A 60,948-nucleotide genomic window follows, 5' to 3' on the forward strand; every position below is an offset into this window, starting at 1 on the left:
TGTTACACAAATTAAAAGAAAACTCATATTTAACACAAAAGATAAATAAATCATATGAACTATAATAAACGTGAACATGCAATATAATTATTACAAAAATGTAATATACTAAAACTTCTTAATTATTTGTACTACACACTAGCATAGGTACTTTATACATTATTACAATAGATTCTCTACTTTTACTTTCCACAAACATCACTTAATACACCAACTTACACAATTCTTTTTAAATTGTATTATTATTTACATTTAACAGTTACATGATTAAAATAAAATACATTAAATATTTATTGATTTATAAAATTTATAATTTAAAAATGTATACTTTTGTAGACTGTAATCTTGTACTCAAAAGTTTATTTGATTTTTCATATAAACAACTATAAATTATCAAGTTATCAATATTTGTAAATTGTAGGTGATGAATACAATGATATATTGCAAAGAAGTACTTTTGGTGACAAAATTATAAATGATTTTTCACCACAAAAACTGAAATTATTAATTCCTATTAAAACATATTGAAAATCCATATATACATAAAATTTTTATAAAAAACGTATTGATGATGAATCAGAAAATGGTCAAGCATTTAATTTAGAAACTGTTTCACCAAATAAAAAAAAAAAAAAAATATGTCAGAACTGACAAAATTTCTTAGTCCAACTTGGTCAAAGTGAAGAACAAATTTGAAAAACTTCTAAAAGCAGTTTCCAAACAAAAAAAAATATTAGCTCAAAAAAGATTTAAAATATCACGTTTGAAAAAACAAGTAGAAAACTAGATCCTAGTACTTTTGTAATAACTCTGTGTTTTATTCAAAAAATTCCAAAGCGCTTGTAACTATGCAACTTTAGTATAAAAAAAGAAACCGTGGTCGCAAGCCGAGAAACAAGTTGCTACATTTAAATATTTTATAATTTTTAAGTTACCAATTACTTATGATTTATAAGTTTATGAGAAGAAATAAAATGGTTCTGCCAGGTGTTACTTCAAAACAACGATGGCTCAAATCCTTAATATATTTACCAGGATTTGTACCAGAATATATTTTGAAATTGACATTGATGTCAAAAGTAATGACAGAACAAGAAAAAAATGTGTTGTCTTAATAGATGAAATGTCAATAAAAATATATACTCAATGGTAAAAATTGGTAATATTCACAGATATAATATACATATATATATATATCTGTGGTAATACTAGACACTTGTTATTATTTACCGTCTAATAATTTTAATTTCATAGGATAAATAATACGATAGCGGTAAAGTTTGATAACGGAAAAATTGAGCCGTCTACTAATTGCTAAACTCCGAAGCAAGTGTTTACATGTATTTCAATACGATGAACGACTATATGATACGTTTGGTTTGTTTGATTCCAATGACTAAAACCGTGGTTGAATTTGTTTATACTTTCGCCGCAGTAAGAATCAGTGTTTTACTATCATTTTTCTTCAGTCATCACCCATCACAGTTCACAGGGCACAGAGGACTAACAGTGTAACTCTTTGTCTTATACCAGATACCTAGGTTAACCATTATACCATTATTACCTAATTAATCATTATACCGTATTTATCAGTCATCAGTCATCACTATATACGAGTTTAAACCGTTCAAACTTTGGCGTTTGTAATTTGTACTCGTATTCAGTATTCTAAAAACGGTTACCGCTACCAAATTTCTTTATAAGTACAAACACTTGAATCGCATAAAAAATTATTGAAGATCAAAAAAATATTTTTTTCTTGATAACACGTCTATGTTATTGTCGTGTAGTATGAATTATGAAATCACTATAAATAATATGCATTTCTTATATCTGACTCGAGTTAATTTGTCTTTGTGTTATAATTTATTACTAGAGACGTTGGTTTCATACTTCCAAAGTTCCTCGATATTGTATACTGTGATATTCACTTCAACTATAGCAGCGTTAGAGTAGTGAGTATAATTGTTTATACTTGATAGGCTTAAGAATAATTAAGTCTGTTTTACTAGTATGCAAAACGCAAATCGATAAAGTGTGATATAAAAGATTGTAAATTTGTTATACTGCCAAAGCGATAAAATTCGATCATAGCCTTATAGACCATAGAGTATATAGGTAATATCAAATATATTGTAATAAATGTAATATTCAATAAAAAAACTATGCTTTTATGAGGTTTGTAATGATGAATTACTGTTAATTATAACGATATTATCAATGATTTTATAATTTATAAATATGTATAAACCAGAAGTCAGAACTATAAAATATAATTGTTACATGAAATAAGTTAAAAAAATTCAATTAATATTAAATTATAAATTTTACTTAATATATTCGTATTTTAATACTTATCTTATTGGGCGTACTAAAATAATTTTTTTTTTAATTTTACAACAAATATTAATTATTAATTGGTTTATTTATTTTATTTTGACGTTCAATTGTTCTCATAGTCCAAACGATTACGTTTATTAGTCAGTCACTATCCGCTATCTTAGACGTGTATATTTATTCTACCAATAAACTATATTATTATTTATTAATTTTATTGTTGTTTAATATAGTATAATAATGTATAGTTACTATGTATTAAATATTAAATACTAATGATATTGGTATACTAGTATAGTAAAACTACTTACAAGTTACAAACATGCTTTACGTCATGATTTTTTAAAATATAAAAGAATAATCATTAAAACTTAAAATATAAAATTGCGACGTTTAAAAAAAAAAATTGAAGTGAAATAACTAACTGCCTTATTTTAAGACGTAGTTGTAGCGCTCGAATAATCGTTTCACATCGTATTGTTTTTGAGAGCGTTATATTATACAGAAATATGGTAATATTTAATTTAATATTATAATTGCAAATTACAATATCTACAAATTATGAAATATATATCGTCATAATTCTAAATATTGTAATGTTGTTGTATTGCATATTTGCATTTAACATAAAAATTAGTTTTTATTAAATGTACGAATTCCACAAATAGAAATATAGCTGTCTTGTTTTTTTACTTAAAGTTAAATAATTAGTTTAATAAATTTAAAATGTTACATCATTATAAAGTAAATATAACTTTTGCTTTGAAAATTAGTTAAAAATTAAAACATTTGATGCAGAGTACAGACGCCAGACACATTCTTATTATAGTGGTATTTTATATAGTGTTACGGCATTGAGTGATAAATAATAACCGATAGATAAAAAACTACAGTGAAAAGTAAATATATATATATAAAATATTTATTTGTATAATTAAATAATAAAATAATATCATTATTATATATTTGTATATTTTGTATACAAAAATATTACGTTCTGGCAATCTCGCGATTCATTAAAGATTTTGTTCCCGATCGATTTAATATCGTTACCCTGCAAACAATATTGCCAACGCAAGTAATGCGATCAATATATCGACAAAATTTAACCCCTTCCGGCCGACCGCACATCGGCACCATCTGTTTATTAATGTTGAGCGTGTGCCTAAATTATTTAAATACGCCAAGCATCGTAATATGCATGAATGCGAGTTAGTGTGTAACATACATTGCCTACATTGCGCCTGTTTGAAGTTAGAATTTTCACTCTGTTTCAGTTTATAATATTGGTCGTAGGAAAGTTTAGGTAGCTTAGCATTTTGTTATAAATATAATAAACTAATATTGTTTATTTAATAATTTTATTTTATATTATTATATGCTTGATATTAATGTAAACCATTTACAACACAAGTATTCTTTAGCCACCTGTTAATTGTATTTACAGTAAAATCTGACGATGGATGAATAGCTGACTAAAAATAATTAAAATATTGGTAACGTCGAAAACAGACGTAGTCAGTTATATTACATATTTAGTGGTACCTATATGCTTATTAGTAAAACTAATACACATAACTATTTATTCCAGTACAATGTAAATGTTTTCCGACAAAACAAATCTTTTAGTATAACTTGAAAAAACATAGAAATTAATTATAAATAATGTAGAATGTAAATTACATAATACATTTGGTCAATATATTATTAATATTGAATAAGTGAGTATAATAATATTTATGATATACTATTTATTTATAAGTACATATATTAAAATAATTAATCATACAATGTAAGTGCTTAATACCGCAGTACCTGTTTCGATGACCGACTGAAAATCTGTAACACGTGCGCTAGTGAGCAACAACAGAATGATTCATATATTTTTATTTTTTATTAATTATTACATAATAACTACAGAATTAGAAAAAAAATTAAATTAACATCTTTAGCGATTATCATTCAATAATTAAATTATTTATTATTAGTATTAGCAAATATTGGTGGAAAAATATAGATTTGACCCGACTGTTATTTGAATTTTTCAAAATCAAACCACCTGTGTGATGAACAGTAAAAAATAAAAATATAAAATAAGTTAATATTGTGCAAAATTGTTCAATTATAAAATATGTAAAATATTTAATTAATAAAAATTGTAATTCCTAATCATCAATAATATTAAAAAATACAATACATTTATGATATACATAAAGTCATAAACTATACATTGTTGTCCGTTATCTATAATCGACCAAAAATGGAAAAAATAAAATATTAATCGGTGATATTATAATAATTGAATATTATCACGTGTGCATATTAACACACATGTTTTTTTTATCTACATTTGGCCAAAAAATGAAAAAATAGATAATGATTAATGAATGTGTGTTCTGATGAAATATTAAAATTTTTTATTTAGCCTTTAGTGTTTGAGGTTATCAGAGAGGAACCTATGTAATGTTTATGTATCGTATTACATTTTCACATAAATTGTATGCAGTTGGTTCAACTATATAATGTTACTATAGTCACTAACCAATACAACAAAATGTTTAACAATTTTACGACTCTGTTGTCCGCGTGCGTGCATAAATAGTAATATTCTTGTCTTGATCACTAGAAATAGAGGTGTAGTTTGTACCAGATAACGTAGTTCCACTAGTACGGTCAAGTCACGCTTACACTACAAGCGTACCGATATATTTATTATTTATTTATATAGTAGGTACGTCATAAATATCATATTATTACTTTTTCGAATTGTTTGTATGCAACAAAAAATTATAGTTTATAAAAAAAAAAATAAGGCGTCTATAACCGGACTGTATATATACACTTTCTCGTTGACTTCGCAGGTAAACGAAGAATAATTTACAAAAACACGCGTATAAAACATATTAAAAAGAAAACCGTTTATTTCTTCATATAAGTTACTAACAAACTACAAAGTAATAATATTGTGGAATATATTATATTTATATGAATAAAATAAAGATAAACGTCAGCGAGTTCAATTACGTCAGTTCTAAATGATAGATAATGTACGAATAATGCGGATTAGTCGTTGGCCATGTGCTCATATTATATGGTATACTAATGTCTACTAGTTTTGTTTTTGATTTAATCAAAAACATTTCGTCGGTACCATTAATACCTAACGATATTTTTTTTTATGAATACCTAATCTACTTAGTCTTTACCTATTAAATTTAAAGCGTACTGGAAATCTATCTGATTCACGGGATATCTAAAAATTATAAATTCTATAACATAATCCAAATTTCTGAACAATTCAAAATAGTTTAATATAAACACTTATAAAGTTATATCTAAGAGATTTTATTTAATTTGATTATAGTTTATAAATTATGTAGGTATATATTATACATTGATTTTTCATATTATTATGATTACGTAGAACTGTATATAAATAATATTATTGTAAATACATATTAATTATTATTATCTCTTGGAAAAATTAGCAATTTATTATAATTTTAATTTATATTTTATTATTTTTAATGTTATTGTTAATTAATACCATAGATTGTAATAAATATTGTTTCTTTTAAATTTTTATTCTTGATGTTTTAAAGATTTCTTAAAAACATCTTGAACACAAATGCATTTTGTTGTAAAAATTAAAAAATTATATTTTAATAATAATTATAGGTAATGTTGGTAATGACATTAAATAGGTACTTACTCGTTCCAAGTAAACTCTATATAGTAGTAGTTCATCATCCTAATTCTGTAATGATTTTGTGATAGGGGGGTGTGATCTTGCAGGAATAAAATTAATTATTTTTAATACTTATGAAAATATTAAAGTTTACCGACAGTCTTCAGTAAGATGTAGGAAATATTTTTTTTTTTGTGTCAAGGTACTAATAGTAGGTACTAAATTTGCCCTCTCCCTATTGAAATTTTTTCAAAACTACTACTATCCTAATCGATGGATTATCTTTGCATTTTTCGTATATCTAATATCTATACTATATTATTAAGTCAGATTTCATGATCATGAATAATTATAAATTAAAGATGACCAAATATTTAATAATTGATTTTAAATTTGCAACGGAGTAGGTATAAATAGGGACCACTGTATCAGTTAAGTTCACCAGAACATCAAGTTATCCGACAAATCGACGAGTGAAACTTAGTAAAATGTAATTATGTCGATCGTTGATAATTTCAAAACACGTCATTCGTGAGGGACTTTGGAGGGGTCGGTCACAGGTATTATAAAGTACACAGTCTTAAAAGTGATTAAATACACAACTGCACGTATTCCCAAACCGCTTGTAAAATTTGAAGCCAGAGTCCTAGAAACATTGATGTAATATGTATATATACACACGCCTTGGTTAGGTCCATAGTAGGTGGCAGGTAGCTAATAATTTAACGCGTGTGATATACGGGCAGTATAGAAATTCAAAGGTGGTACGATAAAAAGAAACCATCTACGATATTGTCCAAAAGAAGGATGCAAGGTTTATGTAAATTATGACATATAATTTCTCTCCGATGTAGCGCTTACGAGATTACGGGCAGAGTCCTGGGTAATATATAAATTATTTAAGTCTATGAGTATAACTACAAAGCGTATTAATTTTCCGGAAAATAGTGGTAGTATACACTTAGACTTTAGAGGGATGTTTCGAAAGATGGCCTGATATAGAAAATACCGTAATAAAATATTATATAGCACACATAGGTATAAAGACGGTTTAATTAACAAGTATACCTAATTAAAAGTGTATTTTTTAGTTTTACTATTCTGAGAGTCTGCACTTATCTTTCCAAATACAGGTACTTTTTTTTGAGCGGGGTCTTGGGCCTTAGCCTCTGCTATTGTCCCCCCGTTTTGGATAAGTAATCTACGTTAGTACCTATATGGCTATATTCAGTGTTCAGTGTATCTATCTAAAACTCATTTCCTACGGAACGCTTTATATATAGGTATATATATATAAGCATAAACTCCCGCACGCACTTTGTGTTAATACGCACAACAAGCGTCTTGCGGCCGAACGAACACACACACACCACACTAACGTATTGATTTTTGTCTTTTTTTTTTTCGTAGTCCCAAAAATCGTCCGAGACCAACCGGACACGCGTCACATTATTTTGGTTAATATTTCTAGTTTCGGCTCAAACGCATGTTTTATTGTAGATCATTGATACAATAAACTGCAATATTATAATAAATAGCACGACGAGTAACGCATGAGTATAATGAGACACACACACACACATACACGTGTGAGAGATGATACCTCGCGGGTGTGTTGGTGGACGGTGTGACCCATTGAACGTACCACCCCCCATCACCGCAACGTATTGGCTACCACTACAATATTATTATGCTATAATATTATGGGTACATGTGCGTATTACATATAACAACAACACTACCGTCCCCTCATCAATGGTCGTCCCCGTGAGGTGGCGGCCGTACGAATTTCGTGTTTACACTCATCGCTGCGCGCCAAAATCGGCAACGCAGCCGGTTGCCGCGTTGCCGCTCTTGTCGCGGCGGCGGACGACACAAAAACGTTTTTATCACAATAATAATAATATGCTATACGTATATATAAATCCGGTGCGCGCGTGCGGGTGCGCGTGAGTGTTATACTCCTGTGCGCGCGCGCGCCCTACGACTAGTTGGCGTACGTGCCAGGTGTGTGTGTGTGTGTGTGTGTGTGTGTGTGCGCGCTGGAGTCGTGTTTTTGTTGCGGAGTCGTGGTCGTCGCGGAGGATCAGCAGCGTTGTCGTCGTCACTCGTCTGCAGTCGCCGTGTGGTGTGTGGCTGAACGTGATTATTGGGGAAAAAAAAAATTAACATACACACGCGCGTCACTCGCACTAGTCTGTAATTCTCGCCGCGCAATACGAAAACCCACTGTTTTAGTAAATATTAAATAATTTTTTTTAATTCGTACGACACTCGCATACATATACACACATCGTTTCAGACGAGCAAACAAATCGTTAAACGTCTTTTCCAAAAATACGTTCGTGGTATAAACTGTATAGATCTTTGTACCAGGTTGTACGATTTTAAATGTAATGTTTATGTGATAATATTATAGTATTTCGATTACATCGGACTCGAACCGCGGCGGTTAGGATAAGGAGAAGAAGAAGAAGAAGAAGAATAACCGAAAGTAAATAAACACGATACACTCGTGTACGGGGGACACGAAACACGATGCGCGTTTACCACTACCATATCAATTGTAATAGCGGTACCAGCACGTCTAGCAGCAGCATAAGCAGCACGGCGGTGGTCGAATCGGTCGTCTCCCGGACCGTCGTTGTCGCTGCTGCCGCCGACGACGTCGCCGCTGCCTCACGTTCGTCCGAATCGCACTAACCCTAGAGGTATAAATATAAGTTATTTTGTAATTCTAATACGTCTACGTATACGATATATTCAATTATCACGCTATAATGTATAATATACCGTGTGCGCGACGTTCGGTTGTCTCTCGTGTTGTGTGTGTACGTCGACGTGTGGTTGAGTGCTCTCTGCGCAGGGCTCGAGATCTTAGCGCACCGCACGTGGATGGAACAATGTTTTGTTTGGTTCTTCGAAGTCTTGACGACAACAAACCAAAAAATGAACCACACGTATAACGTATACTTATCTGCTCGATTAATAGAACTCAGAACTTGTATTCTAGTAGCAGTTCTTTAGTCCTTTAGATATTTCAAGTGATTTTTCATTAGACATTTTTTTTTTTATTTGGCTACCATTCTTTTTAATTAAGATCTTTCTATTTTTTTTTTTTTTTTAGTAATTTGTAGTTTTAGTACTGTCTACAGTCTACTGACTGTAGTAGTAGATAGGTTCATTGTCACGTCTCGTTGAGTTAAAAAAAATATACATATTATACATGTGTAAAACTATTATTTATTTGCTAATCTAACGTCTCGTCCCTATTGCTTGTTTAGTCAATTGACCATGCTGGACGACTAGGTATTAATCTCACCACAGTACCATGTCTTCGAATGGGTTGGATGTAAAGAAACGCAAACTGCTGAACAATGAAGAAGCTATTCTTGAGTCGAGCACTAAAAAGTATGTACCTTATTGTATTAATTGTTTTATGTAGTTTCTGAAATTATATATTTTACCTGTTATGTATGTTTGATTCAATTTGTTTTATAATTCAATGTTATTTATTGTTTTATCGTTATCACAAACAATTTTATTACTTATTAAAATTCTGTGTTTATATGATACCTTTTATAATACTATATCAAATAAATTTGTTTTTGAATAGGTCATTAAAAGTTATTTGTAACGTAAAACTATCGCTATCATTAATCAAATATTTTATTATTTATTTTTAATACCATCAAAAATTATGTTTTTACAAGATCATGTCTCTTTTAGAAAATACTAGAGGCTCAGACAAACAGAACGCGATCTTAAATTGATTTTATTTATATTAAAAACGTTTATAATTTTCTTTGATACAATAGTTATGATTTTTTAAAAAGCACTAGTACAGGCCACTTTTGTGTTCACTTTTACTTATGACGATTAAATATTTTGATTGTTATTAAATATTTAATAGTTAATCTAAACCTTGTAACAAGGCCATGTATGAATTATTGTAGAATCAAGGTACAAGCGCAGCGTAAATTTGCCCAAAATGCTGTGATACCCACCAGCACTGCACAAAAACCTATTCAGACTCCAGTGGTGTCTAATAATGTGACAAAACCACCAATTAAGCGGCCAAATACTGAAGACTTTCTTACCTTCCTTTGTTTTAGAGGTAATTTAATTGTATTTAAAATTTTAATTTTAATAACTTATTATTGATTATTTTGACTAGGTACAAGTTTATTACCTCCACGACTAGATTTCTTCAATAAACCCCAACGCTCTCTATCGGCACAAGAGATTGCTGCTGGAAAAGTATTTAAATTATAAATTATGATTTTTCATAGTATGATACTAACTTTAATTTTGTTTTGTATTTATAGAAAAGAAGAAAAAGCACTCCTATACTGCCAGTAACTAATGCGAATAATCCTTATAATGTAAATAGTGTAAATAATGAATCAGTTGAACGGAAAAATATTAATCAGTTATCACAAACCAAGTTTCCATTATCTAAACTAGGACAAAAAGGTAAAATTAATATAATTTTTATATCCTTAAACATTTATATATATCTAATTTTGTTATTTAGTCATGGGTCGAAAGTTGGTAAGATCCAGTTCAAGGTATACTGTTAGACAAGAAGCTCTCACATTACGTCAATTAGCCCTTCGTCATGTTCCAAAAATAAAAAAATCCACCTCAAAAGTTATTAAGTAAGAAAATTTTACTATTTGTAGATTATTTAATATGTATTAAACTGATTGTTTTGTTATAATTGTATTTTAGACCTTTAGTTAAAGAAAATATTAAAAAAAAAACTGAGAAAAATGGAAAACAAGTATCATTAGATGGTAAGCAAATACAGAAGTTGAAGGGCCGTATAACTCGATCAAATTCTTTACCAAGTATATTTTGTCCTGCGGTAAATCAACTTCGAGGTAAAAAATTTGAGTAATGCACTGTTGTTCATGTGACTTAGTTCAACAAATATTTAAATATTTTAGATGATAAAGGGAAATGGTGTAAAGGGAGTTGTAGTAAACCTTCTTCAAAAGCATCTGATGATTCTAAAGATGTTGAAGAAGAAAGACCTTCGAGAAAAAAGACTGCATCAAAAAATTTAGATCATAGAAGTAATAGTCTAGGTAACATGAAACGAAAGACTAGTATTGTTAAATGTAAAGTGGCAAATAAAAATAACAGAAAAACTAGAAGTTTAGCGAGTAAATCTAAGAGCAGCGACCAAGATAATTATGTTGTTCCTGATAAGAAGGGTGATAAGAATTTGAAGACTGTATCTAAGAGTAATAAAGCAAACAGTTTAATTGAAACAAAACCAACAGTAGACGTGAAAAGAAAGACATCTTCTGTGGATAATATGAAAATAACTCGTGAGAGTAAAGATATAATTAGGTATGTTTGATGTATTGTAGTTCGTAAGAAATTTCAAAAAAAAAGTTTCTTATTCACATTTAATAAAAAAAAAAAAATTGTATATATTTTATATTAAATTATTTTTGCTGTAGTTCAACTCGTTTAAGGCCTCCTAGAAGAACTAAAGAAGCTGCTACTTTATTTATGGAAATGTTACGAAAAGATATGCGGTGCCCAGATGAGCAAGAAGAAGATGATACATCATCTGTTGAGAGTTTTCCTGAGCTTCCCAATACACGAATAAATGGTAATTTGTTTTATTTACTCTATTTCCAAATAAGTTTAATTTTATGCATACTTTTATCATGTTTAACTTTCTTTAAAGTGGTCACTTTTTAACTTGTAAATTTTCAAGATTATGTATGTATGACTGTCAAACATAAGTGATGCATTTTTAATTTATTATTAATTTAACCGTGAGAATATATTGACTATGATTTTAAACTAAAGAAGCTGATATGACATCCTCGGGTGAATTGCTAATTATATTTTTATTAATTCCTCTGTATGTACAACTTATGTATTTATAGAAATAAGTTTACATCAATATGTTGTTATAAACTTATAACTATAATATTTATTCTATTATATAATTTAAATATATTATTCTTACTAAAAATATTATCTAATTAAGAATTATGAGATATTAATAAAGTTCCTTTATCATTAATTAGGTTCATTTGCATATTGAGTTATAAATAATAAGTTTGTTAGTTTTTTGATAGTTGATATGTAAGTATGGATTTTGAAAATTTACTTCTATCAATAGAAACATAACGTTTATGTTTCATGTCTATCTGTATGCAAAAATTTTATTTAATAGTCAATTATACATTACTTGAATAATATATAGTTAATTATTTAGGTTTTTTCTTGTATTCATATTTATTGCGGTAATGTTATAAACCATAATTCTTATAAATATTAATACAATATAATCAAAAAAATACATTTTTCAGAACAACGTGAACGTGAGTTGAAAGTGTTTTCCAAGCAAAACAAAATGGAAAAACATCAAGAAGAACAAAAGTTATCTGAAAAAAAGGATGATAAATCATTGTCTGATAGTAAAAAGACAAAATTAGTTAATAAAAAGAAGGCAGAAAAGTTGAAAAAAAAAATTGAGGTGAATAATACTCTGGAAAAGAAAAAGATAAAAGAAGTTATAGAGTCAATTGACTTTACTGAAAATAGTGGAATAGCGTCATTTAAAAGAAATCTGAGGCCCCGACGCTCTTCTACCATGTTAGATGATTATATCATGACTGATTCAGATGAGGACGACATGAAATGTAAACCTATTATAGAGGTGACAAAATGTGAAGCTCCTAAACTGTCGAACAAAATGACAATTGTGGCAGGGAACTCAAAATCTCAAAAGTGTAAGTTAAGTACTGACGAATCTGTTAAAAAAAATCTTAAAATTAATAAGACTGACTTAAAACCGAAAAAAGATTTGAATAAAGATTCCGAAGTTAAAAAAAGTCTTTCTGAAACTAAGTCAAAAAGTAATTTATTAAAACGTGACAAAGAGCTAGAAATCAAGATTAATAAAAATGCTGCTGTCGATAAACAAAATGAAAAATTGTCAAAAAATAAGACTGAAACTGTAGAAATTACAAAAGAACCAAAAACTATCGGCAGTGGTTCAAAAAGTGCTGGAAAAAAAGTGTTACTTCCTAAGCAGCAGTCGACAAAAAACAATAACACTTTAAACAAGAAAAAATCTAATTTAGATTTGTATAATAATAATAACAATAAAAAAAAACGATCAACATCATCATCGTCTGTGACGTCTTCATCGTCTTCCATGTTTAGCATTATTACTAGTCAAACAAAAGAAGAGCTTTTGGAACGTATGGCTGAAAATTTTGATGTCACACCTACTGCTTGTGAAAGTACTGATAAAACAACACTTACAACCATAGCAGAAAGCATCAACAGCACAACTATGAAAAAAAATACTCCAAGCAACGCAAAGGAAAAATGTGTGGAAAACAGTGTGGTAGAAAAAAATGTGCCGAGTAGCAGTATTGTGGTGGAAAGAAAAACATCTAACGAAGTGAATTCAGTGAAGAACAAACAAGAGTTAGAAAACGTTTCAAAAGCAGAAAACTTAGTTGCAGTGCCAAAAGAAGAAAATGTTATTGTGACCTCTGAAAAAGTAGAAAACGTGGTTATGGTTGTCAACAAGGTAGAGAAAACAGAGTCGACGGTAGTGTCATTAAACAAAGCAGAAAAAGTAGAAAACATGGTATTTCAGACCATAGCTAAAGACTTATTCTTGGGACAGCAAAAAGAGATCAAGATAACTATACCTGAATATTTCTCCGGTAAAAACTTCCAGTTGGACAACAGGTTTAAACAAGACGATGGGCTTTCTGTGTTATCCGAAATTTGTAGCGCCCTGCCCAGATTTAATGAACCTTTCGAGTCTAGTGGACAGTTGTTGAACAAAATGCCGGCACCCGGGGAGAGCAGTTTTGTGAAGTATGTCCCACCAACAACCAGCGAAGATGAAAAACCTTCGGTGCCGATATCAACGCCGCCTCCTTCGTTTGAAAGCCGTACTGTCAAAATCGTAAATTTGGCGCGTGGCAACAGCTCGTCCGGAACAAACGACAAAAATGATTTGACTGCATCTTGGAAACGGGCATTCAAAAACGTCAAATTGCCGAAAAATGGAATTGCCTCAGCCGCCGTTTCGGTCGGAAGCAACTTGATTGCTTGGACGAAAAAGAAACAAAACGATAATCAAACACCACCTTTAAAGGTATACCCTGATATAGATAGTGGCACAAAAGAAATAATTTCCAATAGTAATTCGATGAAAAACACTCTCCAGTCATCATTGGTAAATGATACCACGGAAAATAAATCTGAACCTTTAACCAAATACCAAAAGACTTGTTGCGGTGAGACAAAAACCATGGAAATGGAAGGCAAGAAGACGGTATCTACAACGGCCACCAACAATGCATCCTATCTAGCCAAGACGACCATATTAAACAGTACTAAGTACGATTTGAAATTTGAAAAACGTTCCTCGTCAGCTACAACAGCGACCACTGCAGCGCCCATCAGCGTAGAAAAACAAGTCCGCAAAGACGTCGTGGGTGACGTGTCGTCTTCGGACGACCAGAGTCCGGAGAAGAAAATATTCCATCAGCGGCGACTGTCTACTACCCAGTCGTGTAGCGGAAATAGTTCCGACGCCTTTTCGCCTGATAACGAGACGAGTGTTTACGCTTTCCAGCCTGATTTACCGGTAGCCAGCACTCCTTTTCGTCGGAATAAACCACAGTCGCCTGCCAAGTCCAGGACGGTTTCGCCCAACACATCAATCGCTGTAAGTAAACGATATTTGTGAAAATAAAACCAGTAAAAGCTTTTTTGTATAGGAGATGTTAAATATACCTCACCATTGACTAGTTATGTAATGTATGTATTACATTTTAATTTAATGATAAATCATTGTGTACAATTAAAAACTATTCTGAGCGGAGATAGATAGTGGTTGGGCTATATTTCATAGAATTTTTTGCCATTAGAATAATATTGTAGGTTTAAATATTTTATGCCAAAAATAAATTTCTTATAATATGATTTAATTTAATAATATTAGATCTTATTAACTTATAAGTCAATATTTATGTACCATTGTAGAATGATGTGATCAATAGTTTTATGGTACACACGAATGGTTTAAAACAAATCTAAATATTTTGAACATTTAATTGCATTCAAAAAGTATTAATTTATGTAGAAATGAACTTTTTTTTAACCTTCATAAAATTATTTTTTTAACTTACAAGTTATAACCAAATAAATAAAATTTTTATTTTGTATATTATTCTTACATTTATTTAATTTCATCAAAATTTAAACATGAAATGTCTTAAAAAAATATAGTCATTTATTATTTCTTGAAAGAACAACTTATGAAGAACCATATATTAAATTTTCAATGTTTATTACTCACAATAATGTTACTATACATACATCGAAGAAAGTTGAGAATTTCTAGTTTTTATATATATTTCACAAAAAACCTTTTTTTAAATTATTTGAACTGGGAAGTAAATACTAGTATGAATGTTTAATGAAAATTTCTCAATTTTTTTCTTTTGTTTATCCCGAGTATTTAAAAAAATCTTCATTATCGACCTTCCCAAAACACCATATGGATTCCATTTAATATTAGTAGGGTTAGGATGTTTATGACTTCCATATTTTATCTTTTAGTCGTGCACATTACAGACCCAGTAATAAATTTGTTTTGTATAACATAGAAGATAAATAAGCTAATACATTTAAATTTAACTTGCATATTTTGGGATTTTTATGAATAAATGCATATTTTATCAAAAAATAACTTTAATATAAACCTCGATATATCGTAATCGTAAACTCATATCAATCTATTATAAATAATTATCAGTATATTATCGCAAACGTATTTATAGTAAGTTCATTGTACTTGTGATATTTATAATACTTTTAATATTTTCATATTGTTAGATTATATACGAAAAATTAAAGTAGGTATCGTAGTAATGTATAAAACGTGTATACATGTATATTAATCTTGGTTTATATTATTAGCTTATCTTTATTACTTAATACTTACTTATCTTTACTATATAGTCCAGCGATTCTTAATCTTTTGTAGATTATAGACCCTCTTACCAATATTTTTTTCGAATACCTTTCTTTTACAATTGGTCACGTATTGACGTATGTCCTATGTTATGTGTTTGGCGTGCCTCAGACCTCTGATATGTGTATCGCGGATCCCCAGAAGGCCGCGGACCACAGGTTAAAAACCACTGCTATAGTCTATAACAGGCATGTCAAACTATTGAGTTTGATGATTGAGAATGTATGAAGTGGGTCAAATATATTGAATAGTATAGTTTACTATGTGGACCGCACATAAAAATTTAACAAAAAAATTAAATATTTATACAAATTTTTCAATTTTTTTCTTTACGTTTACGAACACAGCAGATAATAACTAAATTAAAAAAGTTAGCTTATCAGAAAATAAGACAGTATAATAAATAATAATTATGTATATCAAATAAACTATTCTCTAAGATTTCAAGATAGTTGTGACACAGCAATAATATTTTATTATTATTATTTTTTTTTTTTTTTGTCATTAATATTGGTAGCCGCGGGCCATAAAAAAATGAGTTGAGAGCCGCATGTGGCTCACCGGCCTCGTGTTTGACATGCCTGGTCTATAACTTAACGTTTTATTAATCATGTTTATGGCCCATAATCGCGATAGAGTGATGATGTCGATAAAATACAATAACTTACATTATAAAATTTTTTAGTTTAGTATATTGTGCGCCACGAGTACTGTGTAGTGTAGTGCAGTGTTTTCGAATTATTTTGGTATACCTACGCGTTTTATTCTCACTAAAAATGCCAAAAGTTCAATGTACTGTTCGATTACGAAAATTTGTTTTAATATTTCATTAAAATTTTAAAATCTCATATATTTGTAAATTTGTATTTAAGTTTAAAGTTATAAAAATAGTTATATATTAATTTAGAATACATTTCTGTCGAGTCATAAAATTTAAAAATGACATTTTTAATTTTTTTAATGGCATATTTTAGTTATTTTAAGGTCATTAAAATTCTATCCCTAGCTATCAGAAACCATTCTTGAAATTGAAGGTTAAACAATTTATATTATATAAAACGTGTATACTGTACACAGACACTAAAATTATTAAAAACATTGTAAAATCAATACATTCATTTTCCCCTCACTCAGAATCTAAAATAAGATTAGTAAAAAGAAAGTGAAAATTTAAATTATTTACCTATTTTATTCGTTTGGTATAGGTGAGCATTGAAAATGATTCTATGGAAGAAAAATCTCACCAGTCCACCGTATCATCAACGACAACAGACGTTGATAGTGAAGAAGGACGGCTTTTTTACATTCCGTTACCAGCTGGAGTTCGGGCACAGCCGATGATCCAAGGCGTCACGGTCAAGTTAGGCACAGAAGGACCACAGAAAAAATTAGTGATGAGTGCTAAGCTGGTAACCAAACCCCCTGCGTCTACAATACCAGTCAGGTGTGTACAGGGCTATGCAGAAGTCCATAAAAAATATATTTTAATTACTTATGATGTTTAATTATTGTGTTTGATTTTACTCCAAGTTTTATTATTATTTTTTGTTAATCATAATTTTTAACTTATCTATACACAGTTCCATATCGCCAAAACCTGAGAGGAAAATCAAACCACTGTGTACAAACAAAATTACCAACAGCACCACCCCCGTCGGCACTGTACAACCAACTACCAGAACTGTTCAGCCCCCAAAATGTACCCCTTCAACTTCCAAACAAGTGTTACCATTACCAACACAGCCGCAAATCCCAGAAACGAAAGACGACAAAAAACGTTTACAACAAATCACTACAACTACTAATTCTACTACTACTGCCATTACTTCTGCTAAGGAATCAAAAAAATCGTCCTCCGTATCCGCCACTGACAACAAGAAACAAAAAAAGTAGGTCATATTACAGGGACACATAGTTTTAATTTTATGTATAAATATATTAGTGTGCTAATCTGTTTTGAATTTCAAGGACTGAAAAACAAGTTAACAATAAGAGGAAGTCTAGCGAAAAAGTAGCTTCAAAAAAGAAATCAGCAAAAGAATATTCCGATATGTTGGATGCGCCAACGTTTTATCCGTCTGAAGAAGACTTTAAGGATCCTTTAGAATATTTTGAAATCATCAAACCTGTTGCTCAAAAATATGGTATATGCAGAGTCGTACCGCCACCTAGTTTTAAGGTCAGTATATTATATATTTATTATTTAATTTTATTAACTAAGTAACTAAGACACATATAAACATCGTATAATCATTATATCCATCGCTCCTCAATCTTAAACAAATAATTATATTTTGAATTTAAGTAACTAAACATAAAGTAATTATAAATTTTAATTATACAAATATTTTATTGCTATAATAATTACATAAAACCAATAAAAAAAATGTTCAAACACAGCCGGAATGCAAAGTCAGTGACGACATGCGTTTCACAGCATACAATCAGTATGTGCACAAGATGATGAACCGTTGGGGTCCAAACGTTCGTGAAATGATAGCCATTAAAAAGTATCTGGAAACACAGTCTATAGTCTTGTCCAACCCACCGCTCATTGGTGGCATGGAACTGGATTTACCCAAGCTGTACCACACGGTACAGGAGCTCGGCGGTCTCAAAGAAGTAATTGAGTTGGACAAGTGGTGTCGTGTTGCTGACTTGATGAAGATCCCGAAGAGTGCTCAAGATCGCGTTACTAAACTCGACGACATTTACTGCAAATATCTATTGCCGTACGACACACTCTCGCATGGTAAATCCATAATTAAGATATACTCAAAATGACTAGTTAAGTATATTCTTTGAAACAATTGTTGTTTTTTTTAATTTTTTAGACGAGCGGCAAAAATTAATCACAGAGGTGGATAAAGAGTGGAAACAGATTTGCAAAAAGGGTGATACTGATGATGAGCTGTATGAAGACGTTAATGATTGTATAGCAAAGGTATGATAACATTTAAATATTACTTAGAAAATCACAGGGCTGTGCATCTCTTCCCTCCACCTCTCCTAAACTCATACTAGCGTTTTTTGTCTCATTTTCTATTATATTTATCAGTGTCTTCTTCATTTTCCTCTCTCTAATTTTCTTTTTACATTTTAGTTTCCATAACTGCTTGCAGTATCTCCAAATCACCCTCTTCATAATCAATACCCTTAATAAGTAATAGACAATAATTTGACAAACAATATCAAATATTAAATAATATTTATGTTTAATATTTAAAATATGTTTGAATTATGTCCATAATGTTCATCATTTGTATATAAAGGGTCGAAGTATCGCATTGAGTGCATATTATCGGGTGGCACGTAATACTATCGCCATGTGGTTCAAGGAACAGCAACAACAACAACCGTCAGGCGGTCATTCGTCGTCTACGTCAGCTGCTGCAGCGGGGATAGTTCGGGCTGAAGATGTTGAGTCGCTTTACTGGAAAAATGTCCAGGAAAGGAAAAATCACATTTGCGTGCTGTCCGGGTCAATTGACTCAGGCGCAGAGGGCTATGGATTCCCGACAACTAAGACAGCCACTTTCACCAAACATCCATGGAATCTCAAGGTTCTCACCAACAACCCGGTGTCTGTCCTCAAGTCTCTAGGCCCAGTGATGGGCATGACTGTACCTACCATACACATGGGCATGGTATTCTCGGCATGTTGTTGGTACAAGGATCCGCACGGACTGCCATGGATAGAGTACTTGCATACCGGTGCTGATAAGGTGTGGTATGGCGTGCCATCTGACCAAAGTGACCGTTTTCGGGCAGCTATGAAGCGCCTACTGCCACGGGCTGTAGCTGAAGGTCAGAACCATCACTCATGGTTGGCTGCAGACAGTGGCATGGTGCCACCTAGCTGTTTGCTTGAGCATGGGGTCACGCTTACTCGAACTGTGCAGAACCCGGGCCAATTCCTCATTGTCATGCCTCGTGCTTACACATGCAATGTGTCCACTGGTTATGTTATATCCGAGAGCGTATACTTCACACAGCCTGGTTGGCTTGATGGTGCTGAAAAGATTTTCCAGGTATTTTTTTAGTTAGTTTTGTTTATTTTGCCACCAACATGATTTTCAATAAAATTATAAAGAAATAATCGTACCAAATTAATTTGATCACTGATATTAATAATAATATTTGCTCCTATTACTGAACCCAAACTTAACTGATTAATATTTTATGGTTTTAGGACTTGCAGAAAAACTGTGAACCGGCTGCCTTTTCATTCGAAAAGCTATTGATAAACATGTCCACAGATTCACGTACACCTCAAAACATACTAAAACAAGTAAGTCAACTCTTGTTTAGGATAATAATAAATTATTAATTGTTTCATGTTGTGATCTAGTGTTTTAAATTAGTTTTTGTTTTCAACTATTTGTTTTTATGTCTTCTTAATAGCTGCTAAACATGTTGAGCAACATGAGAGACTGTGAAGTGGCACTTCGAAGTCAGCTGGTTGAAGATTTAGGCCTAAAAGCTTCTGAACGCATTCGGCCCTCATCAACCAAATCAAATGAGCATGACGATGATTATGAGTGTGACGTGTGTCATTCAATTCTTTACATATCAATGGTAACATAAACTATTTAATTAAGTATTATTATATTTTGTAAAACTAATTATATATTTTTGGTAATTATAAATGTTAATATTGTTAATAGTAAACAATTTAAATCTTTGTAATAATTTTAATTCAATAGTGCCTCTAATTATTTTTAGAAATATTTTTAGTGTTTAGTTATACTGAAAACAGAAATTTTATAAATTTAAAATTTAATATTTAATGTTGTAAAAATACTTACACTCTGTTTATAATCTTTCAAAATTATTCTTAAAAAGCCTCATCTAACCATCTGTTTTAACTAATAGATTGAACAATAATAGTGGTTCTTAAATTACAGTCCACAACCACTAGGGGTCTGAGACATGAGTGTTTGGGATTTGCAAGAAATTTATCCATGGTTCTGGTTTGGACATATAACATAAGATACTTTGTAAAAAAAAAAGTTAGAAGAGGAGAAAGAATTTGATTTCTGAAAATTTTTCATTGGGGACTGATGTTCTACCAAAAAATCCTGAGTTATAACAAAAATATTAGAAATTGTAGTTTGATAAACTTATTATTAGTATTGTATAATTTGATTTTAAAAATGCTTATTTTTTTGTTTATTTGTGCAGGTGAACAATTCGCATGAAGACTGTGACTATTGTTTGAGACATGGCATTGAAATTTTATCGAAAAAACACAACCAACTTAAGTATTGCAAATTTTTATACACTTTTGACGAGGTGAGGAATAATATGGGAAACCTTTCTTTTTATAAATAGTGATGATTTCACAAAACCTTAAAACACACTTTAAAATAAGCACCTTTTTATATTACTTAGCTAGAATTTTTAAGATAAGTTATTTTAATTGTTTTTGTATTATTGTTTTTTTTGTGTGTTATTTGTGAATTAATCAATTTAAAATATTTTAAAATATATGTATAAATCTTATTGTATCACACAAAAAAACTATAGCCAATGTAATCAATACGATCAAAAACAAAATATTTGATGAAGTAGAAACGTTATTAATCATATCCTGTTAAGTATTAAATTTGTTTTTATTAACAAAATTAACCTACTCAAATTGTTTTAAAAATATATTATTTTAATACAATATAATTAAATAACAATTAAACTAATATAACAAAATTATTTATCTTTGACAACATAGCATATAAGTAACGTAATTTAACAGTGACACCAATCCTTGTGTCTGTGGCTTGATGTGGCGTTTTGGCTCCTGCCAGTTGCGGAATGTGACTGGGAGTAAGTAATGCCCACAGCTACTAGTTCTCGGATGGGTGACCTCCGGGCTCGTAGTGGTTAAAAATCTTGCTACTTATACACGTGTTTGCTATCAACCATAACAACCATAGCTCTCGTAAAAATAATCTACTTGTACCAACCTCACCACTTCTACCCACAGTTCATAACCCATACAACAGCTAATCACCTGGCTTAAGTTCAATAAAAAAAAATCTTTGTGTCTGCCTATTAAGCTATTCAATAGGGTGTTTAAACTGTGTAGGTAAGCAGGATCTTAATAAAAAAATATATTGTATAGTCTTATTATTTATAGTATTATCTATGCACTATTAAAAAATGAGTTTATTAGCATATGGTCCATTTTGATGGGTATAATATTATAGATGGGGCTTAGTTAACAGTATAATTTTTTTGTAACTCTGCCACTGTAACATTATAAACATTAATATTAGTATATATATAAAAAAAATACATTGTACTACTTCATAATTAATATGATTTATTTTTAATTTTTTTTTTTTATATTTCAGACTGATTTGGATATGATATTAGTAAAACTTCGTGAAAGGATTGATTCAAAAAAAAAGAAGACATCTGCCAAAAGTTGATGATGATTTCTAATTAGTTACAAACAATATACTTCTGTATATTTTGAATAACAAGCAAATTGAAAAAAAAATTAATTACTAACATTAATTGAATAAAACCAAAATTTCTTATAGTTCTTTTTCTAATGACATTATATCAAATTATGTCGCCGTTGAGTGTGTTCGATCATATTATTATTATACTCTTCCTAGAGAGTAAATTTTAAGACTTGATTTTTATTTTTTTATTTTCTCATATGTTCCAAAACATTTTGTGATTTAATTTTTTTTTTTTTTTTTTATCATTATTATTTATTATTACAATATTATTTTAATTTTTTACATTTGTACAAAAATTGTGTTCATGTGGTCTCAGAAATTTGTTAATTATCCGTTTAGCAAATTTTTGTACTTAATAGATTTAATAATAGTATTTTATCAAACTTATGTGTTGTGTTCTCGAATAGTTTTATTTGTGTACAATTAATTGTGTTGCAAAAGAAATGTTGACTGGTTACTCTTAAAATTCAATTATGTCTCAAGAGTCTAGTAAAAACAAAAACAAAATAATAATAAATGCAATTAGTTTTATTGAAAATTAAACTGTTTGCGTCTTGTCATCCTTTGTTAAACTTAAATTTTCCTTCATTCAGTTACATATGTTTCCTGCTGAATACAACAGTTCTTACTATTTTACGCATAATATAAATAAAATTCCTTTTCAAAAGAATATACTTAATTATCACTTTTGTTTTTTAAGTGATCAGTTGGTTCAGTAATTGTTAGTGAAGCATTAAATTACTATTAAATTATCTAAAGGAGAATAATATTTCCTTTTGGTCTATATCTGTAATAACATTTAATATTGTTCTAGATTTCTTATTCAAGTTAGGATCATTGGTAGTTGGAATTAAACAACGTTGTTGTATCCAGTGAATCGTATCCTCAGTAGTCAGTATACTTAATTCCATAATTCAGACTGGTCCGAGTTAAATCTCGTTTTATTATTATCTAAGATGCTTTCATTTTTTATGGTTTTTGTGGTATTACAATTGAATAACGTTATGCAGAAAGCAACCATCCCACAATCTAATGAAAAACGAGGTTTTAGTAGAACCAGATAGAGAATTTCAATTTACGTATTCTGCAAAATACAACCAAACCAACATTGAAGTGTAACGCTATCTATCAATGTTTCAAAAACTAACTGAATGATTATATCGATAAAAATTAATGCATAATACATCCATGACGCGTGGTTTTGTAATGGAGGTATGACTGATAATAATACTAATATAATATCAATCCAAGTGGCTTGGTCGTTTTCTGTAAAAACTGATAATCATTATTTTATTATCAATGGATTGTTTTAAATATTAAAATTTTAATATTTTATTCTTTGTTATGACGATTTTATTCGTTATTTGTTATTCTAATAATTTATAAGTAAGATTTCAAGTGTATTATTATATCTTGTTACTCACATACCATGGAAGTAAACAGAACTAAAAGGGCCAGTCGAATGGTAAAGTTAGTTCAAAATATAGCAACAACAGATATTGAAACAAATAACTCAAAGACTGAGATAAACGTTACTATTTAAGTTTAAGAAATCGATTGCATCAATAGAACCAACTCCTCCACATCCATCATTATCTCAAGGCCCGATCAAATGGGACGAATTTTCCGAAATTATGCAAAACACAACCTACCTTAATATATCCCTTAAAAATAAGGATGATATAGAAAGCGCTGCTCAAAATCTTGTAACGTCAATTCAATCTGCTATATTTAAATCCTCACACCCAAAAACACCATTTACTCTAAAAAGAACAGAACCCCCACCTGTTCACTTTCAAGGTACTCAAATACCATCATCTTCAAATGTCAAATATCTTGGAATTATCATTGATAAAAGATTAACCTGGGGCCCACACCTTAAACAAAAAAGAAAAACACTCAACAGCCGCCTTCACCTACTTCGTCCGATCTTAAAGTCAAAACTACCAGTGCACACCAAACTTATAATGTACAAATCTCTCTTGCGTCCAATATGGGCATATGCAATCCAAATTTGGGGCTGTGCTAAGCCGTCCCAAATTCGCACAATACAAGCATTCCAGTCCATTACCCTCCGTATAATAACGTCTGCTCCTTGGTTTGTTTCCAACTCTTCTCTACACTCTGACCTAAAAATTGAGTCAGTTGACCAACTAGCCACCAAATACTACAGATCCTTCTACTTCAAACTACCTTCCTATACTAACCCATTAATATCGCAAATCTCATCTACCCAACCCATAAACCCCACCCACAGACTCAAAAGAAAATATTGCAGAGATTTGTTAATCTAAAATAAACGCACGTTGGGTTCCAGCACTGGTTGGCCTCCCTCTTCAAATTATTCAAGTTAAATATTGTACATAAATTATCCAATTTACTTATTGTGATGTAAACACAGATTATAAATATCTTTTTCTAAATAAAAAAAAAAAAAAAAAAGTTTAAGAAATTATGTTTGACGAATAAAATTGTTAACTACCAAAGTGAGTCACATAAGTGTATTTTATTAAAGATTAAAAAATATGTTATAGCATGCATTGAAAACAACCAACCATACCACATTTTTACATTAATCATAAAACAACCAACCGACATAAAGCAACCATACCACATTTTTACATTTATCATAAGACAACCAACCACAAATATTAAAATAATAGTGAGTATTGATTGTATTAGGAATATATTAGTAAGTCATTAAAATAATAAATACATTCAATTAATAAGATATTTTGGTTTTAAATCATATGAACTGTAAACAAATTTAAAAAAGATGTTATTCTAAAACATCAATTATATCCATATAGAACATTAGTGGGATGGTTGCTTTCTGTATAACGCTATTCAATTAAAGATTTACTATAAATTTATGATTTAGTTTCTAGTAATAGAGAATTGAAATAAAATATTTGGAGTAATTATTAGTCCAAATGTGTTCCTCCACTATTAATATCGCTAATATGATGTTTATAAATCAAATGACAATAAAATGTAATATGCGATTCATTTATGTAATTATTGTTTTCAATTGCAGTTTTTTAAATTAAACTTGACTGTCTAAATTCACCTTGATTTAAATCATGTATTCATCTATATCCGTGTAAAAATAAAATTTATGACTAAATCCTTCCAGTACAGTCAAGATTTTTCTAAGGACTTTTCCTTATTGTGATTTTTTTATAAAACTATCTGAGCTCTCCTAGTTTCTTTTATACATGACATATTCCACACTAGCAGTTTAGCATTTTTTTTAGTCTTATTTACTGTAATTTTTTCTATTATTAAGGTTTTTTAGTTCAATGTTGTATTTATTTCACTATTACCTCATTTGTGGATCAGGATTATAATCCACAAATCCTGGATATTTTCTTTTCAAAAACTCTATTATTGATCTTTTTATCAATATGATGTGTAGTTGGACTTAAATATTTATATATAGCCTCTACTTAAATAACTTGTTCTATTTAGTTTTCTTTTAGTATCTCAATTTCTATATTGTTGAAATGAGTAATCATTGCTCCTAGATATCTGAATTGTGCGACTTTAAATTATAGAATTTCAGTTTCAAAGTCTTCAGTTTGACTTCCTCTCAGTTATTGCCTTCAATGTAATTTTTTTTTTTTCAATACAAAGGCCTCATTTCTAGATTTTTGTTTATAAAAATTATGCATGAGCCAAAAGATTTATTGACATTTTGTTCAATTTTACGTCTGTGTTTGGTAATTTATCCATGGTTCTGGCTACTTTATCTAAAATGAGATTGAACATTATTCGAGAGAGGTGATTTCAGATAGACTGAAATAAGAAAAAAAAGTTTGTATTTAATAACATAATATATTGAGAACACAATCAATTCAATTTAAAAAATAATAGAAGAGTAAAAATATGCACTGAAAATTTCAGAAGTCTTAAGTTCTTAGACAAATACCAAAATTACAAAACTAAAATCGTAAATAATAACTAATTTATGATGGTGTCATACTTAAAAAACCAAGTCAAACATTGTTATAATACGAGTTTAAGTGGTAAACTAGTAATTACTTATGATTAAGGTTAGATTATATTAAATCATATAATATAATTTATAATAAAATAAAGAGAATAGGAATATAAAAATGATATTTATATTCATTTTGAACCTAAATCTCATTAAAAATAATAAAATACAAACAGTGAAAACAATCAGAACATTAATGTGTTATAAAAGCATTAACAAATATATAAACAATAAATTATCAATCCTAATGTTTTAATTCGGTGAATTACTAATGGTACGCTCAGGTCTGATGTGAACATGATAACAACTGGATATGTACAAACATACTCTCTAGTGTTATTTGCCATTAATAAATCTAAAAACAAAATATTAATTTATTTAAACGTCGTCTTCTCATCTAAAGCATCTTTGTTAAGATTCTAGCTGGAAATACTGACTTGTGGTAAGAAAAATCATCCAGTGAATGAATTTTGCGCACATGTTTGGTCAAGTTGCTCTGGCTGTTTGATGAATGGTTGCAGAATGGACAACAATAAGGTTTAAAACGTGAGTGTATGACTGTATGTCTCCTAAGCAGTGTTAGTGTTTTAAATGATTTATCACAAATTTGACACGAGTGAACAGGTTCATTGTGTACAGTGTTCTGATGCGTTATCAACCGACTCTTAATAGCAAACATTGAACCGCATTCTTCACACCTTTAATAAAAAAAATAAATAAATAAAACTCATCCTTTCATAAGAAAAACAATTCAATCATTAAGTAGATTAATAATTAAATAATATTTAATGTGTTTTAAAATCTTGGTTGAAACTTGTTTGATTAGACAAGTGTAGAATTAAATTTATGAATTATTGATTATGCATAGTAGTATTTTATAAAACAACATAAGATGATACTATGATTGTATGGATTTTCTCCATCTTAATAAATACACAACATAACAAAGTTGTGTTCATAGATAAGTTGGTCATTGAAATACGTACATATAAGATTTAACTTTATTGTGAGTGTATGAGTGCACATTCAAATCATGTTTTGAAGCACTCACATGGTAACAAATGGAGCAGACATACTTTGTTCCTAAGTGATCACTATGTTTCAATTTTTTATGACGTTTCAATGAATCATACAAGAATGTTGTATAGTTACACTATATTGCAAATAAATATATTAGTAATTAGTAATAAATTAAATATTTTAATTGATAGGTTTATTTTCAATATATAAAATAAATGTATGAAATGAATAATTTATACATTACCAATGTACATGAATATTGTTGTTTTTTAGTATGACTGGCATTTATATGTCTTTCTAAATTGTATTTATCAAAAAATTTTCGCTCACAATAACTACAGAAATAGTCACAAACACCCATGTGACGTTTTAGATGTTTTTTCAAATCAGATTTTCTAGGCGTTTGATACTTGCAGTCTGCACATTTGTAGACATTTTGTTCTTTTACAGCTATATAAAATTAACATAACATAAAAATATCATTATATGAAACAAGTTAAAATTAACTATAGTAAAACTTGATGTAAATTGTCTTACAAGGTGATTTATTTTCACTGCACAAAGCTTTAAAATTATCAAACGCCTTACAATTTGAATTTCTTTTAGTAAATTCTACTTCTTTGCACATTCTAAAAAAATAAATAGTTAATTATAAGAAAAAACAAAATACATCATAGATCATAAATAACTTGCATACGTTTGATTGAAATTGTTTTCAGACTGTATCACATCTTGTATGATGGATTCGCTATCATTGATTTTACACATAAATTCCTGCAATACTACAAAAATTTTTTCGAGTGTTGATTTTTTCAATAATGCTGTAGTTTGAACACATAAGATATTTTCAAAGGTCTGTTTACACTAAAATTTAAAAAATAAATTAAATTATTATATAAAGTATACAAGTTTCAAGTGTTCAATTTTATGTGTTTGCAAATTATGGAGAAAATAATATTATTGACAACATCAAATAGGTTGACTATAATTGAAGCGATTATTTCAGAAACCCGTTAAACGCCAAGATTATGAAAAACGTATTAGGTTCAGATTATTGTTTTATGAAATAAAACACTTCGTTTAGTGTAAAAACCCGTCAAGTGTCGAAACTCTATGGCAGTTTAATTTTTGGTCAAATAATGTTTATACTTCAGAAACCTATTAATAAGTGGCATTTGACGGCTTTCTGCGGCAAACTGGGAATTTTAAAATTTGCACTTAACGGGTTTCTGAAATAATCAATTCAATTAATGTAATTTATTTGCAAAGTAGTAAAATAGTGACAAGTTTGGTTATAATTCAGAGGTATTAAGGTGTTAATTATATGATTGTATTTACATTTTACAGTCAAATTTTTATAATAGGATTCTGTACTAACTACTCTACGCTTTAACTATAGATCAAATAAAAAAATTCTTTTTCATACACAAAAATAGTTTAATATACATTAGTACATTTTTAGATGTAGCTTAAGTTTTTGATAAGAGCATTGCACTAAGGTCTACTTTTAGACTAAAATCTATCTTTGCCACTTATTCCATACTTAAATTTTACAAAGAAAATAGATATTTTTTAAATTAATCGAACAAAATGTTTGTTTTTAAAACTTAACATTTAAGTTAAAAATTGTCTTAGTTAAATATAAAAATATTATTAGTTATACAAAATATAAAATTCACAAAATTTGAAAGATAAGGAAAATAATGATTCATATTTACTTGTAAGACTGAATCTTCTAAAACTTGAGAATCATAACTATCATCATTGTACGTAGCCATTTGGTTAATCGTTAATTTAAATATTCTTTTATTTTCCACACTAGAACTGCTCAATAAAAATGAGATCAAAGAGGCAGTGGTGTAGATATAGTGTCAAATTCTAGTAAAATTAGTCTCCACGAATTTATTACAGCAAAAAAATAGAAAAAATGATGTCCATGCAAAGTTGTACATAAACTGGACATGCTCAAACAAACCAGTTGAACAGTAGGATATAGGTATTATTGGTATTATATTAGCTAGAAAACTGAATGTAAAATAAAAAAAAAAACTTCCATAAAAAAAATAAAGTCATTGTTCGTTTTTTTATTGGGGGGATCATAGAATAGAATAAAGATATGATAATATACATTTATACACATAAGTATTTACGTGCATTTAATGATGCATTTCCAGCACGAGTTCACTGGCTTTTTATCTCATCTATAATAATAGTTATTTGATAACTGCATGTATTATTATCAGTAAACAATATATTATCATTTGTCGTTGATATTGATACAAACCATAGACGGCATAGACCATAAAATCACTATATTTTGTTACTTTACTCTATAGTCTATACTATAAACTTATTAACTTAGGTAACGGTACAAACTTGAAATATATTGTTTGATTCGTCATTTCGACTAATATTCAATACGCCCTTGCCCCTTATTATGAAATTTATTATCTACACATCATAAGTCATAACAGCTACACTCACTTAAGCACTCGGCAGGGCTCATTTTCTATTTAAATTATCGATGGTGTAAAATGCTCAAACCCTAATATTATGTTTATTTAAGATGAATTCCGGTTAAAAAGTCCGATTTAAAACAGGGATATATTTTTTGTACATTTTTCGAATTGATAAAGTCAGAAGATATAAATTATTAAATTCACAAAATTAATTTACCGTTTATATGTGATTAACTATTTTGGTAAGTACCTAATAATCTAATAAATATTAAATTCAATAGCTTAAATACTAAATTGGCTATTTTTTTATTAACCTACTTTGTAGATTTCTATTGTATTTGTATTTTTTATATCTTTTTACATAGAACAATAATATTTACGAATGACACGCATACCTAATATTTATTTGTATGTAGGTATAAGACGTATGAGGTAGAATTATCAATTATATTTTTCTAAAAAATAAAATATGCATTATAATTTTTGAACAATATCTGATTTGAAAATGTGCTCGAATATTTTGCTGACAATAAAATAAAAAATAGCCAGAACTATTTTCAAATCTAATAGCCTTTTCGACTAATTAATGACTGATCACCCATTTTTATTGTCAATATCTATATTAGAATCTGGCTACAAATTGACCATTTTTATAAAATATTGACGGCGTGTAATAGCTGTAGACTGTAGTTTAGAATTTAAACCAGTATTATAATATGATGATATTATGAATAGGATTATTAAACGATAATAAATCAATGCTTAGGTATCCGAAAAATATGTGTAACTACTAACTATAGTCTATAACTTAATAGTTTTGGGTGTTCTAATAGTTGAGACAAATGTAGATTGATACATATTATATGGTTTATTTGGTTTAGACTTTAGATAATATGTATCACGAATTATACTAATCCTGAATCCCCCCATACATAAGTATACAACACAAATCTATATTGTGTAATAAACAAGAACCAAGATAAGTTCATATTTTCATAGAAATAAGCAATAAACAATGAATGAATTGCGTTAATGTTTCATTTTAAAACAATTTAAACTTTCAGAAATGTTTTTTTCATGAAAATAGGAAACTAGACTTGGGTTTAGGCAGTAACATTTTCATTTGGCCCGATTATCCGAGAACGTTTTAAGAAGTTGGGTACTAAAAATAACTAATGAGTGGCAGGTTATTTCCGTAGATAATAATTTTTTATACAAATATAAATAATATTTATTGTATAGTATAATATGGTTATAATATTGTTCTGCTGATTGAAGCTTGGGTCATACCATAAATAAAGATAAATGTGTTCAATTCATAAATCAAATTTAAAAATAATAAATAATATTATTTTTATGGTTTAAAATGTGTTGAGTTGGAGTTCATAAATCTCAACGATAGTCAATAATGTACGTCGCGTCGTGTCCTAAGTTGAGTTCGGACCAACTCACAGGTTCACAGTAGAATTTAGATAATGGTAGTGAAACATCATGATTACAGCGACTAATCAGAATACGATATAAAGGAACACGAAATGACACAATGCCCCTGTGACTCGGCTTTTTACAGTGTTCCTTCAAGATCAAGACTTCGTGTTTTGTAAATTAAATAATAAATGTACGCATAATTTATATGCAAAGGTGCTAGTGCACGAACTGCACGAAACGGTGTAGTCGTGTAGTGACTAATAGTAAAATTTAATGGTAACTACTAAAGTACAAACTAGTGACAGAACAGAAGTAACTACTAACAGTACTAACAGTACTAACTGAATAGTGAATAACTGATAATTCAGTTAAAAATTTAAACAACCACTGTCCACTGGGCAATGAGTAGGGAGTAGCTTGCAGCTGAGTTGCACCACAAAATATTTCGTGGTAGCACGGTTAGAAATATTGTGTCGGTGTAATATTATCTTGAATTGTGTTGTGGAGTAACCGGGTTTATAATATTCTTATCAGTAGGTTTGATTATAGATATAAAATAACCTCAAATAATAATTGTTTACCCAAGACCTCGGTTGTCAATTGTGCATCATTTAATATGGAATAATATGGACCATAGAGATTAGATATTAACAAATGACGGCTGACAATATTTGTAAACATTGTTCGTTTTCGTCGCGTACAACACTTAATACTTATTACTTATTAGTTATTACTTATTAGGCGTTGCCCTATAACGGCTATAACGAGACTGTATAATAATTAATTGCACAACATTTACGAACTATTTCGTATTGTAATTAACAGTACATTACATTCGATTAATCATCATAATTATTGTTGTTACGAGTGAGGTTTTAAGGTTTTGTCGTTCGAACTTCGAATTGTCATTTGTCGGGTGAACCGTACCATTGGAGAACAGTTCGGCGCCAAACCGTTTCGTCTATATTGCGCAGACTGCCTCCGCACCGCACCATAGGAACCAACGGGGCGACTCACCGAAATCAACCTACAACATTTATCGATCACCGGACGTCGCGTTTCTATTTTCACATTTGTGAAGTTCGTTGATAAAAGTGACCATTAAACGCACAATAATATAGGTGTATATTATTATTTTGTTTTTACTTTTTATCAGTCAAACGCCGTTGTTATTATAGTATTATAGTCAGTTTACTCACGGTCTGTGATTAAAGGGAATGCACACGCAATTGAAATTTAAAAACGGATGCTGTGTACTTCACCGACTCAAACATTTGCTTTATATTTTTATCATAAATTATCTGTTATTAACAAAATTGTAGGTGTAAATGGCATCATTTAATCAAAATTCTGATGAAAATAAACAGAATGGCAAGAGGAAATGGAATGAATCTCATTCAGACATTGAAAGAAATTGTAAAGACGATGAAGACGACCATTCAACTACTGGTAAATTAAATATTGTTAAATAACGATTTAGTTGTAAAAAGTTGATAATTTGTTATGAGAGTTTATAATAGATATTTAATCCGTTTTCTTAATTCTTCTAAAAAAAAAATTATTTAAATAGTTCATCAAGAGTAACTATACACAATTGTTTAAGTATTTAATATTTCATAAAAATTAAAACCAATAATACTTTGAATAAAATTAAAAAAAAAATGATCGAACAGCATTTAAGTGAGGATATTTTGAAATTTAAATTGTGAATATGATGTTATATACTTATAATTAAATAAATATGTATGTATATATTTTCTTTCCATAATGGATTTGCATGTGTTATGAATGAATCAATAGGGATTATTCTTATTTTTTATGAAAACTATTTTAAGTTTCTTTTGAATATAGTAGGTATATGTATAAGTTATGATAGGCTTGTAACTTATAAACATGTACATGTACCATTGTTATTTAAATAAAATATATCTATAAAATATAAGTTTATATGGTTACATATATTGTGTTAAATGGATTAAGAAAGATAAAACAATTTTTATTAATTAACTAATATTTGCTATGTATTGGTAAGTAATAATAATTTGTGTATAAATAGAACACAAGTTAATAATGCATGTATTTCTTGTACTTAAAGATATTTAATCACACTTATAATATTGTAGATTTGATATTTTGTTAACTAAATTTCAAATATATTGCTAGTATTACATTGACATACTTAAATTATCTAACAAGAATTTAAAATTAAAAAAGTGTATTGCATTTTATCTCCTTATAATATATATGAAAATTAAAAAAAAAGATACTAGAAAGTAATTTCCTAGTCAAATATTTGAATTCTAAATTAATTCTAAATGGAGCTTACTTTATTCTAAAGTAGGTTAGGCTTAGTTAAAATGTTATTTTTACTGTTTTTTTAACATTTTAATGCATTATTTATTTCTAAACAATTTTTAGATACTATTTATAATTTTACTGATATGGAATGGTGTTTAGTAATTTTTTTCATTAATATTAGGTACTTGTATATCAGCATTTGGTTTTAAATTAAAAATTTTTATATTTTCTTATTGATCATGAAATGTTAAAATAATTATTCATTCTAAATCTGAAATATCTTTTCTGAGTTATCTTAAATAATTGAAACTATGAATTACTAATATATTAAAATGTATAAAAAATGTTAACATTTTATTTCAATTTAATCATGTAATTAATGTTATTTTAATAATTTAAGTAAGGTAGTTTCATGTATATAAGCGTAGTATTTCCGAAGTATCTATATAATTATAATAGTTAAGAATTTTGCTATTTAGCCTATTTTAAATTATATATGATTTTTATTTTATGCTGTCATGACTTATTGTTTGTTTTTAAGAGTTTAACAGACATTTTATTCTTAATTCAAATTGATTGATGGTATGTGGTTGTTTTTATTTATTTATTATTTGATATAGCCTTATAGAAACTTTTTTGTTTTTATGAGTAGAAAATGTTGGAAAAATAGTAATTAGATTCCAATATGATTTTTCATTTTTAATACTATCAAACTTCAAATGTTATAACTTGAAAAATAAGTCCATCAGCTAAAATCTAATTGCACTATTGTTCTCAAAGTCAAATTTTAGATGGGTTTCAACAATTTTTCTGGGAATAAATTTCATTTATACAAAATTTCGTCAATTATTATGTTAACATTTAAATTTTTTTGATATTTTTGTTAATTATTTATATTATTTTAAGATTTAATTAAAGTAATTTTATTTTTATTAAATTTAAATGTTTTTATTTTATTTCATTTTTTATTGATAAATTATATTATTAGAATTATTTGCTTGCATGAAAATTTATAAATATAAAATAAAAAAAGGTAAATATTTTATTTAATCAAAATACAGATGTAAATAAAATATTTTAATTTAGTTTAATTATTTAAAATTAATTAATTCAATATTTTAAAATACATTTTTATTTCAATTATATGTCTTAGTAATCAACAAAAATTCATAAATAATATAAAAAAATGAGTTTTATAAATTCAAATACATTAAATAACAGAGTTTTCGAATAATGGACATATACATTATATGTCGAGGACAAAATTTTAAATTTTATGAAATACTTATAAATTTTGATTTAATTTTGTTCATTTAAATATAAATGAATAAATAAATTCAAATAAACAATTTTAGGTTCTAAGATTTTTATGTCACTATATCTTTTTATTACTATATAATATTTTATTATTTACTTGTGATATATTATGCAATCATAATATTTTCTTTAAATGTTTGCATCTATGAATATGCTTGTTAAACTGTTAAACTAATTGGACAAGAAAAAATTACAAACATTACTATTGCTCTATTATTTTTTCAATTATTTCACTAGTTTATACATTCTTCAGTTTTGTAAAATAAATTGCATACTTACAATAAAGTCGCAAATAATCAGTATTTAGAAACATAGAGATAAACAATTTATTTTTATTTAAATATTTTTGTCTATATTGTATCAAAACTGAGAGTTTATATTCATATTTCTACAATGTGGTTTGAAAAGTGAGTTTTTGATTAAATAATTGTAGCCTATTGGTAGTTAATTTACTAGTTAATATTAAAATACCTAAAAAATATTATTAAATACTTAAAATGTATTTAAAATATAGTTATAATATTTAACTAAAATACGTGTCAATAAAAATTTAAAAAATAAAATAAATAAAATGAAGCCCAGTATTTATATATTAAAAATTAATAAATGCCTAGTCAATAATTTAACTATTGATTATTTTTATATTCCATGTTTAATTAGATTTAAAAATACTGGACAATGATAAAATTAAAGCACAGTATAAAGTTAGGTTAGGTTATTTTAATATATATAATATATATATTTTTTAATCATTTTAATAATAAATAATTTGACTTAGGCATTTTATAAATGTTGGCATTCGTTTGAAATATTACTTTATCATAGGTTATAAAATTTATTATTATTATAGTATGCAGTTTTTACATATTATATGTATAATTTATATGTTACTGTAAATGTCTGAAATTAGTGAAAGTTGACATATTGATTTAACTTGTACTGTTTATCAATATTTACTAGTGAATGTTGACATTTACATAGCAATATTGGTGAATGTTAGTAATGTCAATTTTGTTTTATTAAAATATAATCTTAGGATAGCGGGAAAATTATTTTAATAATATATATTAGTTATTCTACCTATACAATATTATATATTGTACAAATTGATAATTTTGATGAAATATTTTATTTACTAACCTAACAGTCTTTATAATATTATATCTTGTTAAAGACCTTGTTCTGGCTTACTATATTGTCATTTAGAATGTTATTGTCATTCATTACAATTATTCATTGTATACTATTGATTTGCATAATAACTAAATATTTTTTCTGTACACTAGAAATCAGTTTTAAGTATGTGAAGAAAATTCAATATTAATCACTGATGTATTAAGCCACTATTACACATTTAGTAAAATAAAATAAACAAAGTTTAAATTAATGATATATATATATATATAATATTATTTAATAATTACAATTAATTAATTAAATTAAATATGTTGTATTTTATATATTATTTATAGTCTATACTATTTGTATTAATATTAACCGATTACCAAAACTATGTTGTGTATATTAACATTGACAAAAATCATCATGTAAATGTCCACATATTTTAATTATTCAACATTCACCAATTTAGGATGTGTTATTTGACTAATTACAGACATACACTTTAACATATACAATAATACTATGTATAATTTGTTAATTAAGTAATTTATAAAGTTAATATTTTAATCTAAACAATGAGGATTTATTAGGGCCTCATTATGATAGGAAGATGTGGTAATATAGGACCTTGTGGTAATATAGGGAATCCACATTTGTGAAACTAATCAAATTATAGAGACTTGGTGTTTATATATTTCTACGTTTTAATGATACATGGCGCCATGTTATAGAGAAATAACTGATTTGGATCTAAATTTATGATAAATAATTAAAATTATGTTCGTTTTAATTCATTTAAACTCTAGGTATATATATAATTTTAATTTTAAAAATAAGTATATTAAAATAATTGGTTTTACATTTTTATACTATTTTTTTTTAAATTTTACACATACATAAAGTGTTAAAATCTTATTATTATTCAACATTAATTAAATAATTTTCACAGTTAAACTAATTAAAAATGTAAAGCTTTTTATAAGTTTTAATTTTAATTCCATTATTTATTATCACTTAGGCTTAGTAATTATATTTTACTTGGCCATTAACAAAAGTTTTGGTGGTTCCATACAGAGATGGAGCAAGGTTACCAGGAACTCTGCAAAACTCAACCAACCATTCTTGTTGAAGATTTCGAGCCAATGAAGCCACTTGAAGAACAAGAATTAATGGAAGCATCTTTAACTACAGACCGTAAACAAGTTATTGTTGGTATATGTGCCATGAAAAAAAAAAGTTTTTCTAAACCAATGAAAGAAATTCTCAACAGGCTAGCTGAGTTTGAATATTTAAAAATGATAGTTTTTGAAGAAGAATTATTATTAAAACCTATTGAAGAATGGCCCATTTGTGATTGTTTGATATCTTTTCATTCTAAAGGATTTCCTCTTGAAAAAGCTATTAGATATGCTGAGCTTAGGAATCCATTGGTTATTAATCATTTGCCAACTCAGTTTGCTCTCCAAGATAGAAGGCAGGTATATTCAATTTTGGAATCTGAAGGAATTTTAATTCCTAGGTATGCAGTTTTAGATAGAGAGTCTCAGGATCCAAATTTACACGAACTAGTAGAGTCTGAAGACCATGTGGAAATTAATGGAGTTGTATTTAATAAACCATTTGTTGAAAAACCAGTTTCTGCTGAAGATCATAATATTTATATTTATTATCCTACTTCAGCAGGAGGTGGAAGTCAAAGACTTTTTCGTAAAATTGGTAGTCGGAGTAGTGTTTATTCTCCAGAATCTAGAGTTAGGAAAACGGGTTCTTTCATATATGAAGATTTTATGCCAACTGACGGAACTGATGTAAAAGTATATACTGTTGGCCCAGATTATGCTCATGCAGAAGCTCGTAAGTCACCTGCACTCGATGGTAAAGTTGAACGTGATTCTGAAGGTAAGGAGATACGATATCCTATTATCCTCAGTAATTCTGAAAAAATGATTTCTCGTAAAGTGTGTTTAGCATTTAAGCAAACTGTATGTGGTTTTGACCTACTACGAGCAAATGGTAAATCTTTTGTTTGTGATGTGAATGGATTTAGTTTTGTTAAAAATTCAAATAAATACTATGACGATTGTGCCAAAATATTAGGAAACATGATACTTAGAGAATTGGCACCTACGCTTCATATACCTTGGTCAGTTCCTTTTCAATTAGACGATCCTCCAATTGTTCCTACAACTGTTGGGAAAATGATGGAATTACGGTGTGTTGTAGCTGTTATAAGACATGGAGATCGTACTCCTAAACAAAAAATGAAAGTTGAAGTTAGACATTCCAAATTTTTTGATGTGTTTGAAAGATATGGGGGTAAAATGAAAGGAGAAGTTAAGTTAAAACATCCTAAGCAACTTCAAGAAGTTTTAGATATCGCCAGAGCATTATTAGATGAAATTGAGCATCATGAAGCTGATCAAGAGCTTGAAGAAAAAAAAAGAAAACTTGAACAATTAAAAAGTGTCTTAGAAATGTATGGTCATTTTTCAGGAATTAATCGTAAAGTTCAAATGAAATATCAACCTCACGGAAGACCAAGAAAAGAACACAGTGTAAATTTTAAACAAGATCCATCACTTGTTTTAATACTTAAATGGGGAGGTGAATTAACCCCTGCTGGGAGAGTTCAAGCTGAAAAGTTAGGACAAATTTTTAGATGTATGTATCCTGGTGGCCAGGGTCGAAATTCAGATACTCAAGGACTGGGGCTTCTTAGATTACATTCCACGTTTCGCCATGATTTAAAAATTTATGCAAGTGATGAAGGTAGAGTACAAATGACAGCTGCTGCATTTGCAAAAGGATTATTGGCTCTTGAAGGAGAATTAACTCCAATTCTCGTACAAATGGTTAAAAGTGCCAATACTAATGGTTTATTAGATAATGATCGTGATTCCAGTGAACAACAAAATATGACAAAAGAACAATTACACAAATTAATGCAGAATGACCATATATTTACTCCTGAAGATCGAGCAATGATAAATCCATGTAGAGCTATTAGTATAGATGAAGCGTTAGATTATGTGAAAAATCCTGTTCAATGTTGTGAAATAGTACAAGAACTAATACAGAAATTGGTTGCTGTTGTAGAGTCTAAAAAAGATGATCCCAAAAAAGCAGATACTGTATTATACCATGGTGAAACCTGGGAACTTATGGGACAACGATGGTCAAAAATTGAAAAAGATTTTTATACTAAAAATAAAAAATTTGATATATCTAAGATTCCTGATATATATGATTGTATTAAATATGATTTACAGCACAATCAACGAACTTTACAATTTGAAGAAGCCGAAGAATTATATACTTATGCTAAATATTTGGCTGATATAGTTATTCCACAAGAGTACGGGTTAGATGTAGATGAAAAGGTTACTATAAGTCAAGGGATTTGCACACCTTTATTAAGAAAACTTAAATCTGATTTGCAACGAAATGTTGAAGAGCCATGTGAAGAAGCAGATGAAACTGTTAATCGTTTAAATCCTACATATTCTTATGGTGTATTAAGTCCTAGAAGACATGTAAGATCTCGTTTATATTTTACTAGTGAAAGCCATATTCATTCACTTTTATCGATTTTGAGATTTGGTGGCTTATTAGATGTGAATAACGATGAGCAATGGGGCCGAGCTATGGAATATGTTAGTATTGTTTCAGAACTCAATTATATGACACAAATAGTTATTATGTTGTATGAAGATCCCACTAAAGATGTAAAATCCGATGAAAGATTCCATGTAGAACTACATTTCAGTCCTGGTGTTAATTGTTGTGTTAGAAAAAATTTACCGCCAGGTCCTGGTTTTCGACCACAAACAGGTAGTAATTTCAAAACAAAACAGAAAGATTATGAAGAAGACGATTCATTAGATGAAGATGAAGGGCATAGTAGATTTTCTGTGACAGAGCCGCAAATTGAAGAAGATCATAGTCGTTTTTCAATTACTGAAGATGATAAAAAAGAATCATCTGAACCGCCCATATTTTCTGAGGATGATACTTGTGATGGGCCACTGAAGTTCAAATTTTGTCAGCCACAAAATGCCACTGCCAAGAGACATTGTTATTTTTCACATTTATTTTCTGCATCTCCACCAACTAGTAGTTTATTTAGTACTGCTGTAATTAGTGGCTCATCTAGTACTTCAGATTTACATGATTTAATGACTGGTCCTTCTAGCTATGCTGGTTCTATAATTGGTTGTGATGGAGTTCCACCTATAAGACCTTTAGAAACATTACACAACTCATTGTCATTAAATCAAGTTATAACCTTTTTTGATAAGGTCATTAATAATCAAGAGCCAAGTTCACCAGAAATTTGGCCATAATGTGTTGTCAATTTAATTAATTTGATTATTAATGCCAATATTAAATTGTATTATTTAATTGGATTTTAATTGGTCTATTAAATCTATTAATTTATGATATATCTAAATTATTAGAATTTAATATTCTTAATGCTTGAACAAAGTATTAACTAAACTTTATGATAGTATTTATAATTTTTAACAGAATGTTATTTTATCAATTAAGTGTTTGAAAAATGATAGATGTCTTACAATAGGTAATATTATATAATTTATAAATCAATATTTATATAGCTATAATATTATAATAATATACATCAACGGTTCTCAATTTTTTTTTTTATTTAAGCCTTATAAAAGTCTAAAGTAAGTTTTTAATTATTTAAATAATTACCATGAGTAAATTTTATATTCATTTTTTTCATTCAATAGTAATATAATATTATGTATTAGTTTTATCATTAATTGAAGTTAAAAAACATTTTCTTAAGATTCCTAAAAGATAAAAACTTATTTTAATAAGAAGTGTAAAACTGATATATTTTGTTTAAATAATTAAGCAGGTTTGAATTAACCTTAGAAGAAAACCGCATCTTCAATAAAATATGTTTGAGAACCACTGTAGCAAAGAATAGAATATATATTTGTGATTTTGATGTTTACAATTTTAAAGTCTAAGTTAGTATAATGTTAATTAATGTAAGTACCTGAATTTGTGAATATTTTATGTTGTTGAATATTTTTGTGGACCAAAAATACATGTTTAATTTATTTACTAAACTACTACTATTTTTATTGTTTTTGTCTGATTGTTATAAGACTTCATAAATGCTGGTAAAACCCTCCCATCTTAAATCTATACAATACTTTTTAGTAGCAGTTATTATTCAAAAATTATTATATCCCAAAACAAAAAAGTTTTAACTATCAGGCGTATTGATACAGGGGTAAATTGTTTCAAGCTGGCCTTTTCAATTTAGTATTCAGAAATACTAATTCACTATTTATGTATTATACTCTATTTAAATGTTGATAAATTGGTTCTTTATTAATTTCTCCTTAATTTTAAAACAGTTCTAATAAACTATGTTGTCAAGTTGAAATCATGATCATCTTTTTATACATGTTAATCATCTTTAAATTAATGATAATAAAAATTAGATGTATGTATTTACAACTAAAATATAAAATTCCGGCAGTTATATTCGTAGGTCAAATCTATTTTGAAATTAGTATTGTTAAATATTTTTATTAATTCAATACTTAATGCAACAGTAAGGAATTATTTTGAAATGAATAGGGAGATTTTGATAATTGTTCCTGTGGTTAAATTGTTTACACTTATATTGCGTTTGTCGAGAGAATGTGATTGCTTATACATTCATCAACTGGAGCTGAGAAATAGGGATTTGGGTGATTGCACCATAGTATAAGACGTTTTGGTTTGTGCATAATCACGTTTTCTCCGTGAAAAGAGTATATTATATAATTAATAAGTATAATGTATCTTAAAAATAATTAGTATTTTGAAATAACAGAAAAATTAGGCATTATTAATTGTTTAATGATAATTATTTTTAAATTAAGTACATAATTAAAGTTATTGAAAGCTATATTTTTTATTTAAAGAATAAATAAAATTGATAAACAATTATTAATTATAAAATTAATTGGGCTTTTGTTACTATTATGAAATATTATTTCTCGAACAAACATTTTGTGGTTTACAAAAACTCGCAACAAGAGATTAGTGAAAAGGTGGGAAAATTGTTATGTATGGTGATCCCTGAGAATTTGTTTTTTATTTTTATTAAAGCGCAAAAAACGACATTGTAAACATTAAGTAATATTATATTTATTTATATATATATATATATATGTTTATTTTCTACATTTTTCTTTAATCCATAGCCCAGGTGTACGAATACTTGAAAGGAAAAACGTGACGGCGGAATAATCTTCCCTGTCGTCATTAATTTATACATAACTAATTCTGTTTAACATTATTTTTCGGTATTAGACTTAAATTACTTAAACTGTTAATGCACATCAAGGCACGCAATGGTTTAAAATGGTTTATTTTGCGTTTCTATACGACAATTCATTACAACACTGTTACCGGAAACTCAAGTCCGAATTATGATATGTTATTGAATAGTATCGTTAAACCGACTTGCTAATTAATAAAAGTTAATCTCGTCTAATTTTTTGATTAAAATAATACTCCTGTTTTTAGACCGTTTTAATATTTTAGCTAAGAAGTTAATATCCGATTTAAAATACTTAAAAGTCAACAAATATGTTTGTTTAATATATATATATATATTTATCATGTCCAGATTGCTAGTCAGATGATAAATATAATTAATTTTTTTGTATAAATAACGTCATATCTCCTGCCACATGTTTGTGCACTAGGACTAGTCGATAAATGCGTATTATGCATTTAAATATGTATTTATAATAACAAATAGTAAAATAACAAAAAATTAGCTTTGATCATGGTTTTTATTAAATTTTTAGTTTTATATTTAGATCAGCTGTATATTCCAACTTCGCTCAGAAAAAAATGAACATAAAAAATACAGTGGTATCTTGGTTTTAGTGCATCTCATTTCAGGGGCGAATAGGCATCGGCGTACCTATAGCTTTGTAAACTAATTCGATCGAGATGGGCAATCTGCCCGTATTAAATTTTGTGCTTGGTATACTTTTGAATTTGGTTCAAATTAAACTCTCTAAATTTCCCTGATATCTCTAAAAACGATCTCTAAAGCTTTCATTACAAACAAAAGGACGTTGTATTTTGTTGTACATTTGAATAAAAGACAATAAATTAAATATTATTTTAATTTATTAAACAAAATATACCATAGCAACGCATAGTCGGTTAGTATATTCTGTTTTATTTTCATTTTACTTTTTTGATTAATTGCAACCATATACCATCAACAAATTATTCAATTTTTATGAGCAAATACGAAATTTATGTGTAAACTACCCATACTTACTTTTAGGGGTTGAAAGAATAATCTTAAAACACTATCTTAATTTCAAAAATCCAATGATATTACTTGCTGCATATAAATTTGTCAATAAGAGATTAGCCTGTTTAAACAGACGTACATATTCTTTGGTTTTATAATATTAAAAAGTTTTATAGATTGTTTATTTTGTTTGTTTACTAAAATATTTTTCTATCCTATTTACTTTATATGTTCGATGTTTAAAAATTTAAAATCTTGAAAATAGTAAGAAAAAAAAACAACCAAAATTTAAAGTGATCAAATACAGTATATAATTTGTTTACTTTCGCATTAATAATAATATATTTTAGTTGTATTTGGACTTAATCTATATTTTATTAAATTTTTCTTACAATAAATATAATAATTATTACTTAAGTAACCAAAGTTTAACAGTTTATAAAATTCCAATTGCTCGGCTAACAATAAATTACCCAAATTTAAATGCATTTTTAGTTACTATATAATATGTAATAGAGGTATATTACGTGCTAAATTCCTTTTATAACCATTGACTAGTAACTTTATCAAGCCATTGCTTTTACTTACAATATATTTTTATCAGTATAAATACCTAATAAATTATAAAAAATTGTCAATGCATTCCGAATTTTATAAATGTTATACTATTTGTCGTAATATCAAGTGTATAACCATAAGGTTATTTAAAATAATAATGAAGTATAAAATATAATGATTAACAAAAAAAGTGAATAGTTATTAGTTATAATAATTCTTTAAAAATTTATGGTTTTTTTGTAGTTTCGAAGTAACCTTTTATCAGAAACATACATTATGTTTCTTGATGTGATGATTATTTAACGATTTTGTAATAAATTTGTTACTAAATGAGTGAGTATGTTATTTACTCATTTAATCCAAGTTCCGTTTAATCGTATTCAAAACACTATAGGTCCAATTTGTTACGAGAAACCACCCTCAAAATTGAAGAATGTAACATATTTTATATTTTATACTGTTACCGATGCATTCATCGTTTCCCTCGGGATTTAAAATGTAATATTGATGTTAATATCAATTGGTTTGTACTACAAAAACTTAAAATCATATAATATCATAAAAATAATTATCATGTAAATTAAAAAATATAATTTTTATAGGCCACTCTTGTCTAACCACTTCTGCCAGTAGATACGTGATACTTGTAATGAAATATTTACAATAGGTAGACTATAGAGCTGATTGTGATCAACCATACTCAAGTGTGCTCACAAAATCCTTAATAATCCCCATTCACTTCACCTAAGCATCTGCGTATTTTTTCATTCAATAAATCTAAACCACAAATTGAATATCCTTCCAAACACGTTATCGTAATACGTGTGAACATTAATATTTATTTTTAGTGTTCGAGCTAATGTAGATTAGACTCTTAACGGTTGTCATTCAAGCCTTTTACTAAGCATATAAATGTAGAAAAAAAACGTGCAACGTCAATGTAATTTTATGGGGCTCATAGAACATAATAATGTGTATGCACTGTGGCTATTCTGATTTGCCACCGAACACGGACGGAGCACCTATGTCAATCATTTTTAAATCGTTTAGCATTATTGTGTGCATTTAACGACCCGTTTGAGGAAACCCCGGAACGAAATACAATCGCGTCGTTTATTCTGTTGTAGACAAATGGATGAAAAAAGTGCACCGGCTCTGTCCGTACTTGGACACGATCAACCGACAGGTGTTGGACTTTGATTTCGAGAAATTGTGTTCCGTATCGCTATCGCGGATCAACGTCTACGCTTGTCTGGTCTGCGGTAAATATTTTCAAGGTAAAGTATATAATATTGACGTATGATATTATTATTTTCCGTACGAAACGAATAACGTGGCGTACACCAATGCGTGTTCGTATTTTTCGTGGACTCGTTCCAATCGACGACGACAACGATATGCCGCGGTTGTTTATCGTCGTGTCTTGTTTACGTTCGGTTTTCATTGCAGGTCGCGGCACCAACACTCACGCCTACACTCACAGCGTCGCCGAGAGCCACCACGTCTTTTTGAATCTGCAAACCCTGAAGTTCTACTGTCTACCCGACAACTACGAAATAGTCGGTTAGTATAATATTAAAACGTTAGCATTTTTTTTCAGGGTCGGGTTTATGCATTTATATTATATTATTAGAGTTGGAGCCAAGCGAATGTGAGGTCGGCGACTCCGCCTCCGACCGCTGCCGGCCAATTGAAACCCGACATTTTATGTAATGATCGTACTGAGTAGCGAGTGCGCGTGAGTTTCAAATACACATTTAATAAAAATGATTTTTTACTTATTCAATATAAACATAACAGTTTTTTTTTTTTTTTTAATGTGACGAAAAAGTGCCACAAAAACGAGGACAGATTACTATTTGTTTTCATAGATCCCGCCAACAGCTGTTGGCTATCTCGTGTTGGCGGACTCACTAACCGCACACGCGTTTGATCGTTATTAGTTATTACTGTATAATATACCTTCACTGATGAAAATACGTTTGAACATGTATTTTTTGCTGTGTAAAAAAAAGATGTAACAGAAATGTGTCGTATCCACCTAAAATGATGCATTTTTTTTTTTTGTAAGACACTTAAAAATACTTAACACATTAAAATGGAAATCGAATGTTACATTACTTATTCTTATATAGATGTGAAAACGATGGTTGGCGAGTATTACCAGATACGTGTGTCTCCACTCACTTGAAATTTAGAAATAAAATTTACTCTTAAGTTTTTTCGCTGGTTTGCACTTTTTATGCTCCGATTTTTGCTCTATTCCTTTCTGAAATATTCGAATTTGAAAATGATAGACATGAAGCCAGTATTATCTAGGTATTACTTTTTTGACACTCACATTATTTGACCACTTTACTGAGTTCATTTTTGCCAATATGTTAGTTTTTATTATAAAAATTAATTTTATATTACAATATACTTTCAATAGTGTGATATTAATCAATGGTATTTGATATCAATAATTGTAAAAAAAACTTAAAAAATATTTTAAAAGGTTGAATTTGTAAAAATAATCGAAAAATCCTAAACAAAAATATCATTAAAATAATCAGAAATCTTTAAGATATATTTTTACTAATGGTGTTACACTTTAAAACATCTGAAAAAAACATGATACTGTATTAAAATCCCAGTCACAGTTATTAATAATATTATACATTATTAAACCTACCTATTATTATGTATTGTATTATGTATGTTATTGGTGCGACTATGAAGTATTTGTATTTATACTGATTAGAATTCGGATGTTTAAATATTTTTGGTCATTTTATTTACTTAGCCAGCTTAAATTTTTCAAATCTTAAACGTCTCACCGAGTCAATGCGGCATACCTACTGATGTGTCAAAAAATTGTTAATGTGAGAGAACGTTGTTTTACATTGTAAATTGCAGTAGGTGAATGTGACACGACTCTATTAAGAAATTTTCTTAATAAAATACGCCATTGCAGCAGTTATTTTTTTTTACATTAAAATATATAATAATATATAAATTGCATTTATCTTATTGTTCCGATGTATCATAGCTACGAACTTTGTGGCTAAGTGCACGAGTGCAATGTGTATTGAACCAATAATGTTTTTATTTCTAATTTTAATGATATTAGTTTTTTTTTTTAAAGAACTGACGTATTAAAGTTTATTTTTATTTCTAAAATTTACTGATTAAGAGAAAGTTAAAGAATCATACAATTCACATGAAACTGTAACATTATCACGAAAAAAGTATAATGAGAATAATAGTAAAAATTGTATTAATACAAATTGCATAAATCAAAATTTTAACTCGTTCTCAATTTTTAACTTACAAGATAAAAATAATTTTAAAGTTGCATAAAATATTGTATTACTTACAAACTCAAAAAAGAGGTGGGGTATACAATTTAAAATAAATATTGTTTTGCTAAGCATAGTTAGAAATTAAAATGTTTAAAAATAAATAAGTGTAATACGAAGTCTTTTATGTAGTAAAAAAAAATCTAATATATTTATTTAAAGTCATCCGGTCGAAATATTCAGCAGTACCTCAAACCATGATCAGATCACTGCACATATAATAATTATGCAAACCTGTACACTTAGATTCCTCGCTGGATGACATCAAGTACGTGCTGAACCCGACTTTCTCGCCAGAGCACGTCAGTCTGCTGGACACGTGCGACAAACGATCGCGGGCAATTGATGGCACGCTGTACCTACCTGGCATTGTGGGCCTAAACAACATTAAGGCCAATGACTATTGTAACGTCATCTTGCAGGCTTTGTCCAATGTCACCCCGCTCCGTGACTACTTTTTGGATGAGGTAAACTACGCCAAGGTGAAACGACCACCCGGCGACAGTATATTCCTGCTGGTCCAGCGGTTTGGCGAGCTCATGCGAAAGCTATGGAATCCGCGAAACTTCAAGGCTCACGTTTCGCCACATGAAATGTTACAGGCAGTTGTCTTGTGGAGTGGCAAGAAATTTCAGTTCACCGAGCAGGGTAAGTGAAAACCGTAGTTATAAATTTTACTGCATTGCACGGTCATGTTGCTTTACTATTGTAATGTAATCGTTATTATAATTTGTTTTCGCGTACCTTAGACATCAGAGATAGGGGCGGAAAACTCGAAGAGCTTTTGCGGCTTATTGAAATATTTTAAAACAATAGAATTTATTAATTTCCACTGACTGTTTGAATAATTGCGAAGGTTTTAGTTAGCTGATGAATAGAGAATGAGAGTACGTTCTAAGTGAAATTGTTGGTCTTATTTTGAGTTTTTTTCATTTTCTCCGAAAACAATATTTTACTTATAGGTACAACCTATACTCATTCCATTAAAAATATTAATTTGGTTACGCAAGTACAAAAATAAAATACAAGAGAAGCTCTGTCCTTCTGTTTACCTTTCTAATTCGAGCTCTATGGAAGTGAGGTGAGATACAAAATTGTTTTACTGCTTAGTATCTATCTACATAATTATTATTATATGTCTAGTATACGTATAATACGTATACATATATTATATGCTTATATTAGTTTGTGCAGGGCGTTGTCTTTTTCATAACATTAATTCCACAATATTACGGCTTATATTTCATTAAACTTTTTTTTTTGGTTCTATATGAGATCCAGTAACCCCTGGACACATCCTCTCCCTATAAACACGCTATTGATTCTATGTAAATAATATTAAATCGCCGTTACAACCGGGAAAATAGTAATAACGGCAGAAATAGCGTGCTCGCCCTTTAAAAATGGAACATTCACTAATGGAGTGTTTTGTGTGTGTGTGTGCACGTGATAAACGATTAAACTATGTGTTTATAGGCGATCCGATTGACTTTTTGTCGTGGTTTTTGAACTCTTTGCACAGAGCGCTGAATGGGAAGAAGAGCCGCAACTCCAGTATCGTGTACAAGACGTTCATGGGCAGTATGCGCGTGAAGACTCGTAAGATTCCACCCGTGGAATTGGACGAAAAACAAAGGTACAGTCTGCTGTGCACGGATGAATACGCTGAGCATGTGTCTGAATCACCGTTTCTCTATTTGACTTGTGATTTACCACCTCCGCCGTTATTCAAAGACGAAGTCATGGAGAATATCATACCGCAAGTATGTAATAATAATATATGCGACCAAGGGTCGACGACATCGAATTTTGCGCGTGTTGGTTTGTGTATGTGATAACCGTTCGAACTGTGTGGTTATAGGTGAGTTTGTATTCTCTGCTGACCAAGTTCAACAACGAAACGGAAAAAGAATACAAGACTTACAAGGAAAACTTCATGAAACGTTTCGAGATCACTCAGCTCCCGCCGTATCTGATTCTATATATAAAGGTTCGTGCTACTGTATTGTCTGTATGCAATTGTCGTTGGTCGGGCTTGCATCGCAGTTTAATAACCTGTTAGTAATCATCATTTATTTCATACTATGCGTTAATTCGATTATTTTGCTCGCTTGTTTCAGCGGTTTACAAAGAACACATTTTTCGTTGAAAAGAATCCTACTATCGTTAACTTCCCAGTAAAGTGAGTACATAGAAGACATATAGTTTGCGTTAAACCACACATATTTAATACAGTACTAGATAGCCGGATTTGGCTTTTATGTTGAAATTGGTAAAATAACTGAACATTCTAATCATAGTAGTTTGTTACTTTTTAATTCATAATTTGTTTGTTGAAATTTGATAAAATAATAATCAAAATAAATAACTAAAATGGATTTTATAGATTGCTTTTCAGTTTTTACTTTTTATTAACAAATTGGAAGTATGGATATTTTTGATAAAAAAAAGTAAAATCGGTTTCGAGTTGTATTATATATGTGTGTGCAAAACCAAAGTGTGTTTGTATATACTGCATTATTAACTTTAGAGCTAAGAAAGTTGAATAAGTTGCATATTTTATTTTCCTATCATACATTCTAGATTTATAATATACAGATTAGATATTTTTGATAGGTATGATATTTTGGTTAAAACGAAGGAGTGGCCTTAACAGACGGAAGGTCTGGCATTTTGTTTTTTATGTCTTTAAAATGAAGAGATCAGGTTAAACGCCTGTCACGTGTAAGGTTGAGGTATTGAACTTCCGTTGAAAGAGGAATGATGATGTTGATTGATAAAGTGGGAAGTTATGAGGTATAAATAAGAAAATGAAAAAAGAGGACTTGGATTCGTTAATTTTTATTTTCCAGTTGGTAAACCATTGTGAGAGAAGATCCAGGTGAGTTTGTAGTTAGAGAGATTCAATGGTATAATCAGAAAATGCTGATAATGAGACAATATCGTAAGCATATTTTTTGATATGATTATGTAACCTATAACTTTTTAATAGGATGTTAACATTTTTTTTGTTTTAAATTTTAAATAATTTTGTATATTCAATAACTTGTTTTGCTTATTTTAGATTTTTATGTATACATTTTTTCAATATTAACTTCCACAACTACTAAGCTCTAGTGATGGCCGTTGCTAATATTTATAATTTTCCGTTTTAAGGAACGTAGACTTTGGTGACATACTCACACCCGAGGTGAAAGCTGCTCACAAAAATACTTCCTATGACTTGATCGCCAACATCGTTCATGACGGGGAACCAAATAAAGGCACGTATCGCGTGCACGTGCTGAAACAAGGTAATAGCAAGTGGTACGAGATGCAAGATCTGCATGTTAGCGACATACTCCCGCAGATGATCACTCTGACTGAAGCATATATACAGGTAACAATAATAATTAATAATAACAATGACGATAATTAGTAATAGTTATAAGTAACGTTAATGAAAAATTTTATTATCAAAGACTGTTTTTATTACACTTTACCTCTGCGCCAATGCCAACAAAAAAATACCATAAATTACAAGTTTTATAAAAGTTCGATTGTTAATTCGAAAATAATAAAAATAAATTACAATTCAATCAATTAAATAATTTTTCATAAATAGTTATTATTTCAAGATGGTTATTTAGAAATCATAAATTAAAATTATAACTTAAAATTTAAATAGTTTTGTGTACTCAAAACATTTTAAAAATAGAAATCGTTAGTTAAATATTTTGGCGATGTGTAAAATTAACATGTAAATAAAACCGCTATTTAATCTCGGCTCGTCTTACCTACTATATATTGATGAATGATGGGCGTAATTGTATTAAAATATGTCACTGATTAATAACAAAATTCAAAAAATTAATTAATTCAAAAATAGTTAGTGTGATATGGTATTAGAAAAATAATTTCAAATTTTAAAATAACTTTCAAGAATTAAACAGTAAAAGATAATATAAGTGCCAAAGAAGAATTTATGTATTATTAGCAGCTATGGCCTATAAGTATTCTGAATATACAAACAACAACGTTTCAACGCATCTTTAAGCATTTAAAAATTCCGAAAAATAAATGATCTATAAGATCATGATATGTTTATATCCATGTGTATAGATGCGTGTATAACTGATGTTTGGAAGTTATAGAATTTTTTTTTTTTTTTATTATAACAATCCGCGGCTGCTGTGGCCATTGGACGTAGCAATATATACATGGATTTGTATTTACTCTTATAAATTATTACATTGTACAAGATAAAGTGAACAGAAGAAGAGCGTTAAACTTATCATTTTGAATTATAAATTAAATGACAAAATATAAATATTGTATGTTATATACATTATACATATAAGGTTTGATTGTTATATTTGGTCGATGAGGTGTGTTGCCGATAGGAATTGAATGGTTTTGTTGATGTTCGCTGGATCAGGACCTAATGTTTCTAGTTTCTACGAGGTGGTCGGGTATTTGAAGTTTTCTTTTCTCTATTTATAGAATTTAAAACCGTTAAAATATGCACATACAATTTAATATAAATCTAATATATTATAAATATTTTTAATTTAAACTGTTAATTTATTAGTTATGTAATATTATACACGATTTTTTATCATAATTAAACATATTTGATATTAATTAAAGTCTAAATGTAATAAAAAACTAGTTGCATCAAAAAAAAATGTGTCATGTCGTCAGGTCATAATAAAAACATAGTATTGTTAAAGAGTTTTGTTTTAGTGAACAAATTAACTTTTAGCTAGTTTTCACAATTTTTTTTCTACAAAATGTTCATTTTATGCGCAGAATAGATTTCTAGCTTGGTCGTCACTCATCTGTTGTTGTACATCAATAGAGATATTATGTACAAACATATGCAACTCTGAGTCATATATACATATGTGTAACTTATATATTATTAATATATATTAAAATATGCTTATAATAGAGCTTATTGTCGTTTTTGTGAACATTTGGTTGTTGGCATTTGGCATCAATATTCTTAATTATAGAAGTAAACGTTGAGTTTTTTTTTGATAATATGAATACCTATATTATAGAAAGTAGATTCCGAGTATTAGCATAACTATTAAGAGAGAGGGAGTTTTTGTGGTTTAAACCATTTCAGAATCATTTGAAACCCCCTCACAATTTTTGGGTAAACGGTTCTAATATCATTGACTTTATTTAAAAAAATATCAATTACGTTTAGTATAAATAATAAACGAATACAAAATATTTACACAGTGTTTCATTAAGTTATTATCAAATCCTAATTTAAATATTTGAAAATCTAAATTATTTTATCTAATAAAAATATTAATATAATGTAAGGGTTGGCTGGCACTCACGGAAATACTTGGAAGAAATTTTCTCGTTATTATAAATGTTAATGTATCTTGATTTACATTTTTTTTACAAAAGTATATCTTAAGTATTTTATATATTATAATAAATTCAAAATTTATTTTAAAATCTTATCATAATACATGGTTATGATTGTTATGAACAATGTTCATTATGAGGTATATTCAATTTTTTGTATGCATTTTATCGTGCTGAAATTAGTCGTTTGGTAAATTGGTCGTTTTCAAATTAATATGTGTATTATATAAAAATTTTATGCTCCGGTAAAATATTGGAACATTTTTAGACGGTTTAGCCTGTCAGTTTAAATTTGTACACGCTATTATTCAACTTATTATCACAAAACATATAATAATGATTATTGTCCATTTATATAACATTTTTAAACCAATATTCATGTTTTTTCGACGAAAACGTACTTTGACCAATTTATCAAACGACCAACTTTATACGATCAATTGATGTAAACTCATTCATTATGAAGTATACCTACAGTTTATATTTTTACTGTTTTTAGGTATATTTTAAGTAATATTTTTAGTTTATAATCGTATTTCTATTATAATAATATAATATAATATAAAATGTTTTTAAAAAATATTTATTAATTCTCGTGTTTAATATTTTTAGATTTACAAGCTCAGAACTGATAATTAGCTGTATGTACAATTTGTATTGAAGATATTTTTAATAATAATTATTTTATTTTATTGTTTTTATTTATCATCTAAAAAATGGGTAAGTCAAACAACATTTGATTTTAGTATTCATGTAATACAAGTTTTAATTTTTGTCAATTTTTTTTTTTTTGTTTGTTCAAACATGAAAACATACATAACTTAAGTCATTTATATTTTAATAGAACTAGAAGAATAAATTATATATTAAAACAAATAGATCATCAATCATCAATACCTAAGTTCCATAATATGTTTGTTTTGAATGTTATGTGTAATATTAAAATTATAATTTAATAAAAGTTCTCAAGTCGATCATTTGTTTGATTTATTCTAGAAATCTATTCCGTATCTATTTACGTATGAAATATATTTTGTTTAAAATTATTTACTATTTTTAATAGAAGAAATACACTGAATTATATTGTTGTATAAAATAAGTACAAAAAAATCATACATCCCGTTATACTTTGAAACTGTAATTACCGTGATCTTTAATACTATAAAATATATTGATTATAATACGGTATGTTTGAATATTTATTTATAACTGACGGGCATCGAAGAAATAGATTTAAATTTGTGTAAGTATCTATATAAAACGGGCGAAGGGAAATACAAATGGTTTATTAATATAGTCTTGATCAGCTGTATACCTAATTATAAGGTTTGATTACATTGAGTACGAGTGTACAACAAATGATTTCATATAATGTAAAAACAACTGTAGAAAAATTTCGTAAAAATTAAGAATATTTATGTATAATATACTTGAGTTTAAAATATTACGATAGTAAAAACAAATTCTTTTAACTTATAACAATTTAAAGATTGTTAATTAGGTATACGAAAGTAATCAGTATGTATCAACAGTAGATTTTGATTTAATAATTAAACCAAAAAAGAAAAAAATGCATAAAATATATTCACATTTTAATTATATTATTGTGTAAAATCTATTGTAAATTCAATATCTCTTTTCGTCCCACATAATTATTGATTGTTTATTAAAAGTTGATACTATATGCATAAATAAAATAATGTTATAAAATATGAAAATATGAAATATATAATATATGTATTTGGTAAAAATTTCAAGAGTTACGTAAAAAAAAGGCAATGTTGAAAATTGAAGGTTTTTTTACCGCACTAAAAGGTGATGACAGACAGAAAAAAAAATACATCATTGTAAAATTAATATATATTTATCGCTCCTCTTAGAATCTTCAAGTGGATAAGTCGCTTTCAAATAAATTTTAAGTCAAATTCATTTATTTGTTTTCTTGAATAGTCAATACAATAATTAGTATATTAGTCTGTTTTGGTTGAAATTAGTCGGGATCGGATCTTCAACCATTAAATAATAATTTATGTTATAATAAAACGTTATGGGATTTTATTTACAAATATATAAATAATAATGCTACTAACTTTTTTTAGTTTGATATTTGATTTATGATTGTTGTAAAATTGAATCAAGTGAATATTAATTTATCTGTCGGTTTTTTTCATTTTTTAAATTTATAGTGGTAAAACAATATGTTGAGTATCTATAAATTATTTATCGCCTTAAAATTAATTTATGTTGACATTATCACATAAGTTATACTTTAACAAATAAATAACATATATCTATGTTGTACAAATAATATTTGACATCGATTGAATATCATAAATATTAAATTGATTTTGTATGTTTACAAATAGGTAGAAGTTTCTACTTCTAAAATCTTGGAAGGATACCAGGGGTAGGTTGTGTTATTTTGCTGCATATTCAATAGTTTAATAGCATTTTAATAAGAGTCTTTCCCACAAAAAAAAAAAAAAAAACCAAACTATTTTACTATACTGATGAGTAGCTTGATAAAACGAAAAATACACAATATTATGCATAATTTATGAAACAGTTATTTTTTATAGCCATATTATTTATATATTACGTAGATTAAACTTTAAGTTTTGATAATAAATTAGACCTAAATAAAGTTACTCTTCTTATATTAACATTGTTGAGTTAAATAAATCATTAGCAATTATGATTTAATTAGATGAAAATTGACAGTTCTAAATAGAAAAAGATGTCATTATCAAAATCTAATGTTATGTTTTTGATGTTTAATTTTCGAATAATTTGGTTTCGTCTAGTAGTATACAGCTTCGCATGATGTATTCGAAAATAACAAATAAATGTCGTCTGCATTCGTAATTATCGAAACATCTATTTACGAATCACTTTTTCCTCGGGAAACACCACAATTAATTTTTAGTTTATTTCCTTGTTGATCGTTAATTAGCATATCATTTGTACTCTGTCTTTTAAGTACCTAACTTGAAAACAAGTTATACATAGTTATATGTTTAAAAGAATTGTTTGGTCTTATTTTTAATATCATTTTAAAAACAAAATGTTTATATTCAGTTTTATACAATTTGCAAAACTATTAATTATTATTTAAAAAAAAGTAAAAAAAAATATGTAAGTTATATGGTTTTAAGTATCTATTTAGTTAGTATTTATTGTTATTATTTTTTTAAATTACTGCAATTATTTATATTTTTATATTTGTTTTTAAGTATCTAGGTAATATAATATAATTTTGAGTTTAATGATATGTCCTTTTTATTTTTATCAGAGTTCAATTTTTTGTTTTGCTTTACGCTTATTAGACTGCCATGTATAAGTATAATGTATTGCATTAGATGAGTTACTAAAATGGCAACAATTACAATTCTGAATAGAAAATAATTTCTAATAAAATGACAATAATTAAACATCAAACTGCTATGTAGTAACTATGCAATGAAATACGAATACAATTTTTGATTTTTCGCCCCAATTCAGCTAGTTTTTGAGAAACAGTGTAGTTAAATAAAATATGTCCTTAAATGATTTAATGTTTCTGCTTTGAAAAGTAGAACATTTTCGATAATATTTACTGTTACACAATAAACATTCATATTCTACGTTAATAATAATAATATACTTACTATTTAAGATTTATTAAACCGTGAAATCTATAATTTATATATTTGCCTATGTATAACGTATATATTTTTACTTACGACACCTACATGTATTATGTATCAATAACTCATTTTTATACGATATTCAATTAATATTTAATATTTATTAAAAGCTTAAACATTATGTACGATGTACTTATGACTTATGTATGACATAAATCAAAACTATATGTGTACCTACTATTATAGGTTAATACTATCTATAAATACTGATTATAAATTTAACTTTTTTACATTGTGCAATTTAGTAGGTTTTCGTAACAACTTCAAGTATTTTAATCATTAATATTTTGATAGTGAATATAATAATATCATACTTATTATCTGTAAAAGTTAATGTTGTTTGTGACGTTTATAAATATTTTACTTAAAGTAAAGATGAATGTTAAAAAATGTCCATGTCTTATATTATTTATCATGGTGTACTATTCAAGTAAATATTTTTACTTATAGAATGTTTAATATAAAAGATATATTTTGAGTAGAGATGTTAAATTTCAAAAATTCAGTTTTCGAGAAATTTTTTAAAGGATATTTCTGAATTTTGTGTAATTACATTTTTTATTTCAAATACAATTTTATTAGTTTGTTGATAGTTTTTTAAATTTAAATTAAAAGTATATTTAATGAAACACTTAATACTATCAATAAACATATTATATTTTTTATATTTTTTTTATTAATTAAAAATTTACAAAATATATTTAAACATATATAATTATTAATGGATTATTACTAATAGGTTTCTTGATGGAATTTTTACTAAAATTATTAGTTTTGAGCTTTATACGCCTATTCAGATACACTCGAGTGCATTAAAGTCTGTAACAGATGTTTTAAAACTTGATGTATTAAAATTTAAAATATATATTATATTTACATATGTACTACTACATTTCACTCATCCAGTAATATTATGCACTTATGTATAATGGATATATTTACATTTCCCATAAATATCCATTAGGTACATCATATTTATTAAAGAGATTTCGGTGTACCTATTGGTTTTATTTTCTAATTTATTTGGTTCATATATCATTTAGAATTTTATTAACCATAAAAATAAAACTTAAAGAATTAATTTTTGATTAAAATTAATTTGAAAAGTTTTTTTACAATCTATATCAACAATCAACAATACCATCATTCATAATAATTAGAATTAAAACTTAAAAATATTAATTAATGTAAATAATATTTTTTTTTCAGATAATGTTGAATGTAAGTATTAAGCCTCATGTGTTGTATTGTAGACTCGATTTGCAATTTCCATGCGTTTTATTCAACAGTAAAATAATATTGTTTCACGGAGTACAATATTTCATCCCACTGTACGTGGACTGCGTAATTATCCATACAATATATATGTGATATATGTGCCATTATAGTGTATACTTCATACTTATTTTGTGTAAATTTAAAAAATAAATCGCCATAACATATATCATATGTATACTATTACAATGACTTGAATTACCATACAAACCGATTATTAAGACTTTGCATCGACCTTTTGAAAATAAATTTCAATTCAACACTATATGAATTACTTCAAGCGATGTAATTTTAATTTTTTTTACCGATCTAAATTATTTTAATTACACAAATAACATTATATTTAAATAGCAGCATGCAGCATTACATGCTATCTATGTCCTATATATTTTAATCACTATAGTTTACAGTACTCATGCCCACACATATGAATAACTTATACGAGTTACAAAGTTATTTGCTACTTGACTAGACATATATAACTACATAATTTCACCTTTACTTAACTAATTTTCTAAATACGAAATCTTTGATTTGTTAAATATCAAAATGAAAAAACATTAATATATGATAATCTGTATAGCTAAAACCATTGTTCTGGGACGGGAGCAAATAGATTTATTGGGAAAATAGTAATAGTAGAAAAAATATTTGACCATTTTTAATTTAATTTTACATATCAAGTAAAAATAGTTTAACACATGACTTAATAATTAAGTATAACTTTATAAAATATAATTAGGTTTCACAAAGTAATTTGATTAATTATTTTTATTGATATTACAAGGAAAATGCTAGGGTGGGCTTTGATTGTTTCTATAGGGAAGGCAGGCAATGTCCATGTTTCTTTATCTCTGCCTAAACGTGGCTAGGGCCTTTACAAGCATACATTCATATATTATTATTTGCTTATACTTGACATTAGGTGATGTCACATTAGATGAAGTATTAGATGCATTACCACGATTCGTTGGTCCAAATTTTGTCGGTAAGAATGTTATTCACATAATAATAGGTGATTATTATTAAGTTTAAGTTTTTATGATTGTTATGAAGGTTAAGTATTGCTTTGTCATTGGGAATATTTTACACTGTTGTTTTATTGAGCACTACGTAGACATTTGATGGACAATCTGCGATCTGTGCGTTATGGACCACAGTGCCGATGTTCACGCATAACCAGTAACCACCACCTGACGGGATAACGATGGGGGTTTGCCCTGGATCTAAGGTCCTTCTAATCCGGATGTAGAGTCAACTTTTATGTTGTCTATCTGCAGTTGTATATTCAATTACTTCGCGCCTATCTCACAAGTGATATTTTTCTTTATCTGAAACTCGAAGAAACCATAAGGTATTTTGCGCCTGTCGACGACTGTGGAACGATTGCAGTAGAATGGAGGATACTGATAGGATGGAAATATCTCACGATTTTCATTCTTACCAGGGAAATTTTTTGCTTTGGCCAATTTTTTGGTAGCAGACGTATTTTTGAATGTTATAATAACTAATAGATTACACTACAGAACAAATTAGACTTATAATATAACAAATAAAAAAATAATTTGCTACAATATTTGATTTTATTTTTGGAAGATTGATCTAATGCTATGACAAATAGTCAACGTATATTGTTTGGTGATCGTTTAATATGTTTTAAATGAGTAATTTTTGCGAAGAAGTTTACTGTCATAACTCATAACGATGAAATATAGGTAATGAAAAATTGATATTATTTAAGTAGTAAATGAAAAAAATTAATACACACATATGATATATTTATTAATTGTATTTCGTGTATTTATGATACTATTTTTTAATAACTTAATTTATAAATATTGTTAATAGTTTATTCATGTTATTATTTATAGTTATATATTTATATTTTGTGTAAATATTATAAATGAAACAGCTATAAAAATATTTTACAGGTGGCGCAATTGAATATTGTAATTATCTACAACTACTAAACGCACAAGCCGAAATCATCAATTCAACCTCAGTACCAGGTGAATTGTACTTATTGTATCTTATAATTATCATATTCAATTATTTTTTTCATCATTAATATTAAATATATTATTAAGATTGGTTAATTATACGAGTAGACTATAGTATTTTGATAAAACTTTTAATTTAGAATAGTCGAAAGGGTTTCAATCCTTGCAAGGCGTGGAATTAATTTGACACATCTCTATACTATTATTATTACATTAATATACCAATATTGTCATGGAAACTAAAATTATTATATAATATGGTCATATAGTTTATAGGTTAAGTAGGATTAGGTTACCTATTTGTGAAACCAAATGTATACTATTGTCCAAAAATTTTTAAATGATTTATCAAGAAAGATTTATTTTTAATGTTTATGTTTTAGATGAAAAAATTCAAAAGTTTAAAAAAACCATAGCTACTATATACGGTTTATGGGATGTAAGTATCTACTAAAAATGTATTATAAAAATTGTATCAACCTAACTTATTCAATGGATGTAGTGTTTTTATTATTTTTGCTGATCCAAAAGCTTTCATAATATTTATAAGCATGATGATAAACTAAAAGTTTTTAAAATTTGTTATGGTATATGTCTTCTTTTACACGAATTTCGGTTTATCGTTTGTTCGTACACGGTTTGTATTTTTTTTATATGTTTATAACTTATAAGGTATTTTTTTTAAATTTGATTTTTATTAAATTACTTATTTATTTTTACAGCTGATTTTTTTGACAGGAATTATAATTCATTGTTTCTTTTTTATGGTGAATTAGAAGGTAATTTTGTTTAATAATTTTTAGTACAAAACTTTTTATTATGTTAGTAAGAAATAGGTAATAACTAGAGCCTAGAGGTCAGATTTATATTTTCTTAAAATCCTTAAAATATGATGTTTTTATTTAGTTTAAAATAGGCAATATATTCTCTTAATATTCTTTTGAAATACAAGATGATATAATTACTAATAACTATATTATTTAAAAATAACTTTTTATGAGTCAACTCAAACATTGATCATCAAAAGTAGTTGAATTTTATAAAATAACATTCATAAAATTTAAAAGCGTACCATGTTTATTGTAATTTTTACTTTTAATTGAACTTTATTATATCTATACTATTTATATAAAACATATTTGCTATTATCCTAGTCATTATTTATTATGCTGATATACACAACTGAATGACGCATAATTTAATGCTATACAAAAATACATTTTCTATT

General features: G+C 28.0%; 3 protein-coding genes across 7 annotated transcripts; 2 read left to right on the top strand and 1 right to left on the bottom strand.

Moving 5' to 3' along the window:
* The first annotated feature begins 8,064 nt into the window (after nt 1–8,064).
* LOC112592430 lies at nt 8,065–22,717 on the top strand. 4 transcript variants are annotated; one of them, XM_025336475.1, is made up of 21 exons: nt 8,065–8,382; nt 8,445–8,736; nt 9,310–9,436; nt 9,982–10,142; nt 10,203–10,285; nt 10,354–10,501; nt 10,563–10,686; nt 10,760–10,911; nt 10,978–11,386; nt 11,500–11,654; nt 12,367–14,756; nt 17,273–17,511; nt 17,648–17,956; nt 18,036–18,246; nt 18,468–18,819; nt 18,902–19,011; nt 19,340–20,098; nt 20,260–20,358; nt 20,472–20,645; nt 21,252–21,362; nt 22,421–22,717. In XM_025336475.1, exons 3-21 carry the CDS (start codon nt 9,357–9,359, stop codon nt 22,496–22,498), a joined length of 6,144 nt encoding a protein of 2,047 aa, XP_025192260.1. In that variant the 5' UTR covers nt 8,065–8,382; nt 8,445–8,736; nt 9,310–9,356; the 3' UTR covers nt 22,499–22,717. The 4 variants fall into 4 exon arrangements, with proteins under 4 accessions (XP_025192260.1, XP_025192259.1, XP_025192261.1 ...); XM_025336474.1 differs by having other exon boundaries at nt 8,065–8,373; XM_025336476.1 differs by having other exon boundaries at nt 8,065–8,370.
* A 3,967-nt stretch (nt 22,718–26,684) lies between these two features.
* On the bottom strand, nt 26,685–29,734 carry LOC112592412 (zinc finger protein 311-like). Its single transcript, XM_025336442.1, has 7 exons — nt 29,276–29,734; nt 28,255–28,421; nt 28,095–28,186; nt 27,802–28,007; nt 27,524–27,690; nt 26,975–27,235; nt 26,685–26,892 (listed from the first exon to the last, which is right to left on the bottom strand). Exons 1-7 carry the CDS (start codon nt 29,333–29,335, stop codon nt 26,874–26,876), a joined length of 972 nt encoding a protein of 323 aa, XP_025192227.1. The 5' UTR covers nt 29,336–29,734; the 3' UTR covers nt 26,685–26,873.
* A 2,311-nt stretch (nt 29,735–32,045) lies between these two features.
* LOC112592425 (U4/U6.U5 tri-snRNP-associated protein 2-like) lies at nt 32,046–53,708 on the top strand. Of its 2 annotated transcripts, XM_025336467.1 has the most exons (10): nt 32,091–32,565; nt 32,767–32,893; nt 45,176–45,325; nt 45,498–45,611; nt 47,636–48,037; nt 48,866–49,152; nt 49,251–49,379; nt 49,510–49,571; nt 50,546–50,768; nt 53,372–53,708. In XM_025336467.1, exons 2-10 carry the CDS (start codon nt 32,773–32,775, stop codon nt 53,396–53,398), a joined length of 1,515 nt encoding a protein of 504 aa, XP_025192252.1. In that variant the 5' UTR covers nt 32,091–32,565; nt 32,767–32,772; the 3' UTR covers nt 53,399–53,708. The 2 variants fall into 2 exon arrangements, with proteins under 2 accessions (XP_025192251.1, XP_025192252.1); XM_025336466.1 differs by lacking the exons at nt 45,176–45,325; nt 45,498–45,611; nt 47,636–48,037; ... (3 more) ...; nt 50,546–50,768; nt 53,372–53,708 and adding an exon at nt 37,256–40,751 and having other exon boundaries at nt 32,046–32,565.
* Nucleotides 53,709–60,948: the final 7,240 nt, after the last annotated feature.

This window comes from Melanaphis sacchari, unplaced genomic scaffold (assembly GCF_002803265.2).
Source record: "Melanaphis sacchari strain LSU unplaced genomic scaffold, SCAv2.0 Contig174_pilon_pilon, whole genome shotgun sequence".
NCBI classification, from domain to species: domain Eukaryota; kingdom Metazoa; phylum Arthropoda; class Insecta; order Hemiptera; family Aphididae; genus Melanaphis; species Melanaphis sacchari.

Excerpts from the sequence above, each read along its gene's own strand:
- LOC112592425 (XM_025336466.1), top strand. The coding sequence starts at position 32,773 with ATGGCATCATTTAATCAAAATTCTGATGAAAATAAACAGAATGGCAAG. Across the intron at positions 32,894-37,255 it reads AGACGACCATTCAACTACTG|AGATGGAGCAAGGTTACCAG; the intron begins GTAAATTAAATA and ends GGTTCCATACAG.
- LOC112592412 (XM_025336442.1), bottom strand. The coding sequence starts at position 29,335 with ATGGCTACGTACAATGATGATAGTTATGATTCTCAAGTTTTAGAAGAT. Across the intron at positions 28,187-28,254 it reads GAAAACAATTTCAATCAAAC|AATGTGCAAAGAAGTAGAAT; the intron begins GTATGCAAGTTA and ends TTATTTTTTTAG. Across the intron at positions 27,236-27,523 it reads AATAAAGTTAAATCTTATAT|GTGTGAAGAATGCGGTTCAA; the intron begins GTACGTATTTCA and ends TTTTTATTAAAG.
- LOC112592430 (XM_025336475.1), top strand. The coding sequence starts at position 9,357 with ATGTCTTCGAATGGGTTGGATGTAAAGAAACGCAAACTGCTGAACAAT. Across the intron at positions 14,757-17,272 it reads CGCCCAACACATCAATCGCT|GTGAGCATTGAAAATGATTC; the intron begins GTAAGTAAACGA and ends CGTTTGGTATAG. Across the intron at positions 18,820-18,901 it reads GTACGACACACTCTCGCATG|ACGAGCGGCAAAAATTAATC; the intron begins GTAAATCCATAA and ends TTAATTTTTTAG.